Source organism: Chiloscyllium punctatum, chromosome 44, assembly GCF_047496795.1.
Source record: "Chiloscyllium punctatum isolate Juve2018m chromosome 44, sChiPun1.3, whole genome shotgun sequence".
Classification (NCBI taxonomy): Eukaryota; Metazoa; Chordata; class Chondrichthyes; order Orectolobiformes; family Hemiscylliidae; genus Chiloscyllium; species Chiloscyllium punctatum.
The window spans coordinates 43,375,544-43,447,632 of NC_092782.1; positions in this window are offsets into that span (position 1 = coordinate 43,375,544).

Genomic DNA, 72,089 nt, shown 5'->3' on the forward strand with positions numbered 1-72,089 from the left:
ATCCCATTGTGAGTCAGTGCATGTCAAACCTGTACCTCAGTGAGAGTCAGTGCATGTGGAACCTTTATCCCAGTGAGAGTCAGTGCATGTGGAACCTGTATCCCAGTGAAAGTCAGTGCATGGGGAACCTGTACCCCATTGAGAGTCAGTGCATGTGGAACCTGTATCCCAGTGAAAGTCAGTGCATGGGGAAACTGTACCCCATTGAGAGTCAGTGCATGTGGAACCTGTATCCCATTGTGAGTCAGTGCATGTGGAACCTGTACCCCAGTGAGAGTCAGTGCATGTGGAACCTGTACCCCATTGAGAGTCAGTGCATGTGGAACCTGTACCCCAATGAGAGTCAGTGCATGTGGAACTTGTATCCCAGTGAGAGTTAGTGCATATGTAACCTGTACCCCATTGAGATGAAGTGCATGTGGAACCTGAACCCCATTGAGAGTAAGTGCATGTGGAACCTGTACCCCAGTGAGATCCAGTGCATGTGGAACCTGTACCTCAGTGAGAGTCAGTGCATGTGGAAACTGTACACCAGTGAGAGTCAGTGCATGTGGAACCTGTACCCCATTGAGAGTCAGTGCATGTGAAACCTGTATCCCAGTGAGAGTAAGTGCATGTGGAACCTGTACCTCAGTGAGAGTCAGTGCATGTGGAACTAGTATCCCAGTGAGAGTTAGTGCATATGTAACCTGTATCCCAGTGAGAGTCAGTGCATGTGGAACGTTTACCCCATTGAGAGTAAGTGCATGTGGAACCTGTACCCCAGTGACAGTCAGTGCATGTGGAACCCGCACCCCAGTGAGAGGCATTGCATGTGGAACCTGTACCTCAGTGAGAGTCAGTGCATGTGAAACCTGTATCCCAGGGAGAGTCAATGCATGTGGAACCTGTATCCCAGGGAGAGTCAATGCATGTGGAACCTGTACCCCATTGAGAGTCAGTGCATGTGAAACCTGTACCCCATTGAGAGTCAGTGCATGTGGAACCTGTACCCATTTGAGAGTCTGTGCATGTGGAAACTGTACCCCATTGAGAGTCAGTGCATGTGGAACCTGTACCCATTTGAGAGTCTGTGCATGTGGAACCTGTACCCATTTGAGAGTCTGTGCATGTGGAACCTGTATCCCAGGGAGAGTCAATGCATGTGGAACCTGTACCCCAGTGAGAGTCAGTGCATGTGGAACCTGTATCCCAGTGAGAGTCAGTGCATGTGGAACCTGTACCTCAGTGAGAGTCAGTGCATGTGGAACCTGTATCCCATTGAGAGTCAGTGCATGTGGAACCTGTACCCAATTGAGAGGCAGTGCTTGTGGAACTTGTATCCCAGTGAAAGTCAGTGCATGGGGAACCGGTACCCCATTGAGAGTCAGTGCATGTGGAACCTGTATCCCATTGTGAGTCAGTGCATGTGGAACCTGTACCCCAGTGAGAGTCAGTGCATGTGGAACCTGTATCCCAGTGAGAGTCAGTGCATGTGGAACTTGTATCCCAGTGAGAGTCAGTGCATGTGGAAACTGTATCCCAGTGAGAGTCAGCGCAGGTGGAACCTGTACCCCAATGAGAGTAAGTGCATGTGGAACCTGTATTCCATTGAGAGTCAGTGCTTGTGGAACCTGTACCCCAATGAGAGTAAGTGCATGTGGAACTTGTATCCCAGTGAGAGTCAGTGCATGTGGAACCTGTATCCCATTGTGAGTCAGTGCATGTCAAACCTGTACCTCAGTGAGAGTCAGTGCATGTGGAATCTGTATCCCAGTGAGAGTCAGTGCATGTGGAACCTGTATCCCAGTGAAAGACAGTGCATGGGGAACCTGTACCCCATTGAGAGTCAGTGAATGTGGAACCTGTATCCCAGTGAAAGTCAGTGCACGGGTAACCTGTACCCCAATGAGAGTCAGTGCATGTGGAACTTGTATCCCAGTGAAAATCAGTGCATGGGGAACCGGTACCCCATTGAGAGTCAGTGCATGTGGAACCTGTATCCCATTGTGAGTCAGTGCATGTGGAACCTGTACCCCAGTGAGAGTCAGTGCATGTGGAACCTGTACCCCATTGAGAGTCAGTGCATGTGGAACCTGTACCCCAATGAGAGTCAGTGTATGTGGAACTTGTATCCCAGTGAGAGTTAGTGCATATGTAACCGGTACCCCATTGAGATTAAGTGCATGTGGAACCTGTACCCCATTGAGAGTAAGTGCATGTGGAACCTGGACCCCAGCGAGATCCAGTGCATGTGGAACCTGTACCTCAGTGAGAGTCAGTGCATGTGGAAACTGTACACCAGTGAGAGTCAGTGCATGTGGAACCTGTACCCCATTGAGAGTCAGTGCATGTGAAACCTGTATCCCAGTGAGAGTAAGTGCATGTGGAACCTGTACCTCAGTGAGAGTCAGTGCATGTGGAACTAGTATCCCAGTGAGAGTTAGTGCATATGTAACCTGTATCCCAGTGAGAGTCAGTGAATGTGGAACGTTTACCCCATTGCGAGTAAGTGCATGTGGAACCTGTACCCCAGTGACAGTCAGTGCATGTGGAACCTGTATCCCAGTGAGAGTCAGTGCATGTGGAACCTGTATCCCAGTGAAAGTCAGTGCATGGGGAACCTGTACCCCATTGAGAGTCAGTTCATATGGAACCTGTACCCCAATGAGAGTCAGTGCATGTGGAACTTGTATCCCAGTGAAAGTCAGTGCATGGGGAACCGGTACCCCATTGAGAGTCAGTGCATGTGGAACCTGTATCCCATTGTGAGTCAGTGCATGTGGAACCTGTACCCCAGTGAGAGTCAGTGCATATGGAACCTGTACCCCATTGAGAGTCAGTGCATGTGGAACCTGTACCCCAATGAGAGTCAGTGCATGTGGAACTTGTATCCCAGTGAAAGTCAGTGCATGGGGAACCGGTACCCCATTGAGAGTCAGTGCATGTGAAACCTGTATCCCATTGTGAGTCAGTGCATGTGGATCCTGTACCCCAGTGAGAGTCAGTGCATGTGGAACCTGTACCCCATTGAGAGTCAGTGCATGTGGAACCTGTACCCCAATGAGAGTCAGTGCATGTGGAACTTGTATCCCAGTGAGAGTTAGTGCATATGTAACCTGTACCCCATTGAGATTAAGTGCATGTGGAACCTGTACCCCATTGAGAGTAAGTGCATGTGGAACCTGTACCCCAGTGAGATTCAGTGCATGTTGAACCTGTACCTCAGTGAGAGTCAGTGCATGTGGAAACTGTACACCAGTGAGAGTCAGTGCATGTGGAACCTGTACCCCATTGAGAGTCAGTGCATGTGAAACCTGTATCCCAGTGAGAGTAAGTGCATGTGGAACCTGTACCTCAGTGAGAGTCAGTGCATGTGGAACTAGTATCCCAGTGAGAGTTAGTGCATATGTAACCTGTATCCCAGTGAGAGTCAGTGCATGTGGAACGTTTACCCCATTGAGAGTAAGTGCATGTGGAACCTGTACCGCAGTGACAGTCAGTGCATGTGGAACCCGCACCCCAGTGAGAGGCATTGCATGTGGAACCTGTACCTCAGTGAGAGTCAGTGCATGTGAAACCTGTATCCCAGTGAGAGTTAGTGCATGTGGAACCTGTACCTCAGTGAGAGTCAGTGAATGTGGAACCTATACCCCATTGAGAGTCAGTGCATGTGAAACCTGTACCCCATTGAGAGTCAGTGCATGTGGAACCTGTACCCATTTGAGAGTCTGTGCATGTGGAACCTGTACCCCATTGAGAGTCAGTGCATGTGGAACCTGTACCCATTTGAGAGTCTGTGCATGTGGAACCTGTACCCCATTGAGAGTCGGTGCATGTGGAACCTGTATCCCAGTGAAAGTCAGTGCATGGGGAACCTGTACCCCATTGAGAGTCAGTTCATATGGAACCTGTACCCCAATGAGAGTCAGTGCATGTGGAACTTGTATCCCAGTGAAAGTCAGTGCATGGGGAACCGGTACCCCATTGAGAGTCAGTGCATGTGGAACCTGTATCCCATTGTGAGTCAGTGCATGTGGAACCTGTACCCCAGTGAGAGTCAGTGCATATGGAACCTGTACCCCATTGAGAGTCAGTGCATGTGGAACCTGTACCCCAATGAGAGTCAGTGCATGTGGAACTTGTATCCCAGTGAAAGTCAGTGCATGGGGAACCGGTACCCCATTGAGAGTCAGTGCATGTGAAACCTGTATCCCATTGTGAGTCAGTGCATGTGGATCCTGTACCCCAGTGAGAGTCAGTGCATGTGGAACCTGTACCCCATTGAGAGTCAGTGCATGTGGAACCTGTACCCCAATGAGAGTCAGTGCATGTGGAACTTGTATCCCAGTGAGAGTTAGTGCATATGTAACCTGTACCCCATTGAGATTAAGTGCATGTGGAACCTGTACCCCATTGAGAGTAAGTGCATGTGGAACCTGTACCCCAGTGAGATTCAGTGCATGTTGAACCTGTACCTCAGTGAGAGTCAGTGCATGTGGAAACTGTACACCAGTGAGAGTCAGTGCATGTGGAACCTGTACCCCATTGAGAGTCAGTGCATGTGAAACCTGTATCCCAGTGAGAGTAAGTGCATGTGGAACCTGTACCTCAGTGAGAGTCAGTGCATGTGGAACTAGTATCCCAGTGAGAGTTAGTGCATATGTAACCTGTATCCCAGTGAGAGTCAGTGCATGTGGAACGTTTACCCCATTGAGAGTAAGTGCATGTGGAACCTGTACCGCAGTGACAGTCAGTGCATGTGGAACCCGCACCCCAGTGAGAGGCATTGCATGTGGAACCTGTACCTCAGTGAGAGTCAGTGCATGTGAAACCTGTATCCCAGTGAGAGTTAGTGCATGTGGAACCTGTACCTCAGTGAGAGTCAGTGAATGTGGAACCTATACCCCATTGAGAGTCAGTGCATGTGAAACCTGTACCCCATTGAGAGTCAGTGCATGTGGAACCTGTACCCATTTGAGAGTCTGTGCATGTGGAACCTGTACCCCATTGAGAGTCAGTGCATGTGGAACCTGTACCCATTTGAGAGTCTGTGCATGTGGAACCTGTACCCCATTGAGAGTCGGTGCATGTGGAACCTGTATCCCAGGGAGAGTCAATGCATGTGGAACCTGTACCCCAGTGAGAGTCAGTGCATGTGGAACCTGTATCCCAGTGAGAGTCAGTGCATGTGGAACCTGTACCTCAGTGAGAGTCAGTGCATGTGGAACCTGTATCGCATTGAGAGTCAGTGCATGTGGAACCTGTACCCAATTGAGAGGCAGTGCTTGTGGAACTTGGATCACAGTGAAAGTCAGTGCATGGGGAACCGGTACCCCATTGAGAGTCAGTGCATGTGGAACCTGTATCCCATTGTGAGTCAGTGCATGTGGAACCTGTACCCCAGTGAGAGTCAGTGCATGTGGAACCTGTATCCCAGTGAGAGTCAGTGCATGTGGAACTTGTATCCCAGTGAGAGTCAGTGCATGTGGAACCTGTGTCCCAGTGAGAGTCAGCGCAGGTGGAACCTGTACCCCAATGAGATTAAGTGCATGTGGAACCTGTATCCCATTGAGAGTCAGTGCTTGTGGAACCTGTACCCCAATGAGAGTAAGTGCATGTGGAACTTGTATCCCAGTGAGAGTCAGTGCATGTGGAACCTGTATCCCATTGTGAGTCAGTGCATGTCAAACCTGTACCTCAGTGAGAGTCAGTGCATGTGGAACCTGTATCCCAGTGAGAGTCAGTGCATGTGGAACCTGTATCCCAGTGAAAGTCAGTGCATGGGGAACCTGTACCCCATTGAGAGTCAGTGCATGTGGAACCTGTATCCCAGTGAAAGTCAGTGCATGGGGAAACTGTACCCCATTGAGAGTCATTGCATGTGGAACCTGTATCCCATTGTGAGTCAGTGCATGTGGAACCTGTACCCCAGTGAGAGTCAGTGCATGTGGAACCTGTACCCCATTGAGAGTCAGTGCATGTGGAACCTGTACCCCAATGAGAGTCAGTGCATGTGGAACTTGTATCCCAGTGAGAGTTAGTGCATATGTAACCTGTACCCCATTGAGATTAAGTGCATGTGGAACCTGTACCCCATTGAGAGTAAGTGCATGTGGAACCTGTACCCCAGTGAGATCCAGTGCATGTGGAACCTGTACCTCAGTGAGAATCAGTGCATGTGGAAACTGTACACCAGTGAGAGTCAGTGCATGTGGAACCTGTACCCCATTGAGAGTCAGTGCATGTGGAACCTGTATCCCAGTGAGAGTAAGTGCATGTGGAACCTGTACCTCAGTGAGAGTCAGTGCATGTGGAACTAGTATCCCAGTGAGAGTTAGTGCATATGTAACCTGTATCCCAGTGAGAGTCAGTGCATGTGGAACGTTTACCCCATTGAGCGTAAGTGCATGTGGAACCTGTACCCCAGTGACAGTCAGTGCATGTGGAACCCGCACCCCAGTGAGAGGCATTGCATGTGGAACCTGTACCTCAGTGAGAGTCAGTGCATGTGAAACCTGTATCCCAGGGAGAGTCAATGCATGTGGAACCTGTATCCCAGGGAGAGTCAATGCATGTGGAACCTGTACCCCATTGAGAGTCAGTGCATGTGAAACCTGTACCCCATTGAGAGTCAGTGCATGTGGAACCTGTACCCATTTGAGAGTCTGTGCATGTGGAAACTGTACCCCATTGAGAGTCAGTGCATGTGGAACCTGTACCCATTTGAGAGTCTGTGCATGTGGAACCTGTACCCCATTGAGAGTCGGTGCATGTGGAACCTGTCTCCCAGGGAGAGTCAATGCATGTGGAACCTGTACCCCAATGAGAGTCAGTGCATGTGGAACTTGTATCCCAGTGAAAGTCAGTGCATGGGGAACCGGTACCCCATTGAGAGTCAGTGCATGTGGAACCTGTATCCCATTGTGAGTCAGTGCATGTGGAACCTGTACCCCAGTGAGAGTCAGTGCATGTGGAACCTGTACCCCATTGAGAGTCAGTGCATGTGGAACCTGTACCCCAATGAGAGTCAGTGCATGTGGAACTTGTATCCCAGTGAGAGTTAGTGCATATGTAACCTGTACCCCATTGAGATTAAGTGCATGTGGAACCTGTACCCCATTGAGAGTAAGTGCATTTGGAACCTGTACCCCAGTGAGATTCAGTGCATGTGGAACCTGTATCTCAGTGAGAGTCAGTGCATGTGGAACTTGTACACCAGTGAGAGTCAGTGCATGTGGAACCTGTACCCCATTGAGAGTCAGTGCATGTGAAACCTGTATCCCAGTGAGAGTAAGTGCATGTGGAACCTGTACCTCAGTGAGAGTCAGTGCATGTGGAACTAGTATCCCAGTGAGAGTTAGTGCATATGTAACCTGTATCCCAGTGAGAGTCAGTGCATGTGGAACGTTTACCCCATTGAGAGTCAGTGCATGTGGAACCTGTACCTCAGTGAGAGTCAGTGCATGTGGAACCTGTATCCCAGTGAGAGTCAGTGCATGTGGAACCTGTACCTCAGTGAGAGTCAGTGCATGTGGAACCTGTATCGCATTGAAAGTCAGTGCATGGGGAACCGGTACCCCATTGAGAGTCAGTGCATGTGGAACCTGTATCCCATTGTGAGTCAGTGCATGTGGAACTTGTAACCCAGTGAGAGTCAGTGCATGTGGAACCTGTGTCCCAGTGAGAGTCAGCGCAGGTGGAACCTGTACCCCAATGAGATTAAGTGCATGTGGAACCTGTATCCCATTGAGAGTCAGTGCTTGTGGAACCTGTACCCCAATGAGAGTAAGTGCATGTGGAACTTGTATCCCAGTGAGAGTCAGTGCATGTGGAACCTGTATCCCATTGTGAGTCAGTGCATGTCAAACCTGTACCTCAGTGAGAGTCAGTGCATGTGGAACCTGTACCCCATTGAGAGTCAGTGCATGGGGAACCTGTACCCCATTGAGAGTCAGTGCATGTGGAACCTGTATCCCAGTGAAAGTCAGTGCATGGGGAAACTGTACCCCATTGAGAGTCAGTGCATGTGGAACCTGTATCCCATTGTGAGTCAGTGCATGTGGAACCTGTACCCCAGTGAGAGTCAGTGCATGTGGAACCTGTACCCCATTGAGAGTCAGTGCATGTGGAACCTGTACCCCAATGAGAGTCAGTGCATGTGGAACTTGTATCCCAGTGAGAGTTAGTGCATATGTAACCTGTACCCCATTGAGATGAAGTGCATGTGGAACCTGAACCCCATTGAGAGTAAGTGCATGTGGAACCTGTACCCCAGTGAGATCCAGTGCATGTGGAACCTGTACCTCAGTGAGAGTCAGTGCATGTGGAAACTGTACACCAGTGAGAGTCAGTGCATGTGGAACCTGTACCCCATTGAGAGTCAGTGCATGTGAAACCTGTATCCCAGTGAGAGTAAGTGCATGTGGAACCTGTACCTCAGTGAGAGTCAGTGCATGTGGAACTAGTATCCCAGTGAGAGTTAGTGCATATGTAACCTGTATCCCAGTGAGAGTCAGTGCATGTGGAACGTTTACCCCATTGAGAGTAAGTGCATGTGGAACCTGTACCCCAGTGACAGTCAGTGCATGTGGAACCCGCACCCCAGTGAGAGGCATTGCATGTGGAACCTGTACCTCAGTGAGAGTCAGTGCATGTGAAACCTGTATCCCAGGGAGAGTCAATGCATGTGGAACCTGTATCCCAGGGAGAGTCAATGCATGTGGAACCTGTACCCCATTGAGAGTCAGTGCATGTGAAACCTGTACCCCATTGAGAGTCAGTGCATGTGGAACCTGTACCCATTTGAGAGTCTGTGCATGTGGAAACTGTACCCCATTGAGAGTCAGTGCATGTGGAACCTGTACCCATTTGAGAGTCTGTGCATGTGGAACCTGTACCCATTTGAGAGTCGGTGCATGTGGAACCTGTATCCCAGGGAGAGTCAATGCATGTGGAACCTGTACCCCAGTGAGAGTCAGTGCATGTGGAACCTGTATCCCAGTGAGAGTCAGTGCATGTGGAACCTGTACCTCAGTGAGAGTCAGTGCATGTGGAACCTGTATCCCATTGAGAGTCAGTGCATGTGGAACCTGTACCCAATTGAGAGGCAGTGCTTGTGGAACTTGTATCCCAGTGAAAGTCAGTGCATGGGGAACCGGTACCCCATTGAGTCAGTGCATGTGGAACCTGTATCCCATTGTGAGTCAGTGCATGTGGAACCTGTACCCCAGTGAGAGTCAGTGCATGTGGAACCTGTATCCCAGTGAGAGTCAGTGCATGTGGAACTTGTATCCCAGTGAGAGTCAGTGCATGTGGAAACTGTATCCCAGTGAGAGTCAGCGCAGGTGGAACCTGTACCCCAATGAGAGTAAGTGCATGTGGAACCTGTATTCCATTGAGAGTCAGTGCTTGTGGAACCTGTACCCCAATGAGAGTAAGTGCATGTGGAACTTGTATCCCAGTGAGAGTCAGTGCATGTGGAACCTGTATCCCATTGTGAGTCAGTGCATGTCAAACCTGTACCTCAGTGAGAGTCAGTGCATGTGGAATCTGTATCCCAGTGAGAGTCAGTGCATGTGGAACCTGTATCCCAGTGAAAGACAGTGCATGGGGAACCTGTACCCCATTGAGAGTCAGTGAATGTGGAACCTGTATCCCAGTGAAAGTCAGTGCACGGGTAACCTGTACCCCAATGAGAGTCAGTGCATGTGGAACTTGTATCCCAGTGAAAATCAGTGCATGGGGAACCGGTACCCCATTGAGAGTCAGTGCATGTGGAACCTGTATCCCATTGTGAGTCAGTGCATGTGGAACCTGTACCCCAGTGAGAGTCAGTGCATGTGGAACCTGTACCCCATTGAGAGTCAGTGCATGTGGAACCTGTACCCCAATGAGAGTCAGTGTATGTGGAACTTGTATCCCAGTGAGAGTTAGTGCATATGTAACCTGTACCCCATTGAGATTAAGTGCATGTGGAACCTGTACCCCATTGAGAGTAAGTGCATGTGGAACCTGGACCCCAGCGAGATCCAGTGCATGTGGAACCTGTACCTCAGTGAGAGTCAGTGCATGTGGAAACTGTACACCAGTGAGAGTCAGTGCATGTGAAACCTGTATCCCAGTGAGAGTAAGTGCATGTGGAACCTGTACCTCAGTGAGAGTCAGTGCATGTGGAACTAGTATCCCAGTGAGAGTTAGTGCATATGTAACCTGTATCCCAGTGAGAGTCAGTGAATGTGGAACGTTTACCCCATTGCGAGTAAGTGCATGTGGAACCTGTACCCCAGTGACAGTCAGTGCATGTGGAACCTGTATCCCAGTGAGAGTCAGTGCATGTGGAACCTGTATCCCAGTGAAAGTCAGTGCATGGGGAACCTGTACCCCATTGAGAGTCAGTTCATATGGAACCTGTACCCCAATGAGAGTCAGTGCATGTGGAACTTGTATCCCAGTGAAAGTCAGTGCATGGGGAACCGGTACCCCATTGAGAGTCAGTGCATGTGGAACCTGTATCCCATTGTGAGTCAGTGCATGTGGAACCTGTACCCCAGTGAGAGTCAGTGCATATGGAACCTGTACCCCATTGAGAGTCAGTGCATGTGGAACCTGTACCCCAATGAGAGTCAGTGCATGTGGAACTTGTATCCCAGTGAAAGTCAGTGCATGGGGAACCGGTACCCCATTGAGAGTCAGTGCATGTGAAACCTGTATCCCATTGTGAGTCAGTGCATGTGGATCCTGTACCCCAGTGAGAGTCAGTGCATGTGGAACCTGTACCCCATTGAGAGTCAGTGCATGTGGAACCTGTACCCCAATGAGAGTCAGTGCATGTGGAACTTGTATCCCAGTGAGAGTTAGTGCATATGTAACCTGTACCCCATTGAGATTAAGTGCATGTGGAACCTGTACCCCATTGAGAGTAAGTGCATGTGGAACCTGTACCCCAGTGAGATTCAGTGCATGTTGAACCTGTACCTCAGTGAGAGTCAGTGCATGTGGAAACTGTACACCAGTGAGAGTCAGTGCATGTGGAACCTGTACCCCATTGAGAGTCAGTGCATGTGAAACCTGTATCCCAGTGAGAGTAAGTGCATGTGGAACCTGTACCTCAGTGAGAGTCAGTGCATGTGGAACTAGTATCCCAGTGAGAGTTAGTGCATATGTAACCTGTATCCCAGTGAGAGTCAGTGCATGTGGAACGTTTACCCCATTGAGAGTAAGTGCATGTGGAACCTGTACCGCAGTGACAGTCAGTGCATGTGGAACCCGCACCCCAGTGAGAGGCATTGCATGTGGAACCTGTACCTCAGTGAGAGTCAGTGCATGTGAAACCTGTATCCCAGTGAGAGTTAGTGCATGTGGAACCTGTACCTCAGTGAGAGTCAGTGAATGTGGAACCTATACCCCATTGAGAGTCAGTGCATGTGAAACCTGTACCCCATTGAGAGTCAGTGCATGTGGAACCTGTACCCATTTGAGAGTCTGTGCATGTGGAACCTGTACCCCATTGAGAGTCAGTGCATGTGGAACCTGTACCCATTTGAGAGTCTGTGCATGTGGAACCTGTACCCCATTGAGAGTCGGTGCATGTGGAACCTGTATCCCAGGGAGAGTCAATGCATGTGGAACCTGTACCCCAGTGAGAGTCAGTGCATGTGGAACCTGTATCCCAGTGAGAGTCAGTGCATGTGGAACCTGTACCTCAGTGAGAGTCAGTGCATGTGGAACCTGTATCGCATTGAGAGTCAGTGCATGTGGAACCTGTACCCAATTGAGAGGCAGTGCTTGTGGAACTTGGATCACAGTGAAAGTCAGTGCATGGGGAACCGGTACCCCATTGAGAGTCAGTGCATGTGGAACCTGTATCCCATTGTGAGTCAGTGCATGTGGAACCTGCTCCCCAGTGAGAGTCAGTGCATGTGGAACCTGTATCCCAGTGAGAGTCAGTGCATGTGGAACTTGTATCCCAGTGAGAGTCAGTGCATGTGGAACCTGTGTCCCAGTGAGAGTCAGCGCAGGTGGAACCTGTACCCCAATGAGATTAAGTGCATGTGGAACCTGTATCCCATTGAGAGTCAGTGCTTGTGGAACCTGTACCCCAATGAGAGTAAGTGCATGTGGAACTTGTATCCCAGTGAGAGTCAGTGCATGTGGAACCTGTATCCCATTGTGAGTCAGTGCATGTCAAACCTGTACCTCAGTGAGAGTCAGTGCATGTGGAACCTGTATCCCAGTGAGAGTCAGTGCATGTGGAACCTGTATCCCAGTGAAAGTCAGTGCATGGGGAACCTGTACCCCATTGAGAGTCAGTGCATGTGGAACCTGTATCCCAGTGAAAGTCAGTGCATGGGGAAACTGTACCCCATTGAGAGTCATTGCATGTGGAACCTGTATCCCATTGTGAGTCAGTGCATGTGGAACCTGTACCCCAGTGAGAGTCAGTGCATGTGGAACCTGTACCCCATTGAGTGTCAGTGCATGTGGAACCTGTACCCCAATGAGAGTCAGTGCATGTGGAACTTGTATCCCAGTGAGAGTTAGTGCATATGTAACCTGTACCCCATTGAGATTAAGTGCATGTGGAACCTGTACCCCATTGAGAGTAAGTGCATGTGGAACCTGTACCCCAGTGAGATCCAGTGCATGTGGAACCTGTACCTCAGTGAGAATCAGTGCATGTGGAAACTGTACACCAGTGAGAGTCAGTGCATGTGGAACCTGTACCCCATTGAGAGTCAGTGCATGTGGAACCTGTATCCCAGTGAGAGTAAGTGCATGTGGAACCTGTACCTCAGTGAGAGTCAGTGCATGTGGAACTAGTATCCCAGTGAGAGTTAGTGCATATGTAACCTGTATCCCAGTGAGAGTCAGTGCATGTGGAACGTTTACCCCATTGAGCGTAAGTGCATGTGGAACCTGTACCCCAGTGACAGTCAGTGCATGTGGAACCCGCACCCCAGTGAGAGGCATTGCATGTGGAACCTGTACCTCAGTGAGAGTCAGTGCATGTGAAACCTGTATCCCAGGGAGAGTCAATGCATGTGGAACCTGTATCCCAGGGAGAGTCAATGCATGTGGAACCTGTACCCCATTGAGAGTCAGTGCATGTGAAACCTGTACCCCATTGAGAGTCAGTGCATGTGGAACCTGTACCCATTTGAGAGTCTGTGCATGTGGAAACTGTACCCCATTGAGAGTCAGTGCATGTGGAACCTGTACCCATTTGAGAGTCTGTGCATGTGGAACCTGTACCCCATTGAGAGTCGGTGCATGTGGAACCTGTCTCCCAGGGAGAGTCAATGCATGTGGAACCTGTACCCCAGTGAGAGTCAGTGCATGTGGAACCTGTATCCCAGTGAGAGTCAGTGCATGTGGAACCTGTATCCCATTGAGAGTCAGTGCATGTGGAACCTGTACCCAATTGAGAGGCAGTGCTTGTGGAACTTGTATCCCAGTGAAAGTCAGTGCATGGGGAACCGGTACCCCATTGAGAGTCAGTGCATGTGGAACCTGTATCCCATTGTGAGTCAGTGCATGTGGAACCTGTACCCCAGTGAGAGTCAGTGCATGTGGAACCTGTATCCCAGTGAGAGTCAGTGCATGTGGAACTTGTATCCCAGTGAGAGTCAGTGCATGTGGAACCTGTATCCCAGTGAGAGTCAGCGCAGGTGGAACCTGTACCCCAATGAGAGTAAGTGCATGTGGAACCTGTATTCCATTGAGAGTCAGTGCTTGTGGAACCTGTACCCCAATGAGAGTAAGTGCATGTGGAACTTGTATCCCAGTGAGAGTCAGTGCATGTGGAACCTGTATCCCATTGTGAGTCAGTGCATGTGAAACCTGTACCTCAGTGAGAGTCAGTGCATGTGGAATCTGTATCCCAGTGAGAGTCAGTGCATGTGGAACCTGTATCCCAGTGAAAGACAGTGCATGGGGAACCTGTACCCCATTGAGAGTCAGTGAATGTGGAACCTGTATCCCAGTGAAAGTCAGTGCACGGGTAACCTGTACCCCATTGAGAGTCAGTGCATGTGGAACCTGTACCCCAATGAGAGTCAGTGCATGTGGAACTTGTATCCCAGTGAAAGTCAGTGCATGGGGAACCGGTACCCCATTGAGATTCAGTGCATGTGGAACCTGTATCCCATTGTGAGTCAGTGCATGTGGAACCTGTACCCCAGTGAGAGTCAGTGCATGTGGAACCTGTACCCCATTGAGAGTCAGTGCATGTGGAACCTGTACCCCAATGAGAGTCAGTGCATGTGGAACTTGTATCCCAGTGAGAGTTAGTGCATATGTAACCTGTACCCCATTGAGATTAAGTGCATGTGGAACCTGTACCCCATTGAGAGTAAGTGCATGTGGAACCTGTACCCCAGTGAGATCCAGTGCATGTGGAACCTGTACCTCAGTGAGAGTCAGTGCATGTGGAAACTGTACACCAGTGAGAGTCAGTGCATGTGGAACCTGTACCCCATTGAGAGTCAGTGCATGTGAAACCTGTATCCCAGTGAGAGTAAGTGCATGTGGAACCTGTACCTCAGTGAGAGTCAGTGCATGTGGAACTAGTATCCCAGTGAGAGTTAGTGCATATGTAACCTGTATCCCAGTGAGAGTCAGTGCATGTGGAACGTTTACCCCATTGAGAGTAAGTGCATGTGGAACCTGTACCCCAGTGACAGTCAGTGCATGTGGAACCCGCACCCCAGTGAGAGGCATTGCATGTGGAACCTGTACCTCAGTGAGAGTCAGTGCATGTGAAACCTGTATCCCAGTGAGAGTTAGTGCATGTGGAACCTGTACCTCAGTGAGAGTCAGTGAATGTGGAACCTATACCCCATTGAGAATCAGTGCATGTGAAACCTGTACCCCATTGAGAGTCAGTGCATGTGGAACCTGTACCCATTTGAGAGTCTGTGCATGTGGAACCTGTACCCCATTGAGAGTCAGTGCATGTGGAACCTGTACCCATTTGAGAGTCTGTGCATGTGGAACCTGTACCCCATTGAGAGTCGGTGCATGTGGAACCTGTATCCCAGGGAGAGTCAATGCATGTGGAACCTGTACCACAGTGAGAGTCAGTGCATGTGGAACCTGTATCCCAGTGAGAGTCAGTGCATGTGGAACCTGTACCTCAGTGAGAGTCAGTGCATGTGGAACCTGTATCCCATTGAGAGTCAGTGCATGTGGAACCTGTACCCAATTGAGAGGCAGTGCTTGTGGAACTTGTATCCCAGTGAAAGTCAGTGCATGGGGAACCGGTACCCCATTGAGAGTCAGTGCATGTGGAACCTGTATCCCATTGTGAGTCAGTGCATGTGGAACCTGTACCCCAGTGAGAGTCAGTGCATGTGGAACCTGTATCCCAGTGAGAGTCAGTGCATGTGGAACTTGTATCCCAGTGAGAGTCAGTGCATGTGGAACCTGTATCCCAGTGAGAGTCAGCGCAGGTGGAACCTGTACCCAAATGAGAGTATGTGCATGTGGAACTTGTATCCCAGTGAGAGTTAGTGCATATGTAACCTGTACCCCATTGAGATTAAGTGCATGTGGAACCTGTACCCCATTGAGAGTAAGTGCATGTGGAACCTGTACCCCAGTGAGATTCAGTGCATGTGGAACCTGTACCTCAGTGAGAGTCAGTGCATGTGGAAACTGGACCCCAGTGAGAGTCAGTGCATGTGGAACCTGTATCCCAGTGATAGTCAGTGCATGTGGAACTTGTATCCCAGTGAGAGTCAGTGAATGTGGAACCTGTATCCCAGTGAGAGTCAGTGCATGTGGAACCTGTACCCCAATGAGAGTATGTGCATGTGGAACTTGTATCCCAGTGAGAGTTAGTGCATATGTAACCTGTACCCCATTGAGATTAAGTGCATGTGGAACCTGTACCCCATTGAGAGTAAGTGCATGTGGAACCTGTACCCCAGTGAGATTCAGTGCATGTGGAACCTGTACCTCAGTGAGAGTCAGTGCATGTGGAAACTGTACACCAGTGAGAGTCAGTGCATGTGGAACCTGTACCCCATTGAGAGTCAGTGCATGTGAAACCTGTATCCCAGTGAGAGTAAGTGCATGTGGAACCTGTACCTCAGTGAGAGTCAGTGCATGTGGAACTAGTATCCCAGTGAGAGTTAGTGCATATGTAACCTGTATCCCAGTGAGAGTCAGTGCATGTGGAACGTTTACCCCATTGAGAGTAAGTGCATGTGGAACCTGTACCCCAGTGACAGTCAGTGCATGTGGAACCCGCACCCCAGTGAGAGGCATTGCATGTGGAACCTGTACCTCAGTGAGAGTCAGTGCATGTGAAACCTGTATCCCAGTGAGAGTTAGTGCATGTGGAACCTGTACCTCAGTGAGAGTCAGTGAATGTGTAACCTATACCCCATTGAGAATCAGTGCATGTGAAACCTGTACCCATTTGAGAGTCTGTGCATGTGGAAACTGTACCCCATTGAGAGTCAGTGCATGTGGAACGTGTACCCATTTGAGAGTCTGTGCATGTGGAACCTGTACCCCATTGACAGTCGGTGCATGTGGAACCTGTATCCCAGGGAGAGTCAATGCATGTGGAACCTGTACCCCAGTGAGAGTCAGTGCAAGTGGAACCTGTATCCCAGTGAGAGTCAGTGAATGTGGAACCTGTACCTCAGTGAGAGTCAGTGCATGTGGAACCTGTATCCCATTGAGAGTCAGTGCATGTGGAACCTGTACCCAATTGAGAGGCAGTGCTTGTGGAACTTGTATCCCAGTGAAAGTCAGTGCATGGGGAACCGGTACCCCATTGAGAGTCAGTGCATGTGGAACCTGTATCCCATTGTGAGTCAGTGCATGTGGAACCTGTACCCCAGTGAGAGTCAGTGCATGTGGAACCTGTATCCCAGTGAGAGTCAGTGCATGTGGAACTTGTATCCCAGTGAGAGTCAGTGCATGTGGAACCTGTATCCCAGTGAGAGTCAGCGCAGGTGGAACCTGTACCCCAATGACAGTAAGTGCATGTGGAACCTGTATCCCATTGAGAGTCAGTGCTTGTGGAACCTGTACCCCAATGAGAGTAAGTGCATGTGGAACTTGTATCCCAGTGAGAGTCAGTGCATGTGGAACCTGTATCCCAGTGAGAGTCAGCGCAGGTGGAACCTGTACCCCAATGACAGTAAGTGCATGTGGAACCTGTATCCCATTGAGAGTCAGTGCTTGTGGAACCTGTACCCCAATGAGAGTAAGTGCATGTGGAACTTGTATCCCAGTGAGAGTCAGTGCATGTGGAACCTGTATCCCATTGTGAGTCAGTGCATGTCAAACCTGTACCTCAGTGAGAGTCAGTGCATGTGGAACCTGTATCCCAGTGAGAGTCAGTGCACGTGGAACCTGTATCCCAGTGAAAGTCGGTGCATGGGGAACCTGTACCCCATTGAGAGTCAGTGCATGTGGAACCTGTATCCCAGTGAGAGTCAGAGAATGTGGAACCTGTATCCCAGTGAGAGTCAGTGCATGTGGAACCTGTACCCCAATGAGAGTATGTGCATGTGGAACTTGTATCCCAGTGAGAGTTAGTGCATATGTAACCTGTACCCCATTGAGATTAAGTGCATGTGGAACCTGTACCCCATTGAGAGTAAGTGCATGTGGAACCTGTACCCCAGTGAGATTCAGTGCATGTGGAACCTGTACCTCAGTGAGAATCAGTGCATGTGGAAACTGTACACCAGTGAGAGTCAGTGCATGTGGAACCTGTACCCCATTGAGAGTCAGTGCATGTGAAACCTGTATCCCAGTGAGAGTAAGTGCATGTGGAACCTGTACCTCAGTGAGAGTCAGTGCATGTGGAACTAGTATCCCAGTGAGAGTTAGTGCATATGTAACCTGTATCCCAGTGAGAGTCAGTGCATGTGGAACGTTTACCCCATTGAGAGTAAGTGCATGTGGAACCTGTACCCCAGTGACAGTCAGTGCATGTGGAACCCGCACCCCAGTGAGAGGCATTGCATGTGGAACCTGTACCTCAGTGAGAGTCAGTGCATGTGAAACCTGTATCCCAGTGAGAGTTAGTGCATTTGGAACCTGTACCTCAGTGAGAGTCAGTGAATGTGGAACCTATACCCCATTGAGAGTCAGTGCATGTGAAACCTGTACCCCATTGACAGTCAGTGCATGTGGAACCTGTACCCATTTGAGAGTCTGTGCATGTGGAAACTGTACCCCATTGAGAGTCAGTGCATGTGGAACGTGTACCCATTTGAGAGTCTGTGCATGTGGAACCTGTACCCCATTGACAGTCGGTGCATGTGGAACCTGTACCCCAGTGAGAGTCAGTGCAAGTGGAACCTGTATCCCAGTGAGAGTCAGTGCATGTGGAACCTGTACCTCAGTGAGAGTCAGTGAATGTGGAACCTGTATCCCATTGAGAGTCAGTGCATGTGGAACCTGTACCCAATTGAGAGGCAGTGCTTGTGGAACTTGTATCCCAGTGAAAGTCAGTGCATGGGGAACCGGTACCCCATTGAGAGTCAGTGCATGTGGAACCTGTATCCCATTGTGAGTCAGTGCATGTGGAACCTGTACCCCAGTGAGAGTCAGTGCATGTGGAACCTGTATCCCAGTGAGAGTCAGTGCATGTCAAACCTGTACCTCAGTGAGAGTCAGTGCATGTGGAACCTGTATCCCAGTGAGAGTCAGTGCACGTGGAACCTGTATCCCAGTGAAAGTCAGTGCATGGGGAACCTGTACCCCATTGAGAGTCAGTGCATGTGGAACCTGAATCCCAGTGAAAGTCAGTGCATGGGGAACCTGTACCCCATTGAGAGTCAGTGCATGTGGAACCTGTACCCCAATGAGAGTCAGTGCATGTGGAACTTGTATCCCAGTGAAAGTCAGTGCATGGGGAACCGGTACCCCATTGAGAGTCAGTGCATGTGGAACCTGTATCCCATTGTGAGTCAGTGCATGTGGAACCTGTACCCCAGTGAGAGTCAGTGTATGTGGAACCTGTACCCCATTGAGAGTCAGTGCATGTGGAACCTGTACCCCAATGAGAGTCAGTGCATGTGGAACTTGTATCCCAGTGAGAGTTACTGCATATGTAACCTGTACCCCATTGAGATTAAGTGCATGTGGAACCTGTACCCCATTGAGAGTAAGTGCATGTGGAACCTGTACCCCAGTGAGATCCAGTGCATGTGGAACCTGTACCTCAGTGAGAGTCAGAGCATGTGGAAACTGTACACCAGTGAGAGTCAGTGCATGTGGAACCTGTACCCCATTGAGAGTCAGTGCATGTGAAACCTGTATCCCAGTGAGAGTAAGTGCATGTGGAACCTGTACCTCAGTGAGAGTCAGTGCATGTGGAACTAGTATCCCAGTGAGAGTTAGTGCATATGTAACCTGTATCCCAGTGAGAGTCAGTGCATGTCAACGTTTACCCCATTGAGAGTAAGTGCATGTGGAACCTGTACCCCAGTGACAGTCAGTGCATGTGGAACCCGAACCCCAGTGAGAGGCATTGCATGTGGAACCTGTACCTCAGTGAGAGTCAGTGCATGTGAAACCTGTATCCCAGGGAGAGTCAATGCATGTGGAACCTGTATCCCAGGGAGAGTCAATGCATGTGGAACCTGTACCCCATTGAGAGTCAGTGCATGTGAAACCTGTACCCCATTGAGAGTCAGTGCATGTGGAACCTGTACCCATTTGAGAGTCTGTGCATGTGGAAACTGTACCCCACTGAGAGTCAGTGCATGTGGAACCTGTACCCATTTGAGAGTCTGTGCATGTGGAACCTGTACCCCATTGAGAGTCGGTGCATGTGGAACCTGTATCCCAGGGAGAGTCAATGCATGTGGAACCTGTACCCCAGTGAGAGTCAGTGCATGTGGAACCTGTATCCCAGTGAGATTCAGTGCATGTGGAACCTGTACCTCAGTGTGAGTCAGTGCATGTGGAACCTGTATCCCATTGAGAGTCAGTGCATGTGGAACCTGTACCCAATTGAGAGGCAGTGCTTGTGGAACTTGTATCCCAGTGAAAGTCAGTGCATGGGGAACCGGTACCCCATTGAGAGTCAGTGCATGTGGAACCTGTATCCCATTGTGAGTCAGTGCATGTGGAACCTGTATCCCAGTGAGAGTCAGTGCATGTGGAACCTGTATCCCAGTGAGAGTCAGTGCATGTGGAACTTGTATCCCAGTGAGAGTCAGTGCATGTCGAACCTGCATCCCAGTGAGAGTCAGCGCAGGTGGAACCTGTACCCCAATGAGAGTAAGTGCATGTGGAACCTGTATCCCATTGAGAGTCAGTGCTTGTGGAACCTGTACCCCAATGAGAGTAAGTGCATGTGGAACTTGTATCCCAGTGAGAGTCAGTGCATGTGGAACCTGTATCCCATTGTGAGTCAGTGCATGTCAAACCTGTACCTCAGTGAGAGTCAGTGCATGTGGAACCTGTATCCCAGTGAGAGTCAGTGCATGTGGAACCTGTAGCCCAGTGAAAGTCAGTGCATGGGGAACCTGTACCCCATTGAGAGTCAGTGAATGTGGAACCTGTATCCCAGTGAAAGTCAGTGCATGGGGAGCCTGTCCCCCATTGAGAGTCAGTGCATGTGGAACCTGTACCCCAATGAGAGTCAGTGCATGTGGAACTTGTATCCCAGTGAAAGTCAGTGCATGGGGAACCGGTACCCCATTGAGAGTCAGTGCATGTGGAACCTGTATCCCATTGTGAGTCAGTGCATGTGGAACCTGTACCCCAGTGAGAGTTAGTGCATGTGGAACCTGTACCCCATTGACAGTCAGTGCATGTGGAACCTGTACCCCAATGAGAGTCAGTGCATGTGGAACTTGTATCCCAGTGAGAGTTCGTGCATATATAACCTGTACCCCATTGAGATTAAGTGCATGTGGAACCTGTACCCCATTGAGAGTAAGTGCATGTGGAACCTGTACCCTAGTGAGATCCAGTGCATGTGGAACCTGTACGTCATTGAGAGTCAGTGCATGTGGAACCTGTACCCCATTGAGAGTCAGTGCATGTGAAACCTGTATCCCAGTGAGAGTAAGTGCATGTGGAACCTGTACCTCAGTGAGAGTCAGTGCATGTGGAACTAGTATCCCAGTGAGATTCAGTGCATGTGGAACGTTTACCCCATTGAGAGTAAGTGCATGTGGAACCTGTACCCCAGTGACAGTCAGTGCATGTGGAACCCGCACCCCAGTGAGAGGCATTGCATGTGGAACCTGTACCTCAGTGAGAGTCAGTGCATGTGAAACCTGTATCCCAGTGAGAGTTAGTGCATTTGGAACCTGTACCTCAGTGAGAGTCAGTGAATGTGGAACCTATACCCCATTGAGAGTCAGTGCATGTGAAACCTGTACCCCATTGACAGTCAGTGCATGTGGAACCTGTACCCATTTGAGAGTCTGTGCATGTGGAAACTGTACCCCATTGAGAGTCAGTGCATGTGGAACGTGTACCCATTTGAGAGTCTGTGCATGTGGAACCTGTACCCCATTGACAGTCGGTGCATGTGGAACCTGTACCCCAGTGAGAGTCAGTGCAAGTGGAACCTGTATCCCAGTGAGAGTCAGTGCATGTGGAACCTGTACCTCAGTGAGAGTCAGTGAATGTGGAACCTGTATCCCATTGAGAGTCAGTGCATGTGGAACCTGTACCCAATTGAGAGGCAGTGCTTGTGGAACTTGTATCCCAGTGAAAGTCAGTGCATGGGGAACCGGTACCCCATTGAGAGTCAGTGCATGTGGCACCTGTATCCCATTGTGAGTCAGTGCATGTGGAACCTGTACCCCAGTGAGAGTCAGTGCATGTGGAACCTGTATCCCAGTGAGAGTCAGTGCATGTCAAACCTGTACCTCAGTGAGAGTCAGTGCATGTGGAACCTGTATCCCAGTGAGAGTCAGTGCACGTGGAACCTGTATCCCAGTGAAAGTCAGTGCATGGGGAACCTGTACCCCATTGACAGTCAGTGCATGTGGAACCTGAATCCCAGTGAAAGTCAGTGCATGGGGAACCTGTACCCCATTGAGAGTCAGTGCATGTGGAACCTGTACCCCAATGAGAGTCAGTGCATGTGGAACTTGTATCCCAGTGAAAGTCAGTGCATGGGGAACCGGTACCCCATTGAGAGTCAGTGCATGTGGAACCTGTATCCCATTGTGAGTCAGTGCATGTGGAACCTGTACCCCAGTGAGAGTCAGTGTATGTGGAACCTGTACCCCATTGAGAGTCAGTGCATGTGGAACCTGTACCCCAATGAGAGTCAGTGCATGTGGAACTTGTATCCCAGTGAGAGTTACTGCATATGTAACCTGTACCCCATTGAGATTAAGTGCATGTGGAACCTGTACCCCATTGAGAGTAAGTGCATGTGGAACCTGTACCCCAGTGAGATCCAGTGCATGTGGAACCTGTACCTCAGTGAGAGTCAGAGCATGTGGAAACTGTACACCAGTGAGAGTCAGTGCATGTGGAACCTGTTCCCCATTGAGAGTCAGTGCATGTGAAACCTGTATCCCAGTGAGAGTAAGTGCATGTGGAACCTGTACCTCAGTGAGAGTCAGTGCATGTGGAACTAGTATCCCAGTGAGAGTTAGTGCATATGTAACCTGTATCCCAGTGAGAGTCAGTGCATGTGGAACGTTTACCCCATTGAGAGTAAGTGCATGTGGAACCTGTACCCCAGTGACAGTCAGTGCATGTGGAACCCGAACCCCAGTGAGAGGCATTGCATGTGGAACCTGTACCTCAGTGAGAGTCAGTGCATGTGAAACCTGTATCCCAGGGAGAGTCAATGCATGTGGAACCTGTATCCCAGGGAGAGTCAATGCATGTGGAACCTGTACCCCATTGAGAGTCAGTGCATGTGAAACCTGTACCCCATTGAGAGTCAGTGCATGTGGAACCTGTACCCATTTGAGAGTCTGTGCATGTGGAAACTGTACCCCACTGAGAGTCAGTGCATGTGGAACCTGTACCCATTTGAGAGTCTGTGCATGTGGAACCTGTACCCCATTGAGAGTCGGTGCATGTGGAACCTGTATCCCAGGGAGAGTCAATGCATGTGGAACCTGTACCCCAGTGAGAGTCAGTGCATGTGGAACCTGTATCCCAGTGAGATTCAGTGCATGTGGAACCTGTACCTCAGTGTGAGTCAGTGCATGTGGAACCTGTATCCCATTGAGAGTCAGTGCATGTGGAACCTGTACCCAATTGAGAGGCAGTGCTTGTGGAACTTGTATCCCAGTGAAAGTCAGTGCATGGGGAACCGGTACCCCATTGAGAGTCAGTGCATGTGGAACCTGTATCCCAGTGAGAGTCAGCGCAGGTGGAACCTGTACCCCAATGAGAGTAAGTGCATATGGAACCTGTATCCCATTGAGAGTCAGTGCTTGTGGAACCTGTACCCCAATGAGAGTAAGTGCATGTGGAACTTGTATCCCAGTGAGAGTCAGTGCATGTGGAACCTGTATCCCATTGTGAGTCAGTGCATGTCAAACCTGTACCTCAGTGAGAGTCAGTGCATGTGGAACCTGTATCCCAGTGAGAGTCAGTGCATGTGGAACCTGTAGCCCAGTGAAAGTCAGTGCATGGGGAACCTGTACCCCATTGAGAGTCAGTGAATGTGGAACCTGTATCCCAGTGAAAGTCAGTGCATGGGGAGCCTGTCCCCCATTGAGAGTCAGTGCATGTGGAACCTGTACCCCAATGAGAGTCAGTGCATGTGGAACTTGTATCCCAGTGAAAGTCAGTGCATGGGGAACCGGTACCCCATTGAGAGTCAGTGCATGTGGAACCTGTATCCCATTGTGAGTCAGTGCATGTGGAACCTGTACCCCAGTGAGAGTTAGTGCATGTGGAACCTGTACCCCATTGACAGTCAGTGCATGTGGAACCTGTACCCCAATGAGAGTCAGTGCATGTGGAACTTGTATCCCAGTGAGAGTTCGTGCATATATAACCTGTACCCCATTGAGATTAAGTGCATGTGGAACCTGTACCCCATTGAGAGTAAGTGCATGTGGAACCTGTACCCTAGTGAGATCCAGTGCATGTGGAACCTGTACGTCATTGAGAGTCAGTGCATGTGGAACCTGTACCCCATTGAGAGTCAGTGCATGTGAAACCTGTATCCCAGTGAGAGTAAGTGCATGTGGAACCTGTACCTCAGTGAGAGTCAGTGCATGTGGAACTAGTATCCCAGTGAGAGTTAGTGCATATGTAACCTGTATCCCAGTGAGAGTCAGTGCATGTGGAACGTTTACCCCATTGAGAGTAAGTGCATGTGGAACCTGTACCCCAGTGACAGTCAGTGCATGTGGAACCCGAACCCCAGTGAGAGGCATTGCATGTGGAACCTGTACCTCAGTGAGAGTCAGTGCATGTGAAACCTGTATCCCAGGGAGAGTCAATGCATGTGGAACCTGTATCCCAGGGAGAGTCAATGCATGTGGAACCTGTACCCCATTGAGAGTCAGTGCATGTGAAACCTGTACCCCATTGAGAGTCAGTGCATGTGGAACCTGTACCCATTTGAGAGTCTGTGCATGTGGAAACTGTACCCCACTGAGAGTCAGTGCATGTGGAACCTGTACCCATTTGAGAGTCTGTGCATGTGGAACCTGTACCCCATTGAGAGTCGGTGCATGTGGAACCTGTATCCCAGGGAGAGTCAATGCATGTGGAACCTGTACCCCAGTGAGAGTCAGTGCATGTGGAACCTGTATCCCAGTGAGATTCAGTGCATGTGGAACCTGTACCTCAGTGAGAGTCAGTGCATGTGGAACCTGTATCCCATTGAGAGTCAGTGCATGTGGAACCTGTACCCAATTGAGAGGCAGTGCTTGTGGAACTTGTATCCCAGTGAAAGTCAGTGCATGGGGAACCGGTACCCCATTGAGAGTCAGTGCATGTGGAACCTGTATCCCATTGTGAGTCAGTGCATGTGGAACCTGTACCCCAGTGAGAGTCAGTGCATGTGGAACCTGTATCCCAGTGAGAGTCAGTGCATGTGGAACTTGTATCCCAGTGAGAGTCAGTGCATGTGGAACCTGCATCCCAGTGAGAGTCAGCGCAGGTGGAACCTGTACCCCAATGAGAGTAAGTGCATGTGGAACCTGTAACCCATTGAGAGTCAGTGCTTGTGGAACCTGTACCCCAATGAGAGTAAGTGCATGTGGAACTTGTATCCCAGTGAGAGTCAGTGCATGTGGAACCTGTATCCCATTGTGAGTCAGTGCATGTCAAACCTGTACCTCAGTGAGAGTCAGTGCATGTGGAACCTGTATCCCAGTGAGAGTCAGTGCATGTGGAACCTGTAGCCCAGTGAAAGTCAGTGCATGGGGAACCTGTACCCCATTGAGAGTCAGTGAATGTGGAACCTGTATCCCAGTGAAAGTCAGTGCATGGGGAGCCTGTCCCCCATTGAGAGTCAGTGCATGTGGAACCTGTACCCCAATGAGAGTCAGTGCATGTGGAACTTGTATCCCAGTGAAAGTCAGTGCATGGGGAACCGGTACCCCATTGAGAGTCAGTGCATGTGGAACCTGTATCCCATTGTGAGTCAGTGCATGTGGAACCTGTACCCCAGTGAGAGTTAGTGCATGTGGAACCTGTACCCCATTGACAGTCAGTGCATGTGGAACCTGTACCCCAATGAGAGTCAGTGCATGTGGAACTTGTATCCCAGTGAGAGTTCGTGCATATATAACCTGTACCCCATTGAGATTAAGTGCATGTGGAACCTGTGCCCCATTGAGAGTAAGTGCATGTGGAACCTGTACCCTAGTGAGATCCAGTGCATGTGGAACCTGTACGTCAGTGAGAGTCAGTGCATGTGGAAACTGTACACCAGTGAGAGTCAGTGCATGTGGAACCTGTACCCCATTGAGAGTCAGTGAATGTGAAACCTGTATCCCAGTGACAGTAAGTGCATGTGGAACCTGTACCTCAGTGAGAGTCAGTGCATGTGGAACTAGTATCCCAGTTGAGAGTTAGTGCATATGTAACCTGTATCCCAGTGAGAGTCAGTGCATGTGGAACGTTTACCCCATTGAGAGTAAGTGCATGTGGAACCTGTACCCCAGTGACAGTCAGTGCATGTGGAACCCGCACCCCAGTGAGAGGCATTGCATATGGAACCTGTACCTCAGTGAGAGTCAGTGAATGTGAAACCTGTATCCCAGTGAGAGTTAGTGCATGTGGAACCTGTGCCTCAGTGAGAGTCAGTGAATGTGGAACCTATACCCCATTGAGAGTCAGTGCATGTGAAACCTGTACCCCATTGAGAGTCAGTGCATGTGGAACGTGTACCCATTTGAGAGTCTGTGCATGTGGAACCTGTACCCCATTGAGAGTCAGTGCATGTGGAACGTGTACCCATTTGAGAGACTGTGCATGTGGAACCTGTACCCCATTGAGAGTCGGTGCATGTGGAACCTGTATCCCAGGGAGAGTCAATGCATGTGGAACCTGTACCACAGTGAGAGTCAGTGCATGTGGAACCTGTATCCCAGTGAGAGTCAGTGCATGTGGAACCTGTATCCCAGGGAGAGTCAATGCATGTGGAACCTGTACCCCATTGAGAGTCAGTGCATGTGGAACCTGAATCCCAGTGAAAGTCAGTGCATGGGGAACCTGTACCCCATTGAGAGTCAGTGCATGTGGAACCTGTACCCCAATGAGAGTCAGTGCATGTGGAACCTGTATCCCATTGTGAGTCAGTGCATGTGGAACCTGTACCCCAGTGAGAGTCAGTGTATGTGGAAACTGTACCCCATTGAGAGTCAGTGCATGTGGAACCTGTACCCCAATGAGAGTCAGTGCATGTGGAACTTGTATCCCAGTGAGAGTTACTGCATATGTAACCTGTACCCCATTGAGATTAAGTGCATGTGGAACCTGTACCCCATTGAGAGTAAGTGCATGTGGAACCTGTACCCCAGTGAGATCCAGTGCATGTGGAACCTGTACCTCAGTGAGAGTCAGTGCATGTGGAAACTGTACACCAGTGAGAGTCAGTGCATGTGGAACCTGTACCCCATTGAGAGTCAGTGCATGTGAAACCTGTATCCCAGTGAGAGTAAGTGCATGTGGAACCTGTACCTCAGTGAGAGTCAGTGCATGTGGAACTAGTATCCCAGTGAGAGTTAGTGCATATGTAACCTGTATCCCAGTGAGAGTCAGTGCATGTGGAACGTTTACCCCATTGAGAGTAAGTGCATGTGGAACCTGTACCCCAGTGACAGTCAGTGCATGTGGAACCCGAACCCCAGTGAGAGGCATTGCATGTGGAACCTGTACCTCAGTGAGAGTCAGTGCATGTGAAACCTGTATCCCAGGGAGAGTCAATGCATGTGGAACCTGTATCCCAGGGAGAGTCAATGCATGTGGAACCTGTACCCCATTGAGAGTCAGTGCATGTGAAACCTGTACCCCATTGAGGGTCAGTGCATGTGGAACCTGTACCCATTTGAGAGTCTGTGCATGTGGAAACTGTACCCCACTGAGAGTCAGTGCATGTGGAACCTGTACCCATTTGAGAGTCTGTGCATGTGGAACCTGTACCCCATTGAGAGTCGGTGCATGTGGAACCTGTATCCCAGGGAGAGTCAATGCATGTGGAACCTGTGCCCTAGTGAGAGTCAGTGCATGTGGAACCTGTATCCCAGTGAGATTCAGTGCATGTGGAACCTGTACCTCAGTGAGAGTCAGTGCATGTGGAACCTGTATCCCATTGAGAGTCAGTGCATGTGGAACCTGTACCCAATTGAGAGGCAGTGCTTGTGGAACTTGTATCCCAGTGAAAGTCAGTGCATGGGGAACCGGTACCCCATTGAGAGTCAGTGCATGTGGAACCTGTATCCCATTGTGAGTCAGTGCATGTGGAACCTGTACCCCAGTGAGAGTCAGTGCATGTGGAACCTGTATCCCAGTGAGAGTCAGTGCATGTGGAACTTGTATCCCAGTGAGAGTCAGTGCATGTGGAACCTGCATCCCAGTGAGAGTCAGCGCAGGTGGAACCTGTACCCCAATGAGAGTAAGTGCATGTGGAACCTGTATCCCATTGAGAGTCAGTGCTTGTGGAACCTGTACCCCAATGAGAGTAAGTGCATGTGGAACTTGTATCCCAGTGAGAGTCAGTGCATGTGGAACCTGTATCCCATTGTGAGTCAGTGCATGTCAAACCTGTACCTCAGTGAGAGTCAGTGCATGTGGAACCTGTATCCCAGTGAGAGTCAGTGCATGTGGAACCTGTAGCCCAGTGAAAGTCAGTGCATGGGGAACCTGTACCCCATTGAGAGTCAGTGAATGTGGAACCTGTATCCCAGTGAAAGTCAGTGCATGGGGAGCCTGTACCCCAATGAGAGTCAGTGCATGTGGAACTTGTATCCCAGTGAAAGTCAGTGCATGGGGAACCGGTACCCCATTGAGAGTCAGTGCATGTGGAACCTGGATCCCATTGTGAGTCAGTGCATGTGGAACCTGTACCCCAGTGAGAGTTAGTGCATGTGGAACCTGTACCCCATTGACAGTCAGTGCATGTGGAACCTGTACCCCAATGAGAGTCAGTGCATGTGGAACTTGTATCCCAGTGAGAGTTCGTGCATATGTAACCTGTACCCCATTGAGATTAAGTGCATGTGGAACCTGTACCCCATTGAGAGTAAGTGCATGTGGAACCTGTACCCTAGTGAGATCCAGTGCATGTGGAACCTGTACGTCAGTGAGAGTCAGTGCATGTGGAAACTGTACACCAGTGAGAGTCAGTGCATGTGGAACCTGTACCCCATTGAGAGTCAGTGCATGTGAAACCTGTATCCCAGTGAAAGTAAGTGCATGTGGAACCTGTACCTCAGTGAGAGTCAGTGCATGTGGAACTAGTATCCCAGTTGAGAGTTAGTGCATATGTAACCTGTATCCCAGTGAGAGTCAGTGCATGTGGAACGTTTACCCCATTGAGAGTAAGTGCATGTGGAACCTGTACCCCAGTGACAGTCAGTGCATGTGGAACCCGCACCCCAGTGAGAGGCATTGCATGTGGAACCTGTACCTCAGTGAGAGTCAGTGAATGTGAAACCTGTATCCCAGTGAGAGTTAGTGCATGTGGAACCTGTACCTCAGTGAGAGTCAGTGAATGTGGAACCTATACCCCATTGAGAGTCAGTGCATGTGAAACCTGTACCCCATTGAGAGTCAGTGCATGTGGAACCTGTACCCATTTGAGAGTCTGTGCATGTGGAACCTGTACCCCATTGAGAGTCAGTGCATGTGGAACGTGTACCCATTTGAGAGACTGTGCATGTGGAACCTGTACCCCATTGAGAGTCGGTGCATGTGGAACCTGTATCCCAGGGAGAGTCAATGCATGTGGAACCTGTACCACAGTGAGAGTCAGTGCATGTGGAACCTGTATCCCAGTGAGAGTCAGTGCATGTGGAACCTGTACCTCAGTGAGAGTCAGTGCATGTGGAACCTGTATCCCATTGAGAGGCAGTGCTTGTGGAACTTGTATCCCAGTGAAAGTCAGTGCATGGGGAACCGGTACCCCATTGAGAGTCAGTGCATGTGGAACCTGTATCCCATTGTGAGTCAGTGCATGTGGAACCTGTACCCCAGTGAGAGTCAGTGCATGTGGAACCTGTATCCCAGTGAGAGTCAGTGCATGTGGAACTTGTATCCCAGTGAGAGTCAGTGCATGTGGAACCTGTATCCCAGTGAGAGTCAGCGCAGGTGGAACCTGTACCCCAATGAGTGTAAGTGCATGTGGAACCTGTATCCCATTGTGAGTCAGTGCATGTCAAAACTGTACCTCAGTGAGAGTCAGTGCATGTGGAACCTGTATCCCAGTGAGAGTCAGTGCATGTGGAACCTGTATCCCAGTGAAAGTCAGTGCATGGGGAACCTGTACCCCATTGAGAGTCAGTGCATGTGGAACCTGTACCCCAATGAGAGTCAGTGCATGTGGAACTTGTATCCCAGTGAAAGTCAGTGAATGGGGAACCGGTACCCCATTGAGAGTCAGTGCATGTGGAACCTGTATCCCATTGTGAGTCAGTGCATGTGGAACCTGTACCCCAGTGAGAGTCAGTGCATGTGGAACCTGTACCCCATTGAGAGTCAGTGCATGTGGAACCTGTACCCCAATGAGAGTCAGTGCATGTGGAACTTGTATCCCAGTGAGAGTCAGTGCATATGTAACCTGTACCCCATTGAGATTAAGTGCATGTGGAACCTGTACCCCATTGAGAGTAAGTGCATGTGGAACCTGTACCCCAATGAGAGTAAGTGCATGTGGAACCTGTATCCCAGTGAGAGTCAGTGCATGTGGAACTTGTATCCCAGTGAGAGTCAGTGCATGTGGAACCTGCATCCCAGTGAGAGTCAGCGCAGGTGGAACCTGTACCCCAATGAGAGTAAGTGCATGTGGAACCTGTATCCCATTGAGAGTCAGTGCTTGTGGAACCTGTACCCCAATGAGAGTAAGTGCATGTGGAACTTGTATCCCAGTGAGAGTCAGTGCATGTGGAACCTGTATCCCATTGTGAGTCAGTGCATGTCAAACCTGTACCTCAGTGAGAGTCAGTGCATGTGGAACCTGTATCCCAGTGAGAGTCAGTGAATGTGGAACCTGTATCCCAGTGAAAGTCAGTGCATGGGGAGCCTGTCCCCCATTGAGAGTCAGTGCATGTGGAACCTGTACCCCAATGAGAGTCAGTGCATGTGGAACTTGTATCCCAGTGAAAGTCAGTGCATGGGGAACCGGTACCCCATTGAGAGTCAGTGCATGTGGAACCTGTATCCCATTGTGAGTCAGTGCATGTGGAACCTGTACCCCAGTGAGAGTTAGTGCATGTGGAACCTGTACCCCATTGACAGTCAGTGCATGTGGAACCTGTACCCCAATGAGAGTCAGTGCATGTGGAACTTGTATCCCAGTGAGAGTTCGTGCATATATAACCTGTACCCCATTGAGATTAAGTGCATGTGGAACCTGTACCCCATTGAGAGTAAGTGCATGTGGAACCTGTACCCTAGTGAGATCCAGTGCATGTGGAACCTGTACGTCAGTGAGAGTCAGTGCATGTGGAAACTGTACACCAGTGAGAGTCAGTGCATGTGGAACCTGTACCCCATTGAGAGTCAGTGCATGTGAAACCTGTATCCCAGTGACAGTAAGTGCATGTGGAACCTGTACCTCAGTGAGAGTCAGTGCATGTGGAACTAGTATCCCAGTTGAGAGTTAGTGCATATATAACCTGTATCCCAGTGAGAGTCAGTGCATGTGGAACGTTTACCCCATTGAGAGTAAGTGCATGTGGAACCTGTACCCCAGTGACAGTCAGTGCATGTGGAACCCGCACCCCAGTGAGAGGCATTGCATGTGGAACCTGTACCTCAGTGAGAGTCAGTGAATGTGAAACCTGTATCCCAGTGAGAGTTAGTGCATGTGGAACCTGTGCCTCAGTGAGAGTCAGTGAATGTGGAACCTATACCCCATTGAGAGTCAGTGCATGTGAAACCTGTACCCCATTGAGAGTCAGTGCATGTGGAACGTGTAACCATTTGAGAGTCTGTGCATGTGGAACCTGTACCCCATTGAGAGTCAGTGCATGTGGAACGTGTACCCATTTGAGAGACTGTGCATGTGGAACCTGTACCCCATTGAGAGTCGGTGCATGTGGAACCTGTATCCCAGGGAGAGTCAATGCATGTGGAACCTGTACCACAGTGAGAGTCAGTGCATGTGGAACCTGTATCCCAGTGAGAGTCAGTGCATGTGGAACCTGTATCCCAGGGAGAGTCAATGCATGTGGAACCTGTACCCCATTGAGAGTCAGTGCATGTGGAACCTGAATCCCAGTGAAAGTCAGTGCATGGGGAACCTGTACCCCATTGAGAGTCAGTGCATGTGGAACCTGTACCCCAATGAGAGTCAGTGCATGTGGAACCTGTATCCCATTGTGAGTCAGTGCATGTGGAACCTGTACCCCAGTGAGAGTCAGTGTATGTGGAACCTGTACCCCATTGAGAGTCAGTGCATGTGGAACCTGTACCCCAATGAGAGTCAGTGCATGTGGAACTTGTATCCCAGTGAGAGTTACTGCATATGTAACCTGTACCCCATTGAGATTAAGTGCATGTGGAACCTGTACCCCATTGAGAGTAAGTGCATGTGGAACCTGTACCCCAGTGAGATCCAGTGCATGTGGAACCTGTACCTCAGTGAGAGTCAGTGCATGTGGAAACTGTACACCAGTGAGAGTCAGTGCATGTGGAACCTGTACCCCATTGAGAGTCAGTGCATGTGAAAACTGTATCCCAGTGAGAGTAAGTGCATGTGGAACCTGTACCTCAGTGAGAGTCAGTGCATGTGGAACTAGTATCCCAGTGAGAGTTAGTGCATATGTAACCTGTATCCCAGTGAGAGTCAGTGCATGTGGAACGTTTACCCCATTGAGAGTAAGTGCATGTGGAACCTGTACCCCAGTGACAGTCAGTGCATGTGGAACCCGAACCCCAGTGAGAGGCATTGCATGTGGAACCTGTACCTCAGTGAGAGTCAGTGCATGTGAAACCTGTATCCCAGGGAGAGTCAATGCATGTGGAACCTGTATCCCAGGGAGAGTCAATGCATGTGGAACCTGTACCCCATTGAGAGTCAGTGCATGTGAAACCTGTACCCCATTGAGGGTCAGTGCATGTGGAACCTGTACCCATTTGAGAGTCTGTGCATGTGGATCTGTACCCCACTGAGAGTCAGTGCATGTGGAACCTGTACCCATTTGAGAGTCTGTACATGTGGAACCTGTACCCCATTGAGAGTCGGTGCATGTGGAACCTGTATCCCAGGGAGAGTCAATGCATGTGGAACCTGTGCCCCAGTGAGAGTCAGTGCATGTGGAACCTGTATCCCAGTGAGATTCAGTGCATGTGGAACCTGTACCTCAGTGAGAGTCAGTGCATGTGGAACCTGTATCCCATTGAGAGTCAGTGCATGTGGAACCTGTACCCAATTGAGAGGCAGTGCTTGTGGAACTTGTATCCCAGTGAAAGTCAGTGCATGGGGAACCGGTACCCCATTGAGAGTCAGTGCATGTGGAACCTGTATCCCATTGTGAGTCAGTGCATGTGGAACCTGTACCCCAGTGAGAGTCAGTGCATGTGGAACCTGTATCCCAGTGAGAGTCAGTGCATGTGGAACTTGTATCCCAGTGAGAGTCAGTGCATGTGGAACCTGCATCCCAGTGAGAGTCAGCGCAGGTGGAACCTGTACCCCAATGAGAGTAAGTGCATGTGGAACCTGTATCCCATTGAGAGTCAGTGCTTGTGGAACCTGTACCCCAATGAGAGTAAGTGCATGTGGAACTTGTATCCCAGTGAGAGTCAGTGCATGTGGAACCTGTATCCCATTGTGAGTCAGTGCATGTCAAACCTGTACCTCAGTGAGAGTCAGTGCATGTGGAACCTGTATCCCAGTGAGAGTCAGTGCATGTGGAACCTGTAGCCCAGTGAAAGTCAGTGCATGGGGAACCTGTACCCCATTGAGAGTCAGTGAATGTGGAACCTGTATCCCAGTGAAAGTCAGTGCATGGGGAGCCTGTCCCCCATTGAGAGTCAGTGCATGTGGAACCTGTACCCCAATGAGAGTCAGTGCATGTGGAACTTGTATCCCAGTGAAAGTCAGTGCATGGGGAACCGGTACCCCATTGAGAGTCAGTGCATGTGGAACCTGGATCCCATTGTGAGTCAGTGCATGTGGAACCTGTACCCCAGTGAGAGTTAGTGCATGTGGAACCTGTACCCCATTGACAGTCAGTGCATGTGGAACCTGTACCCCAATGAGAGTCAGTGCATGTGGAACTTGTATCCCAGTGAGAGTTCGTGCATATGTAACCTGTACCCCATTGAGATTAAGTGCATGTGGAACCTGTACCCCATTGAGAGTAAGTGCATGTGGAACCTGTACCCTAGTGAGATCCAGTGCATGTGGAACCTGTACGTCAGTGAGAGTCAGTGCATGTGGAAACTGTACACCAGTGAGAGTCAGTGCATGTGGAACCTGTACCCCATTGAGAGTCAGTGCATGTGAAACCTGTATCCCAGTGACAGTAAGTGCATGTGGAACCTGTACCTCAGTGAGAGTCAGTGCATGTGGAACTAGTATCCCAGTTGAGAGTTAGTGCATATGTAACCTGTATCCCAGTGAGAGTCAGTGCATGTGGAACGTTTACCCCATTGAGAGTAAGTGCATGTGGAACCTGTACCCCAGTGACAGTCAGTGCATGTGGAACCCGCACCCCAGTGAGAGGCATTGCATGTGGAACCTGTACCTCAGTGAGAGTCAGTGAATGTGAAACCTGTATCCCAGTGAGAGTTAGTGCATGTGGAACCTGTACCTCAGTGAGAGTCAGTGAATGTGGAACCTATACCCCATTGAGAGTCAGTGCATGTGAAACCTGTACCCCATTGAGAGTCAGTGCATGTGGAACCTGTACCCATTTGAGAGTCTGTGCATGTGGAACCTGTACCCCATTGAGAGTCAGTGCATGTGGAACGTGTACCCATTTGAGAGACTGTGCATGTGGAACCTGTACCCCATTGAGAGTCGGTGCATGTGGAACCTGTATCCCAGGGAGAGTCAATGCATGTGGAACCTGTACCACAGTGAGAGTCAGTGCATGTGGAACCTGTACCTCAGTGAGAGTCAGTGCATGTGGAACCTGTATCCCATTGAGAGGCAGTGCTTGTGGAACTTGTATCCCAGTGAAAGTCAGTGCATGGGGAACCGGTACCCCATTGAGAGTCAGTGCATGTGGAACCTGTATCCCATTGTGAGTCAGTGCATGTGGAACCTGTACCCCAGTGAGAGTCAGTGCATGTGGAACCTGTATCCCAGTGAGAGTCAGTGCATGTGGAACTTGTATCCCAGTGAGAGTCAGTGCATGTGGAACCTGTATCCCAGTGAGAGTCAGCGCAGGTGGAACCTGTACCCCAATGAGTGTAAGTGCATGTGGAACCTGTATCCCATTGTGAGTCAGTGCATGTCAAAACTGTACCTCAGTGAGAGTCAGTGCATGTGGAACCTGTATCCCAGTGAGAGTCAGTGCATGTGGAACCTGTATCCCAGTGAAAGTCAGTGCATGGGGAACCTGTACCCCATTGAGAGTCAGTGCATGTGGAACCTGTACCCCAATGAGAGTCAGTGCATGTGGAACTTGTATCCCAGTGAAAGTCAGTGAATGGGGAACCGGTACCCCATTGAGAGTCAGTGCATGTGGAACCTGTATCCCATTGTGAGTCAGTGCATGTGGAACCTGTACCCCAGTGAGAGTCAGTGCATGTGGAACCTGTACCCCATTGAGAGTCAGTGCATGTGGAACCTGTACCCCAATGAGAGTCAGTGCATGTGGAACTTGTATCCCAGTGAGAGTTAGTGCATATGTAACCTGTACCCCATTGAGATTAAGTGCATGTGGAACCTGTACCCCATTGAGAGTAAGTGCATGTGGAACCTGTACCCCAGTGAGATTCAGTGCATGTGGAACCTGTACCTCAGTGAGAGTCAGTGCATGTGGAACCTGTACCCCATTGAGAGTCAGTGCATGTGAAACCTGTATCCCAGTGAGGGTAAGTGAATGTGGAACCTGTACCTCAGTGAGAGTCAGTGCATGTGGTACTAGTATCCCAGTGAGAGTTAGTGCATATGTAACCTGTGTCCCAGTGAGAGTCAGTGCATGTGGAACGTTTACCCCATTGAGAGTAAGTGCATGTGGAACCTGTACCCCAGTGACAGTCAGTGCATGTGGAACCCGCACCCCAGTGAGAGGCATTGCATGTGGAACCTGTACCTCAGTGAGAGTCAGTGCATGTGAAACCTGTATCCCAGTGAGAGTTAGTGCATGTGGAACCTGTACCTCAGTGAGAGTCAGTGAATGTGGAACCTATACCCCGTTGAGAGTCAGTGCATGTGAAACCTGTACCCCATTGAGAGTCAGTGCATGTGGAACCTGTACCCATTTGAGAGTCTGTGCATGTGGAACCTGTACCCCATTGAGAGTCAGTGCATGTGGAACCTGTACCCATTTGAGAGTCTGTGCATGTGGAACCTGTACCCCATTGAGAGTCGGTGCATGTGGAACCTGTATCCCAGGGAGAGTCAATGCATGTGGAACCTGTACCACAGTGAGAGTCAGTGCATGTGGAACCTGTATCCCATTGAGAGTCAGTGCATGTGGAACCTGTACCCAATTGAGAGGCAGTGCTTGTGGAACTTGTATCCCAGTGAAAGTCAGAGCATGGGGATCCGGTGCCCCATTGAGAGTCAGTGCATGTGGAACCTGTATCCCATTGTGAGTCAGTGCATGTTGAACCTGTACCCCAGTGAGAGTCAGTGCTTGTGGAACCTGTACGCCAATGAGAGTCAGTGCATGTGGAACTTGTATCCCAGTGAGAGTTAGTGCATATGTAACCTGTACCGCATTGAGAGTAAGTGCATGTGGAACCTGTACCCCATTGAGAGTAAGTGCATGTGGAACCTGTACCCCAGTGAGATTCAGTGCATGTGGAACCTGTAGCTCAGTGAGAGACAGTGCATGTGGAACCTGTACCCCATTGAGAGTCAGTGCAATTGGAACCTGTACCCCAGTGAGAGTCAGTGCATGTGGAACCTGTACCCCATTGAGAGTCAGTGCAAGTGGAACGTGTACCCCATTGAGAGTAAGTGCATGTGGAACTTGTATCCCAGTGAGAGTCAGTGCATGTGGAACCTGTACCCCAATGAGAGTCAGTGCATGTGGAACTTGTATCCCAGTGAGAGTCAGTGCATGTGGAACCTGTACCCCATTGAGAGTAAGTGCATGTGGAGCCTGTACCCCATTGAGAGTAAGTGCATGTGGAACCTGTACCCCAGTGAGATTCAGTGCATGTGGAACCTGTACCTCAGTGAGAGTCAGTGCATGTGGAACCTGTACACCAGTGAGAGTCAGTGCATGTGGAACCTGTACCCCAGTGAGAGTCAGTGCATGTGGAACCTGTATCCCAGTGAGAGTCAGTGCTTGTGGAACCTGTACGCCAATGAGAGTCAGTGCATGTGGAACTTGTATCCCAGTGAGAGTTAGTGCATATGTAACCTGTACCGCATTGAGAGTAAGTGCATGTGGAACCTGTACCCCATTGAGAGTAAGAGCATGTGGAACCTGTACCCCAGTGAGATTCAGTGCATGTGGAACCTGTAGCTCAGTGAGAGACAGTGCATGTGGAACCTGTACCCCATTGAGAGTCAGTTCAATTGGAACCTGTACCCCAGTGAGAGTCAGTGCATGTGGAACCTGTACCCCATTGAGAGTCAGTGCAAGTGGAACGTGTACCCCATTGAGAGTAAGTGCATGTGGAACTTGTATCCCAGTGAGAGTCAGTGCATGTGGAACCTGTACCCCAATGAGAGTCAGTGCATGTGGAACTTGTATCCCAGTGAGAGTCAGTGCATGTGGAACCTGTACCCCATTGAGAGTAAGTGCATGTGGAGCCTGTACCCCATTGAGAGTAAGTGCATGTGGAACCTGTACCCCAGTGAGATTCAGTGCATGTGGAACCTGTACCTCAGTGAGAGTCAGTGCATGTGGAACCTGTACACCAGTGAGAGTCAGTGCATGTGGAACCTGTACCCCATTGAGATTCGGTGCATGTGGAACCTGTATCCCAGGGAGAGTCAATGCATGTGGAACCTGTACTACAGTGAGAGTCAGTGCATGTGGAACCTGTACCTCAGTGAGAGTCAGTGCATGTGGAACCTGAACACCAGTGAGAGTCAGTGTATGTGGAATCTGTATCCAATTGAGAGGCAGTGCTTGTGGAACTTGTATCCCAGTGAAAGTCAGTGCATGGGGAACCGGTACCCCATTGAGAGTCAGTGCATGTGGAACCTGTATCCCATTGTGAGTCAGTGCATGTGGAACCTGTACCCCAGTGAGAGTCAGTGCATGTGAAACCTGTATCCCAGTGAGAGTAAGTGCATGTGGAACCTGTACCCCAGTGAGATTCAGTGCATGTGGAACCTGTAGCTCAGTGAGAGACAGTGCATGTGGAACTTGTATCCCATTGTGAGTCAGTGCATGTGGAACCTGTACCCCAGTGAGAGTCAGTGCATGTGGAACCTGTACCCCATTGAGAGTCAGTGCAAGTGGAACGTGTACCCCATTGAGAGTAAGTGCATGTGGAACTTGTATCCCAGTGAGAGTCAGTGCATGTGGAACCTGTACCCCAATGAGAGTCAGTGCATGTGGAACTTGTATCCCAGTGAGAGTTAGTGCTTATGTAACCTGTACCCCATTGAGAGTAAGTGCATGTGGAGCCTGTACCCCATTGAGAGTAAGTGCATGTGGAACCTGTACCCCAGTGAGATTCAGTGCATGTGGACCCTGTACCTCAGTGAGAGTCAGTGCATGTGGAACCTGTACACCAGTGAGAGTCAGTGCATGTGGAACCTGTATCCCAGTGAGAGTCAGTGCATGTGGAACCTGTACCTCAGTGAGAGTCAGTGCATGTGGAACTTGTATCCCAGTGAGAGTTAGTGCATATGTAACCTGTATCCCATTGAGAGTAAGTGCATGTGGAACCTGTACCCCAGTGAGATTCAGTGCATGTGGAACCTGTAGCTCAGTGAGAGACAGTGCATGTGGAACTTGTATCCCATTGTGAGTCAGTGCATGTGGAACCTGTACCCCAGTGAGAGTCAGTGCATGTGGAACCTGTACCCCATTGAGAGTCAGTGCAAGTGGAACGTGTACCCCATTGAGAGTAAGTGCATGTGGAACTTGTATCCCAGTGAGAGTCAGTGCATGTGGAACCTGTACCCCAATGAGAGTCAGTGCATGTGGAACCTGTACCCCAGTGACAGTCAGTGTATGTGGAACCTACACCCCAGTGAGAGTCATTGCATGTGGAACCAGTACCCCAGTGAGAGTCAGTGCATGTGGAACCTGTACCCGATTGAGAGTCAGTGCATGTGGAACCTGTACCCCAGTGAGAGTCAGTGCATGTGGAACCTGTACCCCAATGAGAGTAAGTGCATGTGGAACTTGTATCCCAGTGAGAGTCAGTGCATGTGGAACCTGTATCCCATTGTGAGTCAGTGCATGTGAAACCTGTACCTCAGTGAGAGTCAGTGCATGTGGAACCTGTATCCCAGTGAGAGTTAGTGCATGTGGAACCTGTATCCCATTGTGAGTCAGTGCATGTGAAACCAGTACCTCAGTGAGAGTCAGTGCATGTGGAACCTGTATCCCAGTGAGAGTCAGTGCATGTGGAACCTGTATCCCAGGGAAAGTCAGTGCATGGGGAACCTGTACCCCACTGAGAGTCAGTGCATGTGGAACCTGTACCCCAATGAGAGTCAGTGCATGTGGAACTTGTATCCCAGTGAAAGTCAGTGCATGGGGAACCGGTACCCCATTGAGAGTCAGTGCAAGTGGAACCTGTATCCCATTGTGAGTCAGTGCATGTGGAACCTGTACCTCAGTGAGAGTCAGTGCATGTGAAACCTGTACCCCAATGAGAGTCAGTGCATGTGGAACCTGTATCCCATTGTGAGTCAGTGCATGTGAAAACTGTTCCTCAGTGAGAGTCAGTGCATGTGGAACCTGTACCCTAGTCAAAGTCAGTGCATGGGGAACCGGCACCCCATTGAGAGTCAGTGCATGTGGAACCTGTATCCCATTGTGAGTCAGTGCATGTGGAACCTGTACCCCAGTGAGAGTCAGTGCATGTGGAACCTGTACCCCATTGAGAGTCAGTGCAAGTGGAACGTATACCCCATTTAGAGTAAGTGCATGTGGAACTTGGAAACCAGTGAGAGTCAGTGCATGTGGAACCTGTGCCCCAATGAGAGTCAGTGCATGTGGAACTTGTATCCCAGTGAGAGTTACTGCATATGTAACCTGTACCCCAGTGAGAGTCAGTGCATGTGGAACCTGTACCCGATTGAGAGTCAGTGCATGTGGAACCTGTATCCCAGTGAGAGGCAGTGCATGTGGAACCTGTACCCCAATGAGAGTAAGTGCATGTGGAACTTGTATCCCAGTGAGAGTCAGTGCATGTGGAACCTGTATCCCAGTGAGAGTCAGCGCATGTGGAACCTGTACCCCAATGAGAGTAAGTGCATGTGGAACCTGTATCCCATTGAGAGTCAGTGCATGTGGAACCTGTACCCCAATGAGAGTAAGTGCATGTGGAACTTGTATCCCAGTGAGAGTCAGTGCATGTGGAACCTGTACCCCAATGAGAGTAAGTGCATGTGGAACTAGTATCCCAGTGAGAGTTAGTGCATATGTAACCTGTATCCCAGTGAGAGTCAGTGCATGTGGAACGTTTACCCCATTGAGAGTAAGTGCATGTGGAACCTGTACCCCAGTGACAGTCAGTGCATGTGGAACCCGCACCCCAGTGAGAGGCATTGCATGTGGAACCTGTACCTCAGTGAGAGTCAGTGCATGTGAAACCTGTATCCCAGTGAGAGTTAGTGCATGTGGAACCTGAACCTCAGAAAGAGTCAGTGAATGTGGAACCTATACCCCATTGAGAGTCAGTGCATGTGAAACCTGGACCCCATTGAGAGTCAGTGCATGTGGAACCTGTACCCATTTGAGAGTTTGTGCATGTGGAACCTGTACCCCATTGAGAGTCAGTGCATGTGGAACCTGTACCCATTTGAGAGACTGTGCATGTGGAACCTGTACCCCATTGAGAGTCGGTGCATGTGGAACCTGTATCCCAGGGAGAGTCAATGCATGTGGAACCTGTACCACAGTGAGAGTCAGTGCATGTGGAACCTGTATCCCAGTGAGAGTCAGTGCATGTGGAACCTGTACCTCAGTGAGAGTCAGTGCATGTGGAACCTGTATCGCATTGAGAGTCAGTGCATGTGGAACCTGTACCCAATTGAGAGGCAGTGCTTGTGGAACTTGTATCCCAGTGAAAGTCAGTGCATGGGGAACCGGTACCCCATTGAGAGTCAGTGCATGTGGAACCTGTATCCCATTGTGCGTCAGTGCATGTGGAACCTGTACCCCAGTGAGAGTCAGTGCATGTGGAACCTGTATCCCAGTGAGAGTCAGTGCATGTGGAACCTGTACGCCAATGAGAGTCAGTGCATGTGGAACGTGTATCCCAGTGAGAGTTAGTGCATATGTAACCTGTACCCCATTGAGAGTAAGTGCATGTGGAACCTGTACCCCATTGAGAGTAAGTGCATGTGGAACCTGTACCCCAGTGAGATTCAGTGCATGTGGAACCTGTAGCTCAGTGAGAGACAGTGCATGTGGAACTTGTAACCCATTGTGAGTCAGTGCATGTGGAACCTGTACCCCAGTGAGAGTCAGTGCATGTGGAACCTGTACCCCATTGAGAGTCAGTGCAAGTGGAACGTGTACCACATTGAGAGTAAGTGCATGTGGAACTTGTATCCCAGTGAGAGTCAGTGCATGTGGAACCTGTACCCCAATGAGAGTCAGTGCATGTGGAACTTGTATCCCAGTGAGAGTTAGTGCATATGTAACCTCTACCCCATTGAGAGTAAGTGCATGTGGAGCCTGTACCCCATTGAGAGTAAGTGCATGTGGAACCTGTACACCAGTGAGATTCAGTGCATGTGGAACCTGTACCTCAGTGAGAGTCAGTGCATGTGGAACCTGTACACCAGTGAGAGTCAGTGCATGTGGAACCTGTACCCCATTGAGATTCGGTGCATGTGAAACCTGTATCCCAGTCAGAGTCAGTGCATGTGGTACCGGTACCTCAGTGAGAGTTAGTGCATGTGGAACTTGTATCCCAGTGAGAGTTAGTGCATATGTAACCTGTATCCCAGTAAGAGTCAGAGCATGTGGAACGTGTACCCTATTGAGAGAAAGTGCATGTGGAACCTGTACCCCAGTGACAGTCAGTGCATGTGGAACCTACACCCCAGTGAGAGACAGTGCATGTGGAACCTGTACCCGATTGAGAGTCAGTGCATGTGGAACCTGTACCCCAGTGAGAGTCAGTGCATGTGGAACCTGTATCCCAGTGAGAGTCAGTGCATGTGGAACCTGTATCCCATTGTGAGTCAGTGCTTGTGAAACCAGTACCTCAGTGAGAGTCAGTGCATGTGGAACATGTATCCCAGTGAGAGTCAGTGCATGTGGAACCTGTATCCCAGGGAAAGTCAGTGCATGGGGAACCTGTACCCCACTGAGAGTCAGTGATTGTGGAACCTGTACCCCAATGAGAGTCAGTGCATGTGGAACTTGTATCCCAGTGAAAGTCAGTGCATGGGGAACCGGTACCCCATTGAGAGTCAGTGCATGTGGAACCTGTATCCCATTGTGAGTCAGTGCATGTGGAACCTGTACCTCAGTGAGAGTCAGTGCATGTGGAACCTGTATCCCAGTGAGAGTCAGTGCATGTGGAACCTGTATCCCATTGTGAGTCAGTGCATGTGAAACCTGTACCCCAATGAGAGTCAGTGCATGTGGAACCTATACCCCAATGAGAGTAAGTGCATGTGGAACTTGTATCCCAGTGAGAGTCAGTGCATGTGGAACCTGTATCCCATTGTGAGTCAGTGCATGTGAAACCTGTACCTCAGTGAGAGTCAGTGCATGTGGAACCTGTACCCTAGTCAAAGTCAGTGCATGGGGAACCGGCACCCCATTGAGAGTCAGTGCATGTGGAACCTGTATCCCATTGTGAGTCAGTGCATGTGGAACCTGTACCCCAGTGAGAGTCAGTGCATGTGGAACCTGTACCCCATTGAGAGTCAGTGCAAGTGGAACATGTACCCCATTGAGAGTAAGTGCATGTGGAACTTGGAACCCAGTGAGAGTCAGTGCATGTGGAACCTGTACCCCAATGAGAGTCAGTGCATGTGGAACTTGTATCCCAGTGAGAGTTAGTGCATATGTAACCTGTAACCCATTGAGAGTAAGTGCATGTGGAACCTGCACCCCATTGAGAGTAAGTGCATGTGGAACCTGGACCCCAGTGAGATTCAGTGCATGTGGAACCTGTACCTCAGTGAGAGTCAGTGCTTGTGGAACTTGTATCCCAGTGAGAGTTAGTGCATATGTAACCTGTATCCCAGAGAGAGTCAGAGCATGTGGAACGTGTACCCCATTGAGAGTAAGTGCATGTGGAACCTATACCCCAGTGACAGTCAGTGCATGTGGAACCTGCACCCCAGTGAGAGTCATTGCATGTGGAACCTGTACCCCAGTGAGAGTCAGTGCATGTGGAACCTGTACCCGATTGAGAGTCAGTGCATGTTAAACCTGTATCCCAGTGAGAGGCAGTGCATGTGGAACCTGTACCCCAATGAGAGTAAGTGCATGTGGAACTTGTATCCCAGTGAGAGTCAGTGCATGTGGAACCTGTATCCCATTGAGAGTCAGTGCATGTGGAACCTGTACCCCAATGAGAGTAAGTGCATGTGGAACTTGTATCCCAGTGAGAGTCAGTGCATGTGGAACCTGTACCCCAATGAGAGTAAGTGCATGTGGAACTAGTATCCCAGTGAGAGTTAGTGCATATGTAACCTGTATCCCAGTGAGAGTCAGTGCATGTGGAACGTTTACCCCATTGAGAGTAAGTGCATGTGGAACCTGTACCCCAGTGACAGTCAGTGCATGTGGAACCCGCACCCCAGTGAGAGGCATTGCATGTGGAACCTGTACCTCAGTGAGAGTCAGTGCATGTGAAACCTGTATCCCAGTGAGAGTTAGTGCATGTGGAACCTGTACCTCAGTGAGAGTCAGTGAATGTGGAACCTGTACCCCTTTGAGAGTCAGTGCATGTGGAACCTGTACCTCAGTGAGAGTCAGTGCATGTGGAACCTGTACCCCATTGAGAGTCAGTGCATGTGAAACCTGTATCCCAGTGAGTGTCAGTGCATGTGGAACTTGTACCTCAGTGAGAGTCAGTGCATGTGGAACTTGTATCCCAGTGAGAGTTAGTGCATATGTAACCTGTATCCCAGAGAGAGTCAGAGCATGTGGAACGTGTACCCCAGTGAGAGTAAGTGCATGTGGAACCTGTACCCCAGTGACAGACAGTGCATATGGAACCTGCATCCCAGTGAGAGTCATTGCATGTGGAACCTGTACCCCAGTGAGAGTCAGTGCATGTGGAACCTGTACCCGATTGAGAGTCAGTGCATGTGGAACCTGTATCCCAGTGAGAGGCAGTGCATGTGGAACCTGTACCCCAATGAGAGTAAGTACTTGTGGAACTTGTATCCCAGTGAGAGTCAGTGCATGTGGAACCTGTATCCCAGTGAGAGTCAGCGCATGTGGAACCTGTACCCCAATGAGAGTAAGTGCATGTGGAACCTCTTTCCCATTGAGAGTCAGTGCATGTGGAACCAGTACCCCAATGAGAGTAAGTGCATGTGGAACTTGTATCCCAGTGAGAGTCAGTGCATGTGGAACCTGTAACCCATTGTGAGTCAGTGCATGTCAAACCTGAACCTCAGTGAGTGTCAGTGCATGTGGAACCTGTATCCCAGTGAGAGTCAGTGCATGTGGAACCTGTATCCCAGTGAAAGTCAGTGCATGGGGAACCTGTACCCCATTGAGAGTCAGTGCATGTCGAACCTGTACCCCAATGAGAGTCAGTGCATGTGGAACTTGTATCCCAGTGAAAGTCAGTGCATGGGGAACCTGTACCCCATTGAGAGTCAGTGCATGTGGAACCTGTACCTCATTGAGAGTCAGTGCATGTGGAACCTGTATCCCAATGAGAGTCAGTGCATGTGGAACTTGTATCCCAGTGAGAGTTAGTGCATATGTAACCTGTACCCCATTGAGATGAAGTGCATGTGGAACCTGTACCCCATTGAGAGTAAGTGCATGTGGAACCTGTACCCCAGTGAGATTCAGTGCATGTGGAACCTGTACCACAGTGAGAGTCAGTGCATGTGGAACCTGTATCCCAGTGAGAGTCAGTGCATGTGGAACCTGTACCCATTTGAGAGTCAGTGCATGTGGAACCTGTACCCATTTGAGAGTCTGTGCATGTGGAACCTGTACCCCATTGAGAGTCGGTGCATGTGGAACCTGTATCCCAGGGAGAGTCAATGCATGTGGAACCTGTACCCAATTGAGAGTCAGTGCATGTGGAACCTGTATCCCAGTGAGAGTCAGTGCATGTGGAACCTGTACCTCAGTGAGAGTCAGTGCATGTGGAACCTGTATCCCATTGAGAGTCAGTGCATGTGGAACCTGTACCCAATTGAGAGGCAGTGCTTGTGGAACTTGTATCCCAGTGAAAGTCAGTGCATGGGGAACCGGTACCCCATTGAGAGTCAGTGCATGTGGAACCTGTATCCCATTGTGAGTCAGTGCATGTGGAACCTGTACCCCAGTGAGAGTCAGTGCATGTGGAACCTGTACCCCATTGAGAGTCAGTGCAAGTGGAACGTGTACCCCATTGAGAGTAAGTGCATGTGGAACTTGTATCCCAGTGAGAGTCAGTGCATGTGGAACCTGTACCCCAATGAGAGTCAGTGCATGTGGAACTTGTATCCCAGTGAGAGTTAGTGCTTATGTAACCTGTACCCCATTGAGAGTAAGTGCATGTGGAGCCTGTACCCCATTGAGAGTAAGTGCATGTGGAACCTGTACCCCAGTGAGATTCAGTGCATGTGGACCCTGTACCTCAGTGAGAGTCAGTGCATGTGGAACCTGTACAACATTGAGAGTCAGTGCATGTGGAACCTGTATCCCAGTGAGAGTCAGTGCATGTGGAACCTGTACCTCAGTGAGAGTCAGTGCATGTGGAACTTGTATCCCAGTGAGAGTTAGTGCATATGTAACCTGTATCCCATTGAGAGTAAGTGCATGTGGAACCTGTACCCCAGTGAGATTCAGTGCATGTGGAACCTGTAGCTCAGTGAGAGACAGTGCATGTGGAACTTGTATCCCATTGTGAGTCAGTGCATGTGGAACCTGTACCCCAGTGAGAGTCAGTGCATGTGGAACCTGTACCCCATTGAGAGTCAGTGCAAGTGGAACGTGTACCCCATTGAGAGTAAGTGCATGTGGAACTTGTATCCCAGTGAGAGTCAGTGCATGTGGAACCTGTACCCCAATGAGAGTCAGTGCATGTGGAACCTGTACCCCAGTGACAGTCAGTGTATGTGGAACCTACACCCCAGTGAGAGTCATTTCATGTGGAACCTGTACCCCAGTGAGAGTCAGTGCATGTGGAACCTGTACCCGATTGAGAGTCAGTGCATGTGGAACCTGTACCCCAGTGAGAGTCAGTGCATGTGGAACCTGTACCCCAATGAGAGTAAGTGCATGTGGAACTTCTATCCCAGTGAGAGTCAGTGCATGTGGAACCTGTATCCCATTGTGAGTCAGTGCATGTGAAACCTGTACCTCAGTGAGAGTCAGTGCATGTGGAACCTGTATCCCAGTGAGAGTTAGTGCATGTGGAACCTGTATCCCATTGTGAGTCAGTGCATGTGAAACCTGTACCTCAGTGAGAGTCAGTGCATTTGGAACCTGTATCCCAGTGAGAGTCAGTGCATGTGGAACCTGTATCCCAGGGAAAGTCAGTGCATGGGGAACCTGTACCCCACTGAGAGTCAGTGCATGTGGAACCTGTACCCCAATGAGAGTCAGTGCATGTGGAACTTGTATCCCAGTGAAAGTCAGTGCATGGGGAACCGGTACCCCATTGAGAGTCAGTGCATGTGGAACCTGTACCTCATTGAGAGTCAGTGCATGTGGAACCTGTATCCCAATGAGAGTCAGTGCATGTGGAACTTGTATCCCAGTGAGAGTTAGTGCATATGTAACCTGTACCCCATTGAGATTAAGTGCATGTGGAACCTGTACCCCATTGAGAGTAAGTGCATGTGGAACCTGTACCCCAGTGAGATTCAGTGCATGTGGAACCTGTACCACAGTGAGAGTCAGTGCATGTGGAACCTGTATCCCAGTGAGAGTCAGTGCATGTGGAACCTGTACCCATTTGAGAGTCAGTGCATGTGGAACCTGTACCCATTTGAGAGTCTGTGCATGTGGAACCTGTACCCCATTGAGAGTCGGTGCATGTGGAACCTGTATCCCAGGGAGAGTCAATGCATGTGGAACCTGTACCCAATTGAGAGTCAGTGCATGTGGAACCTGTATCCCAGTGAGAGTCAGTGCATGTGGAACCTGTACCTCAGTGAGAGTCAGTGCATGTGGAACCTGTATCCCATTGAGAGTCAGTGCATGTGGAACCTGTACCCAATTGAGAGGCAGTGCTTGTGGAACTTGTATCCCAGTGAAAGTCAGTGCATGGGGAACCGGTACCCCATTGAGAGTCAGTGCATGTGGAACCTGTATCCCATTGTGAGTCAGTGCATGTGGAACCTGTACCCCAGTGAGAGTCAGTGCATGTGGAACCTGTACCCCATTGAGAGTCAGTGCAAGTGGAACGTGTACCCCATTGAGAGTAAGTGCATGTGGAACTTGTATCCCAGTGAGAGTCAGTGCATGTGGAACCTGTACCCCAATGAGAGTAAGTGCATGTGGAACCTGTACCCCATTGAGATTCGGTGCATGTGAAACCTGTATCCCAGTGAGAGTCAGTGCATGTGGTACCGGTACCTCAGTGAGAGTTAGTGCATGTGGAACTTGTATCCCAGTGAGAGTTAGTGCATATGTAACCTGTATCCCAGTAAGAGTCAGAGCATGTGGAACGTGTACCCTATTGAGAGAAAGTGCATGTGGAACCTGTACCCCAGTGACAGTCAGTGCATGTGGAACCTACACCCCAGTGAGAGACAGTGCATGTGGAACCTGTACCCGATTGAGAGTCAGTGCATGTGGAACCTGTACCCCAGTGAGAGTCAGTGCATGTGGAACCTGTATCCCAGTGAGAGTCAGTGCATGTGGAACCTGTATCCCATTGTGAGTCAGTGCTTGTGAAACCAGTACCTCAGTGAGAGTCAGTGCATGTGGAACATGTATCCCAGTGAGAGTCAGTGCATGTGGAACCTGTATCCCAGGGAAAGTCAGTGCATGGGGAACCTGTACCCCACTGAGAGTCAGTGATTGTGGAACCTGTACCCCAATGAGAGTCAGTGCATGTGGAACTTGTATCCCAGTGAAAGTCAGTGCATGGGGAACCGGTACCCCATTGAGAGTCAGTGCATGTGGAACCTGTATCCCATTGTGAGTCAGTGCATGTGGAACCTGTACCTCAGTGAGAGTCAGTGCATGTGGAACCTGTATCCCAGTGAGAGTCAGTGCATGTGGAACCTGTATCCCATTGTGAGTCAGTGCATGTGAAACCTGTACCCCAATGAGAGTCAGTGCATGTGGAACCTATACCCCAATGAGAGTAAGTGCATGTGGAACTTGTATCCCAGTGAGAGTCAGTGCATGTGGAACCTGTATCCCATTGTGAGTCAGTGCATGTGAAACCTGTACCTCAGTGAGAGTCAGTGCATGTGGAACCTGTACCCTAGTCAAAGTCAGTGCATGGGGAACCGGCACCCCATTGAGAGTCAGTGCATGTGGAACCTGTATCCCATTGTGAGTCAGTGCATGTGGAACCTGTACCCCAGTGAGAGTCAGTGCATGTGGAACCTGTACCCCATTGAGAGTCAGTGCAAGTGGAACATGTACCCCATTGAGAGTAAGTGCATGTGGAACTTGGAACCCAGTGAGAGTCAGTGCATGTGGAACCTGTACCCCAATGAGAGTCAGTGCATGTGGAACTTGTATCCCAGTGAGAGTTAGTGCATATGTAACCTGTAACCCATTGAGAGTAAGTGCATGTGGAACCTGCACCCCATTGAGAGTAAGTGCATGTGGAACCTGGACCCCAGTGAGATTCAGTGCATGTGGAACCTGTACCTCAGTGAGAGTCAGTGCATGTGGAACTTGTATCCCAGTGAGAGTTAGTGCATATGTAACCTGTATCCCAGAGAGAGTCAGAGCATGTGGAACGTGTACCCCATTGAGAGTAAGTGCATGTGGAACCTATACCCCAGTGACAGTCAGTGCATGTGGAACCTGCACCCCAGTGAGAGTCATTGCATGTGGAACCTGTACCCCAGTGAGAGTCAGTGCATGTGGAACCTGTACCCGATTGAGAGTCAGTGCATGTTAAACCTGTATCCCAGTGAGAGGCAGTGCATGTGGAACCTGTACCCCAATGAGAGTAAGTGCATGTGGAACTTGTATCCCAGTGAGAGTCAGTGCATGTGGAACCTGTATCCCATTGAGAGTCAGTGCATGTGGAACCTGTACCCCAATGAGAGTAAGTGCATGTGGAACTTGTATCCCAGTGAGAGTCAGTGCATGTGGAACCTGTACCCCAATGAGAGTAAGTGCATGTGGAACTAGTATCCCAGTGAGAGTTAGTGCATATGTAACCTGTATCCCAGTGAGAGTCAGTGCATGTGGAACGTTTACCCCATTGAGAGTAAGTGCATGTGGAACCTGTACCCCAGTGACAGTCAGTGCATGTGGAACCCGCACCCCAGTGAGAGGCATTGCATGTGGAACCTGTACCTCAGTGAGAGTCAGTGCATGTGAAACCTGTATCCCAGTGAGAGTTAGTGCATGTGGAACCTGTACCTCAGTGAGAGTCAGTGAATGTGGAACCTGTACCCCAGTGAGAGTCAGTGCATGTGGAACCTGTACCTCAGTGAGAGTCAGTGCATGTGGAACCTGTACCCCATTGAGAGTCAGTGCATGTGAAACCTGTATCCCAGTGAGTGTCAGTGCATGTGGAACTTGTACCTCAGTGAGAGTCAGTGCATGTGGAACTTGTATCCCAGTGAGAGTTAGTGCATATGTAACCTGTATCCCAGAGAGAGTCAGAGCATGTGGAACGTGTACCCCATTGAGAGTAAGTGCATGTGGAACCTGTACCCCAGTGACAGACAGTGCATATGGAACCTGCACCCCAGTGAGAGTCATTGCATGTGGAACCTGTACCCCAGTGAGAGTCAGTGCATGTGGAACCTGTACCCGATTGAGAGTCAGTGCATGTGGAACCTGTATCCCAGTGAGAGTCAGTGCATGTGGAACCTGTATCCCATTGTGAGTCAGTGCATGTGAAACCTGTACCTCAGTGAGAGTCAGTGCATGTGGAACCTGTATCCCAGTGAGAGTTAGTGCATGTGGAACCTGTATCCCATTGTGAGTCAGTGCATGTGAAACCTGTACCTCAGTGAGAGTCAGTGCATTTGGAACCTGTATCCCAGTGAGAGTCAGTGCATGTGGAACCTGTATCCCAGGGAAAGTCAGTGCATGGGGAACCTGTACCCCACTGAGAGTCAGTGCATGTGGAACCTGTACCCCAATGAGAGTCAGTGCATGTGGAACTTGTATCCCAGTGAAAGTCAGTGCATGGGGAACCGGTACCCCATTGAGAGTCAGTGCATGTGGAACCTGTACCTCATTGAGAGTCAGTGCATGTGGAACCTGTATCCCAATGAGAGTCAGTGCATGTGGAACTTGTATCCCAGTGAGAGTTAGTGCATATGTAACCTGTACCCCATTGAGATTAAGTGCATGTGGAACCTGTACCCCATTGAGAGTAAGTGCATGTGGAACCTGTACCCCAGTGAGATTCAGTGCATGTGGAACCTGTACCACAGTGAGAGTCAGTGCATGTGGAACCTGTATCCCAGTGAGAGTCAGTGCATGTGGAACCTGTACCCATTTGAGAGTCAGTGCATGTGGAACCTGTACCCATTTGAGAGTCTGTGCATGTGGAACCTGTACCCCATTGAGAGTCGGTGCATGTGGAACCTGTATCCCAGGGAGAGTCAATGCATGTGGAACCTGTACCCAATTGAGAGTCAGTGCATGTGGAACCTGTATCCCAGTGAGAGTCAGTGCATGTGGAACCTGTACCTCAGTGAGAGTCAGTGCATGTGGAACCTGTATCCCATTGAGAGTCAGTGCATGTGGAACCTGTACCCAATTGAGAGGCAGTGCTTGTGGAACTTGTATCCCAGTGAAAGTCAGTGCATGGGGAACCGGTACCCCATTGAGAGTCAGTGCATGTGGAACCTGTATCCCATTGTGAGTCAGTGCATGTGGAACCTGTACCCCAGTGAGAGTCAGTGCATGTGGAACCTGTACCCCATTGAGAGTCAGTGCAAGTGGAACGTGTACCCCATTGAGAGTAAGTGCATGTGGAACTTGTATCCCAGTGAGAGTCAGTGCATGTGGAACCTGTACCCCAATGAGAGTAAGTGCATGTGGAACCTGTACCCCATTGAGATTCGGTGCATGTGAAACCTGTATCCCAGTGAGAGTCAGTGCATGTGGTACCGGTACCTCAGTGAGAGTTAGTGCATGTGGAACTTGTATCCCAGTGAGAGTTAGTGCATATGTAACCTGTATCCCAGTAAGAGTCAGAGCATGTGGAACGTGTACCCTATTGAGAGAAAGTGCATGTGGAACCTGTACCCCAGTGACAGTCAGTGCATGTGGAACCTACACCCCAGTGAGAGACAGTGCATGTGGAACCTGTACCCGATTGAGAGTCAGTGCATGTGGAACCTGTACCCCAGTGAGAGTCAGTGCATGTGGAACCTGTATCCCAGTGAGAGTCAGTGCATGTGGAACCTGTATCCCATTGTGAGTCAGTGCTTGTGAAACCAGTACCTCAGTGAGAGTCAGTGCATGTGGAACATGTATCCCAGTGAGAGTCAGTGCATGTGGAACCTGTATCCCAGGGAAAGTCAGTGCATGGGGAACCTGTACCCCACTGAGAGTCAGTGATTGTGGAACCTGTACCCCAATGAGAGTCAGTGCATGTGGAACTTGTATCCCAGTGAAAGTCAGTGCATGGGGAACCGGTACCCCATTGAGAGTCAGTGCATGTGGAACCTGTATCCCATTGTGAGTCAGTGCATGTGGAACCTGTACCTCAGTGAGAGTCAGTGCATGTGGAACCTGTATCCCAGTGAGAGTCAGTGCATGTGGAACCTGTATCCCATTGTGAGTCAGTGCATGTGAAACCTGTACCCCAATGAGAGTCAGTGCATGTGGAACCTATACCCCAATGAGAGTAAGTGCATGTGGAACTTGTATCCCAGTGAGAGTCAGTGCATGTGGAACCTGTATCCCATTGTGAGTCAGTGCATGTGAAACCTGTACCTCAGTGAGAGTCAGTGCATGTGGAACCTGTACCCTAGTCAAAGTCAGTGCATGGGGAACCGGCACCCCATTGAGAGTCAGTGCATGTGGAACCTGTATCCCATTGTGAGTCAGTGCATGTGGAACCTGTACCCCAGTGAGAGTCAGTGCATGTGGAACCTGTACCCCATTGAGAGTCAGTGCAAGTGGAACATGTACCCCATTGAGAGTAAGTGCATGTGGAACTTGGAACCCAGTGAGAGTCAGTGCATGTGGAACCTGTACCCCAATGAGAGTCAGTGCATGTGGAACTTGTATCCCAGTGAGAGTTAGTGCATATGTAACCTGTAACCCATTGAGAGTAAGTGCATGTGGAACCTGCACCCCATTGAGAGTAAGTGCATGTGGAACCTGGACCCCAGTGAGATTCAGTGCATGTGGAACCTGTACCTCAGTGAGAGTCAGTGCATGTGGAACTTGTATCCCAGTGAGAGTTAGTGCATATGTAACCTGTATCCCAGAGAGAGTCAGAGCATGTGGAACGTGTACCCCATTGAGAGTAAGTGCATGTGGAACCTATACCCCAGTGACAGTCAGTGCATGTGGAACCTGCACCCCAGTGAGAGTCATTGCATGTGGAACCTGTACCCGATTGAGAGTCAGTGCATGTTAAACCTGTATCCCAGTGAGAGGCAGTGCATGTGGAACCTGTACCCCAATGAGAGTAAGTGCATGTGGAACTTGTATCCCAGTGAGAGTCAGTGCATGTGGAACCTGTATCCCATTGAGAGTCAGTGCATGTGGAACCTGTACCCCAATGAGAGTAAGTGCATGTGGAACTTGTATCCCAGTGAGAGTCAGTGCATGTGGAACCTGTACCCCAATGAGAGTAAGTGCATGTGGAACTAGTATCCCAGTGAGAGTTAGTGCATATGTAACCTGTATCCCAGTGAGAGTCAGTGCATGTGGAACGTTTACCCCATTGAGAGTAAGTGCATGTGGAACCTGTACCCCAGTGACAGTCAGTGCATGTGGAACCCGCACCCCAGTGAGAGGCATTGCATGTGGAACCTGTACCTCAGTGAGAGTCAGTGCATGTGAAACCTGTATCCCAGTGAGAGTTAGTGCATGTGGAACCTGTACCTCAGTGAGAGTCAGTGAATGTGGAACCTGTACCCCAGTGAGAGTCAGTGCATGTGGAACCTGTACCTCAGTGAGAGTCAGTGCATGTGGAACCTGTACCCCATTGAGAGTCAGTGCATGTGAAACCTGTATCCCAGTGAGTGTCAGTGCATGTGGAACTTGTACCTCAGTGAGAGTCAGTGCATGTGGAACTTGTATCCCAGTGAGAGTTAGTGCATATGTAACCTGTATCCCAGAGAGAGTCAGAGCATGTGGAACGTGTACCCCATTGAGAGTAAGTGCATGTGGAACCTGTACCCCAGTGACAGACAGTGCATATGGAACCTGCACCCCAGTGAGAGTCATTGCATGTGGAACCTGTACCCCAGTGAGAGTCAGTGCATGTGGAACCTGTACCCGATTGAGAGTCAGTGCATGTGGAACCTGTATCCCAGTGAGAGGCAGTGCATGTGGAACCTGTACCCCAATGAGAGTAAGTACTTGTGGAACTTGTATCCCAGTGAGAGTCAGTGCATGTGGAACCTGTATCCCAGTGAGAGTCAGCGCATGTGGAACCTGTACCCCAATGAGAGTAAGTGCATGTGGAACCTCTTTCCCATTGAGAGTCAGTGCATGTGGAACCAGTACCCCAATGAGAGTAAGTGCATGTGGAACTTGTATCCCAGTGAGAGTCAGTGCATGTGGAACCTGTAACCCATTGTGAGTCAGTGCATGTCAAACCTGAACCTCAGTGAGTGTCAGTGCATGTGGAACCTGTATCCCAGTGAGAGTCAGTGCATGTGGAACCTGTATCCCAGTGAAAGTCAGTGCATGGGGAACCTGTACCCCATTGAGAGTCAGTGCATGTCGAACCTGTACCCCAATGAGAGTCAGTGCATGTGGAACTTGTATCCCAGTGAAAGTCAGTGCATGGGGAACCTGTACCCCATTGAGAGTCAGTGCATGTGGAACCTGTACCTCATTGAGAGTCAGTGCATGTGGAACCTGTATCCCAATGAGAGTCAGTGCATGTGGAACTTGTATCCCAGTGAGAGTTAGTGCATATGTAACCTGTACCCCATTGAGATTAAGTGCATGTGGAACCTGTACCCCATTGAGAGTAAGTGCATGTGGAACCTGTACCCCAGTGAGATTCAGTGCATGTGGAACCTGTACCACAGTGAGAGTCAGTGCATGTGGAACCTGTATCCCAGTGAGAGTCAGTGCATGTGGAACCTGTACCCATTTGAGAGTCAGTGCATGTGGAACCTGTACCCATTTGAGAGTCTGTGCATGTGGAACCTGTACCCCATTGAGAGTCGGTGCATGTGGAACCTGTATCCCAGGGAGAGTCAATGCATGTGGAACCTGTACCCAATTGAGAGTCAGTGCATGTGGAACCTGTATCCCAGTGAGAGTCAGTGCATGTGGAACCTGTACCTCAGTGAGAGTCAGTGCATGTGGAACCTGTATCCCATTGAGAGTCAGTGCATGTGGAACCTGTACCCAATTGAGAGGCAGTGCTTGTGGAACTTGTATCCCAGTGAAAGTCAGTGCATGGGGAACCGGTACCCCATTGAGAGTCAGTGCATGTGGAACCTGTATCCCATTGTGAGTCAGTGCATGTGGAACCTGTACCCCAGTGAGAGTCAGTGCATGTGGAACCTGTACCCCATTGAGAGTCAGTGCAAGTGGAACGTGTACCCCATTGAGAGTAAGTGCATGTGGAACTTGTATCCCAGTGAGAGTCAGTGCATGTGGAACCTGTACCCCAATGAGAGTCAGTGCATGTGGAACTTGTATCCCAGTGAGAGTTAGTGCTTATGTAACCTGTACCCCATTGAGAGTAAGTGCATGTGGAGCCTGTACCCCATTGAGAGTAAGTGCATGTGGAACCTGTACCCCAGTGAGATTCAGTGCATGTGGACCCTGTACCTCAGTGAGAGTCAGTGCATGTGGAACCTGTACAACATTGAGAGTCAGTGCATGTGGAACCTGTATCCCAGTGAGAGTCAGTGCATGTGGAACCTGTACCTCAGTGAGAGTCAGTGCATGTGGAACTTGTATCCCAGTGAGAGTTAGTGCATATGTAACCTGTATCCCATTGAGAGTAAGTGCATGTGGAACCTGTACCCCAGTGAGATTCAGTGCATGTGGAACCTGTAGCTCAGTGAGAGACAGTGCATGTGGAACTTGTATCCCATTGTGAGTCAGTGCATGTGGAACCTGTACCCCAGTGAGAGTCAGTGCATGTGGAACCTGTACCCCATTGAGAGTCAGTGCAAGTGGAACGTGTACCCCATTGAGAGTAAGTGCATGTGGAACTTGTATCCCAGTGAGAGTCAGTGCATGTGGAACCTGTACCCCAATGAGAGTCAGTGCATGTGGAACCTGTACCCCAGTGACAGTCAGTGTATGTGGAACCTACACCCCAGTGAGAGTCATTTCATGTGGAACCTGTACCCCAGTGAGAGTCAGTGCATGTGGAACCTGTACCCGATTGAGAGTCAGTGCATGTGGAACCTGTACCCCAGTGAGAGTCAGTGCATGTGGAACCTGTACCCCAATGAGAGTAAGTGCATGTGGAACTTCTATCCCAGTGAGAGTCAGTGCATGTGGAACCTGTATCCCATTGTGAGTCAGTGCATGTGAAACCTGTACCTCAGTGAGAGTCAGTGCATGTGGAACCTGTATCCCAGTGAGAGTTAGTGCATGTGGAACCTCTATCCCATTGTGATTCAGTGCATGTGAAACCTGTACCTCAGTGAGAGTCAGTGCATTTGGAACCTGTATCCCAGTGAGAGTCAGTGCATGTGGAACCTGTATCCCAGGGAAAGTCAGTGCATGGGGAACCTGTACCCCACTGAGAGTCAGTGCATGTGGAACCTGTACCCCAATGAGAGTCAGTGCATGTGGAACTTATATCCCAGTGAAAGTCAGTGCATGGGGAACCGGTACCCCATTGAGAGTCAGTGCATGTGGAACCTGTACCTCATTGAGAGTCAGTGCATGTGGAACCTGTATCCCAATGAGAGTCAGTGCATGTGGAACTTGTATCCCAGTGAGAGTTAGTGCATATGTAACCTGTACCCCATTGAGATTAAGTGCATGTGGAACCTGTACCCCATTGAGAGTAAGTGCATGTGGAACCTGTACCCCAGTGAGATTCAGTGCATGTGGAACCTGTACCACAGTGAGAGTCAGTGCATGTGGAACCTGTATCCCAGTGAGAGTCAGTGCATGTGGAACCTGTACCCATTTGAGAGTCAGTGCATGTGGAACCTGTACCCATTTGAGAGTCTGTGCATGTGGAACCTGTACCCCATTGAGAGTCGGTGCATGTGGAACCTGTATCCCAGGGAGAGTCAATGCATGTGGAACCTGTACCCAATTGAGAGTCAGTGCATGTGGAACCTGTATCCCAGTGAGAGTCAGTGCATGTGGAACCTGTACCTCAGTGAGAGTCAGTGCATGTGGAACCTGTATCCCATTGAGAGTCAGTGCATGTGGAACCTGTACCCAATTGAGAGGCAGTGCTTGTGGAACTTGTATCCCAGTGAAAGTCAGTGCATGGGGAACCGGTACCCCATTGAGAGTCAGTGCATGTGGAACCTGTATCCCATTGTGAGTCAGTGCATGTGGAACCTGTACCCCAGTGAGAGTCAGTGCATGTGGAACCTGTACCCCATTGAGAGTCAGTGCAAGTGGAACGTGTACCCCATTGAGAGTAAGTGCATGTGGAACTTGTATCCCAGTGAGAGTCAGTGCATGTGGAACCTGTACCCCAATGAGAGTAAGTGCATGTGGAACCTGTACCCCATTGAGATTCGGTGCATGTGAAACCTGTATCCCAGTGAGAGTCAGTGCATGTGGTACCGGTACCTCAGTGAGAGTTAGTGCATGTGGAACTTGTATCCCAGTGAGAGTTAGTGCATATGTAACCTGTATCCCAGTAAGAGTCAGAGCATGTGGAACGTGTACCCTATTGAGAGAAAGTGCATGTGGAACCTGTACCCCAGTGACAGTCAGTGCATGTGGAACCTACACCCCAGTGAGAGACAGTGCATGTGGAACCTGTACCCGATTGAGAGTCAGTGCATGTGGAACCTGTACCCCAGTGAGAGTCAGTGCATGTGGAACCTGTATCCCAGTGAGAGTCAGTGCATGTGGAACCTGTATCCCATTGTGAGTCAGTGCTTGTGAAACCAGTACCTCAGTGAGAGTCAGTGCATGTGGAACATGTATCCCAGTGAGAGTCAGTGCATGTGGAACCTGTATCCCAGGGAAAGTCAGTGCATGGGGAACCTGTACCCCACTGAGAGTCAGTGATTGTGGAACCTGTACCCCAATGAGAGTCAGTGCATGTGGAACTTGTATCCCAGTGAAAGTCAGTGCATGGGGAACCGGTACCCCATTGAGAGTCAGTGCATGTGGAACCTGTATCCCATTGTGAGTCAGTGCATGTGGAACCTGTACCTCAGTGAGAGTCAGTGCATGTGGAACCTGTATCCCAGTGAGAGTCAGTGCATGTGGAACCTGTATCCCATTGTGAGTCAGTGCATGTGAAACCTGTACCCCAATGAGAGTCAGTGCATGTGGAACCTATACCCCAATGAGAGTAAGTGCATGTGGAACTTGTATCCCAGTGAGAGTCAGTGCATGTGGAACCTGTATCCCATTGTGAGTCAGTGCATGTGAAACCTGTACCTCAGTGAGAGTCAGTGCATGTGGAACCTGTACCCTAGTCAAAGTCAGTGCATGGGGAACCGGCACCCCATTGAGAGTCAGTGCATGTGGAACCTGTATCCCATTGTGAGTCAGTGCATGTGGAACCTGTACCCCAGTGAGAGTCAGTGCATGTGGAACCTGTACCCCATTGAGAGTCAGTGCAAGTGGAACATGTACCCCATTGAGAGTAAGTGCATGTGGAACTTGGAACCCAGTGAGAGTCAGTGCATGTGGAACCTGTACCCCAATGAGAGTCAGTGCATGTGGAACTTGTATCCCAGTGAGAGTTAGTGCATATGTAACCTGTAACCCATTGAGAGTAAGTGCATGTGGAACCTGCACCCCATTGAGAGTAAGTGCATGTGGAACCTGGACCCCAGTGAGATTCAGTGCATGTGGAACCTGTACCTCAGTGAGAGTCAGTGCATGTGGAACTTGTATCCCAGTGAGAGTTAGTGCATATGTAACCTGTATCCCAGAGAGAGTCAGAGCATGTGGAACGTGTACCCCATTGAGAGTAAGTGCATGTGGAACCTATACCCCAGTGACAGTCAGTGCATGTGGAACCTGCACCCCAGTGAGAGTCATTGCATGTGGAACCTGTACCCCAGTGAGAGTCAGTGCATGTGGAACCTGTACCCGATTGAGAGTCAGTGCATGTTAAACCTGTATCCCAGTGAGAGGCAGTGCATGTGGAACCTGTACCCCAATGAGAGTAAGTGCATGTGGAACTTGTATCCCAGTGAGAGTCAGTGCATGTGGAACCTGTATCCCATTGAGAGTCAGTGCATGTGGAACCTGTACCCCAATGAGAGTAAGTGCATGTGGAACTTGTATCCCAGTGAGAGTCAGTGCATGTGGAACCTGTACCCCAATGAGAGTAAGTGCATGTGGAACTAGTATCCCAGTGAGAGTTAGTGCATATGTAACCTGTATCCCAGTGAGAGTCAGTGCATGTGGAACGTTTACCCCATTGAGAGTAAGTGCATGTGGAACCTGTACCCCAGTGACAGTCAGTGCATGTGGAACCCGCACCCCAGTGAGAGGCATTGCATGTGGAACCTGTACCTCAGTGAGAGTCAGTGCATGTGAAACCTGTATCCCAGTGAGAGTTAGTGCATGTGGAACCTGTACCTCAGTGAGAGTCAGTGAATGTGGAACCTGTACCCCAGTGAGAGTCAGTGCATGTGGAACCTGTACCTCAGTGAGAGTCAGTGCATGTGGAACCTGTACCCCATTGAGAGTCAGTGCATGTGAAACCTGTATCCCAGTGAGTGTCAGTGCATGTGGAACTTGTACCTCAGTGAGAGTCAGTGCATGTGGAACTTGTATCCCAGTGAGAGTTAGTGCATATGTAACCTGTATCCCAGAGAGAGTCAGAGCATGTGGAACGTGTACCCCATTGAGAGTAAGTGCATGTGGAACCTGTACCCCAGTGACAGACAGTGCATATGGAACCTGCACCCCAGTGAGAGTCATTGCATGTGGAACCTGTACCCCAGTGAGAGTCAGTGCATGTGGAACCTGTACCCGATTGAGAGTCAGTGCATGTGGAACCTGTATCCCAGTGAGAGGCAGTGCATGTGGAACCTGTACCCCAATGAGAGTAAGTACTTGTGGAACTTGTATCCCAGTGAGAGTCAGTGCATGTGGAACCTGTATCCCAGTGAGAGTCAGCGCATGTGGAACCTGTACCCCAATGAGAGTAAGTGCATGTGGAACCTCTTTCCCATTGAGAGTCAGTGCATGTGGAACCAGTACCCCAATGAGAGTAAGTGCATGTGGAACTTGTATCCCAGTGAGAGTCAGTGCATGTGGAACCTGTAACCCATTGTGAGTCAGTGCATGTCAAACCTGAACCTCAGTGAGTGTCAGTGCATGTGGAACCTGTATCCCAGTGAGAGTCAGTGCATGTGGAACCTGTATCCCAGTGAAAGTCAGTGCATGGGGAACCTGTACCCCATTGAGAGTCAGTGCATGTCGAACCTGTACCCCAATGAGAGTCAGTGCATGTGGAACTTGTATCCCAGTGAAAGTCAGTGCATGGGGAACCTGTACCCCATTGAGAGTCAGTGCATGTGGAACCTGTACCTCATTGAGAGTCAGTGCATGTGGAACCTGTATCCCAATGAGAGTCAGTGCATGTGGAACTTGTATCCCAGTGAGAGTTAGTGCATATGTAACCTGTACCCCATTGAGATTAAGTGCATGTGGAACCTGTACCCCATTGAGAGTAAGTGCATGTGGAACCTGTACCCCAGTGAGATTCAGTGCATGTGGAACCTGTACCACAGTGAGAGTCAGTGCATGTGGAACCTGTATCCCAGTGAGAGTCAGTGCATGTGGAACCTGTACCCATTTGAGAGTCAGTGCATGTGGAACCTGTACCCATTTGAGAGTCTGTGCATGTGGAACCTGTACCCCATTGAGAGTCGGTGCATGTGGAACCTGTATCCCAGGGAGAGTCAATGCATGTGGAACCTGTACCCAATTGAGAGTCAGTGCATGTGGAACCTGTATCCCAGTGAGAGTCAGTGCATGTGGAACCTGTACCTCAGTGAGAGTCAGTGCATGTGGAACCTGTATCCCATTGAGAGTCAGTGCATGTGGAACCTGTACCCAATTGAGAGGCAGTGCTTGTGGAACTTGTATCCCAGTGAAAGTCAGTGCATGGGGAACCGGTACCCCATTGAGAGTCAGTGCATGTGGAACCTGTATCCCATTGTGAGTCAGTGCATGTGGAACCTGTACCCCAGTGAGAGTCAGTGCATGTGGAACCTGTACCCCATTGAGAGTCAGTGCAAGTGGAACGTGTACCCCATTGAGAGTAAGTGCATGTGGAACTTGTATCCCAGTGAGAGTCAGTGCATGTGGAACCTGTACCCCAATGAGAGTCAGTGCATGTGGAACTTGTATCCCAGTGAGAGTTAGTGCTTATGTAACCTGTACCCCATTGAGAGTAAGTGCATGTGGAGCCTGTACCCCATTGAGAGTAAGTGCATGTGGAACCTGTACCCCAGTGAGATTCAGTGCATGTGGACCCTGTACCTCAGTGAGAGTCAGTGCATGTGGAACCTGTACAACATTGAGAGTCAGTGCATGTGGAACCTGTATCCCAGTGAGAGTCAGTGCATGTGGAACCTGTACCTCAGTGAGAGTCAGTGCATGTGGAACTTGTATCCCAGTGAGAGTTAGTGCATATGTAACCTGTATCCCATTGAGAGTAAGTGCATGTGGAACCTGTACCCCAGTGAGATTCAGTGCATGTGGAACCTGTAGCTCAGTGAGAGACAGTGCATGTGGAACTTGTATCCCATTGTGAGTCAGTGCATGTGGAACCTGTACCCCAGTGAGAGTCAGTGCATGTGGAACCTGTACCCCATTGAGAGTCAGTGCAAGTGGAACGTGTACCCCATTGAGAGTAAGTGCATGTGGAACTTGTATCCCAGTGAGAGTCAGTGCATGTGGAACCTGTACCCCAATGAGAGTCAGTGCATGTGGAACCTGTACCCCAGTGACAGTCAGTGTATGTGGAACCTACACCCCAGTGAGAGTCATTTCATGTGGAACCTGTACCCCAGTGAGAGTCAGTGCATGTGGAACCTGTACCCGATTGAGAGTCAGTGCATGTGGAACCTGTACCCCAGTGAGAGTCAGTGCATGTGGAACCTGTACCCCAATGAGAGTAAGTGCATGTGGAACTTCTATCCCAGTGAGAGTCAGTGCATGTGGAACCTGTATCCCATTGTGAGTCAGTGCATGTGAAACCTGTACCTCAGTGAGAGTCAGTGCATGTGGAACCTGTATCCCAGTGAGAGTTAGTGCATGTGGAACCTCTATCCCATTGTGAGTCAGTGCATGTGAAACCTGTACCTCAGTGAGAGTCAGTGCATTTGGAACCTGTATCCCAGTGAGAGTCAGTGCATGTGGAACCTGTATCCCAGGGAAAGTCAGTGCATGGGGAACCTGTACCCCACTGAGAGTCAGTGCATGTGGAACCTGTACCCCAATGAGAGTCAGTGCATGTGGAACTTGTATCCCAGTGAAAGTCAGTGCATGGGGAACCGGTACCCCATTGAGAGTCAGTGCATGTGGAACCTGTACCTCATTGAGAGTCAGTGCATGTGGAACCTGTATCCCAATGAGAGTCAGTGCATGTGGAACTTGTATCCCAGTGAGAGTTAGTGCATATGTAACCTGTACCCCATTGAGATTAAGTGCATGTGGAACCTGTACCCCATTGAGAGTAAGTGCATGTGGAACCTGTACCCCAGTGAGATTCAGTGCATGTGGAACCTGTACCACAGTGAGAGTCAGTGCATGTGGAACCTGTATCCCAGTGAGAGTCAGTGCATGTGGAACCTGTACCCATTTGAGAGTCAGTGCATGTGGAACCTGTACCCATTTGAGAGTCTGTGCATGTGGAACCTGTACCCAATTGAGAGTCAGTGCATGTGGAACCTGTATCCCAGTGAGAGTCAGTGCATGTGGAACCTGTACCTCAGTGAGAGTCAGTGCATGTGGAACCTGTATCCCATTGAGAGTCAGTGCATGTGGAACCTGTACCCAATTGAGAGGCAGTGCTTGTGGAACTTGTATCCCAGTGAAAGTCAGTGCATGGGGAACCGGTACCCCATTGAGAGTCAGTGCATGTGGAACCTGTATCCCATTGTGAGTCAGTGCATGTGGAACCTGTACCCCAGTGAGAGTCAGTGCATGTGGAACCTGTACCCCATTGAGAGTCAGTGCAAGTGGAACGTGTACCCCATTGAGAGTAAGTGCATGTGGAACTTGTATCCCAGTGAGAGTCAGTGCATGTGGAACCTGTACCCCAATGAGAGTCAGTGCATGTGGAACTTGTATCCCAGTGAGAGTTAGTGCTTATGTAACCTGTACCCCATTGAGAGTAAGTGCATGTGGAGCCTGTACCCCATTGAGAGTAAGTGCATGTGGAACCTGTACCCCAGTGAGATTCAGTGCATGTGGACCCTGTACCTCAGTGAGAGTCAGTGCATGTGGAACCTGTACAACATTGAGAGTCAGTGCATGTGGAACCTGTATCCCAGTGAGAGTCAGTGCATGTGGAACCTGTACCTCAGTGAGAGTCAGTGCATGTGGAACTTGTATCCCAGTGAGAGTTAGTGCATATGTAACCTGTATCCCATTGAGAGTAAGTGCATGTGGAACCTGTACCCCAGTGAGATTCAGTGCATGTGGAACCTGTAGCTCAGTGAGAGACAGTGCATGTGGAACTTGTATCCCATTGAGAGTCAGTGCAAGTGGAACGTGTACCCCATTGAGAGTAAGTGCATGTGGAACTTGTATCCCAGTGAGAGTCAGTGCATGTGGAACCTGTACCCCAATGAGAGTCAGTGCATGTGGAACCTGTACCCCAGTGACAGTCAGTGTATGTGGAACCTACACCCCAGTGAGAGTCATTTCATGTGGAACCTGTACCCGATTGAGAGTCAGTGCATGTGGAACCTGTACCCCAGTGAGAGTCAGTGCATGTGGAACCTGTATCCCAGTGAGAGTCAGTGCATGTGGAACCTGTACCCCAATGAGAGTCAGTGCATGTGGAACCTGTACCCCAGTGACAGTCAGTGTATGTGGAACCTACACCCCAGTGAGAGTCAGTGCATGTGGAACCTGTACCCGATTGAGAGTCAGTGCATGTGGAACCTGTACCCCAGTGAGAGTCAGTGCATGTGGAACCTGTACCCCAGTGACAGTCAGTGTATGTGGAACCTACACCCCAGTGAGAGTCAGTGCATGTGGAACCTGTACCCGATTGAGAGTCAGTGCATGTGGAACCTGTACCCCAATGAGAGTCAGTGCATGTGGAACCTGTACCCCAGTGACAGTCAGTGTATGTGGAACCTACACCCCAGTGAGAGTCAGTGCATGTGGAACCTGTACCCGATTGAGAGTCAGTGCATGTGGAACCTGTACCCCAATGAGAGTAAGTGCATGTGGAACTTCTATCCCAGTGAGAGTCAGTGCATGTGGAACCTGTATCCCATTGTGAGTCAGTGCATGTGAAACCTGTACCTCAGTGAGAGTCAGTGCATGTGGAACCTGTATCCCAGTGAGAGTTAGTGCATGTGGAACCTGTATCCCATTGTGAGTCAGTGCATGTGAAACCTGTACCTCAGTGAGAGTCAGTGCATTTGGAACCTGTATCCCAGTGAGAGTCAGTGCATGTGGAACCTGTATCCCAGGGAAAGTCAGTGCATGGGGAACCTGTACCCCACTGAGAGTCAGTGCATGTGGAACCTGTACCCCAATGAGAGTCAGTGCATGTGGAACTTGTATCCCAGTGAAAGTCAGTGCATGGGGAACCGGTACCCCATTGAGAGTCAGTGCATGTGGAACCTGTATCCCATTGTGAGTCAGTGCATGTGGAACCTGTACCTCAGTGAGAGTCAGTGCATGTGGAACCTGTACCCCAATGAGAGTCAGTGCATGTGGAACCTGTATCCCATTGTGAGTCAGTGCATGTGAAAACTGTTCCTCAGTGAGAGTCAGTGCATGTGGAACCTGTACCCTAGTCAAAGTCAGTGCATGGGGAACCGGCACCCCATTGAGAGTCAGTGCATGTGGAACCTGTATCCCATTGTGAGTCAGTGCATGTGGAACCTGTACCCCAGTGAGAGTCAGTGCATGTGGAACCTGTACCCCATTGAGAGTCAGTGCAAGTGGAACGTGTACCCCATTTAGAGTAAGTGCATGTGGAACTTGGAAACCAGTGTGAGTCAGTGCATGTGGAACCTGTACCCCAATGAGAGTCAGTGCATGTGGAACTTGTATCCCAGTGAGAGTTACTGCAGATGTAACCTGTAACCCATTGAGAGTAAGTGCATGTGGAACCTGTACCCCATTGAGAGTAAGTGCATGTGGAACCTGTACCCCAGTAAGATTCAGTGCATGTGGAACCTGTACCCCATTGAGAGTAAGTGCATGTGGAACCTGTACCCCAGTAAGATTCAGTGCATGTGGAACCTGTACCCCATTGAGAGTAAGTGCATGTGGAACCTGTACCCCAGTAAGATTCAGTGCATGTGGAACTTGTACCTCAGAGAGAGTCAGTGCATGTGGAACCTGTATCCCAGTGAGAGTCAGTGCATGGGGAACCTGTACCTCAGTGAGAGTCAGTGCATGTGGAACTTGTATCCCAGTGAGAGTTAGTGCATATGTAACCTGTATCCCAGACAGAGTCAGAGCATGTGGAACGTGTACCCCATTGAGAGTAAGTGCATGTGGAACCTGTACCCCAGTGACAGTCAGTGCATGTGGAACCTGCAACCCAGTGAGAGTCATTGCATGTGGAACCTGTACCCCAGTGAGAGTCAGTGCATGTGGAACCTGTACCCGATTGAGAGTCAGTGCATGTGGAACCTGTATCCCAGTGAGAGGCAGTGCATGTGGAACCTGTACCCCAATGAGAGTAAGTGCATGTGGAACTTGTATCCCAGTGAGAGTCAGTGCATGTGGAACCTGTATCCCAGTGAGAGTCAGCGCATGTGGAACCTGTACCCCAATGAGAGTAAGTGCATGTGGAACCTGTATCCCTTTGAGAGTCAGTGCATGTGGAACCTGTACCCCAATGAGAGTAAGTGCATGTGGAACTTGTATCCCAGTGAGAGTCAGTGCATGTGGAACCTGTACCCCAATGAGAGTAAGTGCATGTGGAACTAGTATCCCAGTGAGAGTTAGTGCATATGTAACCTGTATCCCAGTGAGAGTCAGTGCATGTGGAACGTTTACCCCATTGAGAGTAAGTGCATGTGGAACCTGTACCCCAGTGACAGTCAGTGCATGTGGAACCCGCACCCCAGTGAGAGGCATTGCATGTGGAACCTGTACCTCAGTGAGAGTCAGAGCATGTGAAACCTGTATCCCAGTGAGAGTTAGTGCATGTGGAACCTGAACCTCAGAAAGAGTCAGTGAATGTGGAACCTATACCCCATTGAGAGTCAGTGCATGTGAAACCTGGACCCCATTGAGAGTCAGTGCATGTGGAACCTGTACCCATTTGAGAGTCTGTGCATGTGCAACCTGTACCCCATTGAGAGTCAGTGCATGTGGAACCTGTACCCATTTGAGAGACTGTGCATGTGGAACCTGTACCCCATTGAGAGTCGGTGCATGTGGAACCTGTATTCCAGGGAGAGTCAATGCATGTGGAACCTGTACCACAGTGAGAGTCAGTGCATGTGGAACCTGTATCCCAGTGAGAGTCAGTGCATGTGGAACCTGTACCTCAGTGAGAGTCAGTGCATGTGGAACCTGTATCGCATTGAGAGTCAGTGCATGTGGAACCTGTACCCAATTGAGAGGCAGTGCTTGTGGAACTTGTATCCCAGTGAAAGTCAGTGCATGGGGAACCGGTACCCCATTGAGAGTCAGTGCATGTGGAACCTGTATCCCATTGTGCGTCAGTGCATGTGGAACCTGTACCCCAGTGAGAGTCAGTGCATGTGGAACCTGTATCCCAGTGAGAGTCAGTGCATGTGGAACCTGTACGCCAATGAGAGTCAGTGCATGTGGAACTTGTATCCCAGTGAGAGTTAGTGCATATGTAACCTTTACCCCATTGAGAGTAAGTGCATGTGGAACCTGTACCCCATTGAGAGTAAGTGCATGTGGAACCTGTACCCCAGTGAGATTCAGTGCATGTGGAACCTGTAGCTCAGTGAGAGACAGTGCATGTGGAACTTGTAACCCATTGTGAGTCAGTGCATGTGGAACCTGTACCCCAGTGAGAGTCAGTGCATGTTGAACCTGTACCCCATTGAGAGTCAGTGCAAGTGGAACGTGTACCACATTGAGAGTAAGTGCATGTGGAACTTGTATCCCAGTGAGAGTCAGTGCATGTGGAACCTGTACCCCAATGAGAGTCAGTGCATGTGGAACTTGTATCCCAGTGAGAGTTAGTGCATATGTAACCTGTACCCCATTGAGAGTAAGTGCATGTGGAGCCTGTACCCCATTGAGAGTAAGTGCATGTGGAACCTGTACCCCAGTGAGATTTAGTGCATGTGGAACCTGTACCTCAGTGAGAGTCAGTGCATGTGGAACCTGTACACCAGTGAGAGTCAGTGCATGTGGAACCTGTACCCCATTGAGATTCGGTGCATGTGAAACCTGTATCCCAGTCAGAGTCAGTGCATGTGGTACCGGTACCTCAGTGAGAGTTAGTGCATGTGGAACTTGTATCCCAGTGAGAGTTAGTGCATATGTAACCTGTATCCCAGTAAGAGTCAGAGCATGTGGAACGTGTACCCTATTGAGAGAAAGTGCATGTGGAACCTGTACCCCAGTGACAGTCAGTGCATGTGGAACCTACACCCCAGTGAGAGACAGTGCATGTGGAACCTGTACCCGATTGAGAGTCAGTGCATGTGGAACCTGTACCCCAGTGAGAGTCAGTGCATGTGGAACCTGTATCCCAGTGAGAGTCAGTGCATGTGGAACCTGTATCCCATTGTGAGTCAGTGCTTGTGAAACCAGTACCTCAGTGAGAGTCAGTGCATGTGGAACATGTATCCCAGTGAGAGTCAGTGCATGTGGAACCTGTATCCCAGGGAAAGTCAGTGCATGGGGAACCTGTACCCCACTGAGAGTCAGTGATTGTGGAACCTGTACCCCAATGAGAGTCAGTGCATGTGGAACTTGTATCCCAGTGAAAGTCAGTGCATGGGGAACCGGTACCCCATTGTGAGTCAGTGCATGTGGAACCTGTACCTCAGTGAGAGTCAGTGCATGTGGAACCTGTATCCCAGTGAGAGTCAGTGCATGTGGAACCTGTATCCCATTGTGAGTCAGTGCATGTGAAACCTGTACCCCAATGAGAGTCAGTGCATGTGGAACCTATACCCCAATGAGAGTAAGTGCATGTGGAACTTGTATCCCAGTGAGAGTCAGTGCATGTGGAACCTGTACCCTTGTCAAAGTCAGTGCATGGGGAACCGGCACCCCATTGAGAGTCAGTGCATGTGGAACCTGTATCCCATTGTGAGTCAGTGCATGTGGAACCTGTACCCCAGTGAGAGTCAGTGCATGTGGAACCTGTACCCCATTGAGAGTCAGTGCAAGTGGAACATGTACCCCATTGAGAGTAAGTGCATGTGGAACTTGGAACCCAGTGAGAGTCAGTGCATGTGGAACCTGTACCCCATTGAGAGTAAGTGCATGTGGAACCTGGACCCCAGTGAGATTCAGTGCATGTGGAACTTGTATCCCAGTGAAAGTCAGTGCATGGGGAACCGGTACCCCATTGAGAGTCAGTGCATGTGGAACCTGTATCCCATTGTGAGTCAGTGCATGTGGAACCTGTACCTCAGTGAGAGTCAGTGCATGTGGAACCTGTATCCCAGTGAGAGTCAGTGCATGTGGAACCTGTATCCCATTGTGAGTCAGTGCATGTGAAACCTGTACCCCAATGAGAGTCAGTGCATGTGGAACCTATACGCCAATGAGAGTAAGTGCATGTGGAACCTGGACCCCAGTGAGATTCAGTGCATGTGGAACCTGTACCTCAGTGAGAGTCAGTGCATGTGGAACATGTACCCCATTGAGAGTAAGTGCATGTGGAACCTATAAGCCAGTGACAGTCAGTGCATGTGGAACCTGCACCCCAGTGAGAGTCATTGCATGTGGAACCTGTACCCCAGTGAGAGTCAGTGCATGTGGAACCTGTACCCGATTGAGAGTCAGTGCATGTGAAACCTGTATCCCAGTGAGAGGCAGTGCATGTGAAACCTGTATCCCAGTGAGAGTCAGTGCATGTGGAACCTGTACCTCAGTGAGAGTCAGTGCATGTGGAACCTGTACCCCATTGAGAGTCAGTGCATGTGAAACCTGTATCCCAGTGAGAGTCAGTGCATGTGGAACCTGTACCTCAGTGAGAGTCAGTGCATGTGGAACCTGTACCCCATTGAGAGTCAGTGCATGTGAAACCTGTATCCCAGTGAGTGTCAGTGCATGTGGAACTTGTACCTCAGTGAGAGTCAGTGCATGTGGAACTTGTATCCCAGTGAGAGTTAGTGCATATGTAACCTGTATCCCAGAGAGAGTCAGAGCATGTGGAACGTGTACCCCATTGAGAGTAAGTGCATGTGGAACCTGTACCCCAGTGACAGACAGTGCATATGGAACCTGCACCCCAGTGAGAGTCATTGCATGTGGAACCTGTACCCCAGTGAGAGTCAGTGCATGTGGAACCTGTACCCGATTGAGAGTCAGTGCATGTGGAACCTGTATCCCAGTGAGAGGCAGTGCATGTGGAACCTGTACCCCAATGAGAGTAAGTACTTGTGGAACTTGTATCCCAGTGAGAGTCAGTGCATGTGGAACCTTTATCCCAGTGAGAGTCAGCGCATGTGGAACCTTTACCCCAATGAGAGTAAGTGCATGTGGAACCTGTATCCCATTGAGAGTCAGTGCATGTGGAACCTGTACCCCAATGAGAGTAAGTGCATGTGGAACTTGTATCCCAGTGAGAGTCAGTGCATGTGGAACCTGTAACCCATTGTGAGTCAGTGCATGTCAAATCTGTACCTCAGTGAGTGTCAGTGCATGTGGAACCTGTATCCCAGTGCGAGTCAGTGCATGTGGAACCTGTATCCCAGTGAAAGTCAGTGCATGGGGAACCTGTACCCCATTGAGAGTCAGTGCATGTGGAACCTGTACCCCAATGAGAGTCAGTGCATGTGGAACTTGTATCCCAGTGAAAGTCAGTGCATGGGGAACCTGTACCCCATTGAGAGTCAGTGCATGTGGAACCTGTACCCCATTGAGAGTCAGTGCATGTGGAACCTGTATCCCAATGAGAGTCAGTGCATGTGGAACTTGTATCCCAGTGAGAGTTAGTGCATATGTAACCTGTACCCCATTGAGATTAAGTGCATGTGGAACGTGTACCCCATTGAGAGTAAGTGCATGTGGAAACTGTACCCCAGTGAGATTCAGTGCATGTGGAACCTGTACCACAGTGAGAGTCAGTGCATGTGGAACCTGTATCCCAGTGAGAGTCTGTGCATGTGGAACCTGTACCCATTTGAGAGTCAGTGCATGTGGAACCTGTACCCATTTGAGAGTCTGTGCATGTGGAACCTGTACCCCATTGAGAGTCGGTGCATGTGGAACCTGTATCCCAGGGAGAGTCAATGCATGTGGAACCTGTACCCAATTGAGAGTCAGTGCATGTGGAACCTGTATCCCAGTGAGAGTCAGTGCATGTGGAACCTGTACCTCAGTGAGAGTCAGTGCATGTGGAACCTGTATCCCATTGAGAGTCAGTGCATGTGGAACCTGTACCCAATTGAGAGGCAGTGCTTGTGGAACTTGTATCCCAGTGAAAGTCAGTGCATGGGGAACCGGTACCCCATTGAGAGTCAGTGCATGTGGAACCTGTATCCCATTGTGAGTCAGTGCATGTGGAACCTGTACCCCAGTGAGAGTCAGTGCATGTGGAACCTGTATTCCAGTGAGAGTCATTGCATGTGGAACTTGTATCCCAGTGAGAGTCAGTGCATGTGGAACCTGTATCCCAGTGAGAGTCAGCGCAGGTGGAACCTGTACCCCAATGAGAGTAAGTGCATGTGGAACCTGTATCCCATTGAGAGTCAGTGCTTGTGGAACCTGTACCCCAATGAGAGTAAGTGCATGTGGAACTTGTATCCCAGTGAGAGTCAGTGCATGTGGAACCTGTATCCCATTGTGAGTCAGTGCATGTCAAACCTGTACCTCAGTGAGAGTCAGTGCATGTGGAACCTGTATCCCAGTGAGAGTCAGTGCATGTGGAACCTGTATCCCAGTGAAAGTCAGTGCATGGGGAACCTGTACCCCATTGAGAGTCAGTGCATGTGGAACCTGTACCCCAATGAGAGTCAGTGCATGTGGAACTTGTATCCCAGTGAAAGTCAGTGCATGGGGAACCGGTACCCCATTGAGAGTCAGTGCATGTGGAACCTGTATCCCATTGTGAGTCAGTGCATGTGGAACCTGTACCCCAGTGAGAGTCAGTGCATGTGGAACCTGTACCCCATTGAGAGTCAGTGCATGTGGAACCTGTACCCCAATGAGAGTCAGTGCATGTGGAACTTGTATCCCAGTGAGAGTTAGTGCATATGTAACCTGTACCCCATTGAGATTAAGTGCATGTGGAACCTGTACCCCATTGAGAGTAAGTGCATGTGGAACCTGTACCCCAGTGAGATTCAGTGCATGTGGAACCTGTACCTCAGTGAGAGTCAGTGCATGTGGAACCTGTACACCAGTGAGAGTCAGTGCATGTGGAACCTGTACCCCATTGAGAGTCAGTGCATGTGAAACCTGTATCCCAGTGAGGGTAAGTGCATGTGGAACCTGTACCTCAGTGAGAGTCAGTGCATGTGGAACTAGTATCCCAGTGAGAGTTAGTGCATATGTAACCTGTATCCCAGTGAGAGTCAGTGCATGTGGAACGTTTACCCCATTGAGAGTAAGTGCATGTGGAACCTGTAACCCAGTGACAGTCAGTGCATGTGGAACCCGCACCCCAGTGAGAGGCATTGCATGTGGAACCTGTACCTCAGTGAGAGTCAGTGCATGTGAAACCTGTATCCCAGTAAGAGTTAGTGCATGTGGAACCTGTACCTCAGTGAGAGTCAGTGAATGTGGAACCTATACCCCATTGAGAGTCAGTGCATGTGAAACCTGTACCCCAGTGAGAGTCAGTGCATGTGGAACCTGTACCCATTTGAGAGTCTGTGCATTTGGAACCTGTACCCCATTGAGAGTCGGTGCATGTGGAACCTGTATCCCAGGGAGAGTCAATGCATGTGGAACCTGTACCACAGTGAGAGTCAGTGCATGTGGAACCTGTATCCCATTGAGAGTCAGTGCATGTGGAACCTGTACCCAATTGAGAGGCAGTGATTGTGGAACTTGTATCCCAGTGAAAGTCAGAGCATGGGGAACCGGTACCCCATTGAGAGTCAGTGCATGTGGAACCTGTATCCCATTGTGAGTCAGTGCATGTGGAACCTGTACCCCAGTGAGAGTCAGTGCATGTGGATCCTGTATCCCAGTGAGAGTCAGTGCTTGTGGAACCTGTACGCCAATGAGAGTCAG